Genomic DNA, 70,528 nt, shown 5'->3' with positions numbered 1-70,528 from the left:
ATTGGCTGATTGCCTAGGTACCCAATAGGTGGCCAGCAAATAAAGGTTGTCTGATAGGTTCGGCCCTTTAAGAGGGATGGCTAGGTAACAGTCCAAGGCTAGGCAGACCAAGCAACCACTTTCTATGATGGTGCATATCACAATGAAAGTAAAAATGTTGAATGCAATCAAGGCAAACTACCAAGTCATGCCACTGCATTGGAGTTTGGAACAATATGGACCCCTCAACTGCGATAACATCATGTTCTATGGGGGCAGCCAAAGAAGTATCAAGAGCCTTCGGCTACATGCACTCTTAAAATTTGATGTATTTTTCGTTTACAGTGTTTCAGTTAATCTCAACTCATTATAAACAACTTTGGTCAAATATAATTTCCTTCATATGCCATTTAAAAACATAAAACATCCAAAAGCAGGATGAGTTATGATGAGAACAGACCCGATTTAGCTTTGTTTTGGATAAGTCTTCAGATCAGACCACAAAAGTTTTGGATATTCTCGATCCAGTGACATTCCTAGGGTTGAGGCTTGTTGACAAATATTTACAGGGGCGTTTGGTAACCCCAACAGGATCACCACGGTGATCTAAGATCCCCGGTGATTCGAATGCTGGGGTGATTTGATCCCCAGTGATCTAAGATCAATGTGTTTGGTAAGCCATGGTCCAGTGATTAAAAATCCCTGAGTATCCATGAGTAACTTGTTTGGTATGGTACGGGGATCCAAGATCACCGACCACATAATACTACAAATAATCCTGATATATCTTAGATAGATTTTTTTATGTGTTTTTAATTCTCATGAATCAAAAATATAAGTCAATATGCTAATTCCTATAATAGCTCCATAATTTTGTCACATATTCTACTTTAAGTAGCCCTTTATTAATCATATAAAATATATTATAATAAAATATTAATATATTTATCAATATATTAATTATTAATATATTCTATAAAAATATATTTATTACTCCTATAAATTATTAACCTTATAAAATTATGTTATTTTTCATTATAGAATTAATATTTTTATTTATACTTATAATAGATTTTTTAATAGTAATAATTATTTTGATTAGGAAAATAAGGTAAATAGGAGTAATATATTAAATATTTTCATTATATAAAGATAAAATATAATAATATATTTCTCCTATAATTTAAAATTATCCTTCAATAATAATAGGATAATAATATAATTAGTAGTATATTATAATATAATAATATATCATTAATATAATATATAATATCAACATAATATTATATATATATGTATAACATTGATATAATATATTGATGGTATATTGATATATCAATTTTTCTGCTAAATTGAGAGGTATTTTTGTCTTTAATTTTTAATCCAGGATCACTACCCTGGGGTGATCTTGCATTTCCGACCTCAATGATGGGTATTCCATCACCGAGTTGGGCGGTGATTTGAGGAGTGGAGGTAATTTAGGATCACCACTACATAGGATCACTGTGGTGCAACCAAACGCGGTGATCTCATCACCTCCACCCACATCATCCTTGATCCTGGGACGATCACTCCATACCAAATGCCCCCACAGTTTTATCGACAAACACTTACAGTCTTGTCCCAATATCAACCTCTAGAACCCTTAGTTTACTAATCACTAAGCTGGTCACCACTACCCTGGATCAACTCTACGTTTCCTGACCTCTTCTTTCCTTAACCACTCACAACCACCGTCATGAACCTATATACTACAACTATCTGATACCACATGTGACCATTCTCTGGCTACTATAGCTGCAGGCACTGACCACTACCACCCAATACTTTCATTATTGGTTGTCAATACCACCCGCCATCGATTGTCATATTACCTTCTAAAACAAATGCAACCAATAACACAACTTTAGTCTTACCTCACGACGGTTGTCTCTTCATTCCTTAATCAGTCAATGCCACCAAGGTCTGAGATCTTAATTGTTGAGGGAATCAACAGCCATCACCACTGGAACCAGAACTCGCAGACTGTGATCTGCCACAAATTACTCCAATTTCCATAAATTACTACAAGTAAATAGCGATCATCAATAATCAACTACTGAACACACCACCCATTATAGCTTATTGCAACTGCTCTCATAACTATCACCAACTAATATGCCTAAGGGATCCACCATTACCATGGTAGCCTCCTCAGCCATTCACAGATGAAGTCTGTCCTCAAGTCCCAGAGACCATTAATTAGGACCACAATAACCACAAACTCAATTTGACTGCAGTAGCAAAAGCAGCACTCAACCATGCCTGCTTAAAGAATATTATATATTATTCTCTGGGAGTCATTTTTTTTATGCTGAGACAACCTAAACTTAAGATACAGACCTTAGAGAAGGAATGCAGTTTTTCTGAAAAACTGTAAATGTTACACAAAGTGCTGATAATAATAAATTATAATCCTACCAACACCTAACAAACATGCAAATGCCAGTCCCAAGCCAGGATGGAAAAGGTGGAACATTGACATCAAGTTGACAGCTAGTCATAAAAAGCATGTCAACCTATGAAAGGAGTCCTCCTTAAACATAGTAACATGTTCAGCAGCAATATAGTTATTTCCATGCATTTAAGAAGACTGCGTCACACAAAGATCATAAACTCATGAAATCTTTTTAGCAACAAACGGATAAGGACACATAAGGATGAAGATATGTGTTTGATCACACAGACGGTGCAAGATATTAAAGCATTACATGGACCCTTATCAAATCATAACGCATTTCATAAAATGATGATGACAACATGTTAACACACTGATCTACTATGTGGATCAATAAACGACAGTAGTTAGCTGTCAATTAGGAAGCCCAATTACCTGACTGGCACAGGAAATACATGCAGAAAAACTATAGTCACCTAATGTGCATCACAGTTGTGACAAAAAAGTGTTAATACATCTTCTCTTTCACATGGAATCATGAGTTCAACCCAAAAAAATGACAAGAAGTTCTCCCCTAATAATTGGTTAAATCATATATTTATCTTCAACTAGATCGCCTAAAATTCAATAACATATAACAGTATAGCTAACAGAAGATAAGAGGATGAAACAATGACAGCATAGAGAATAACATGATTCGGATGCATACCATCAAGAAGCTCATAGATCAGAACAAAATTATTCCTGATGGCATCTTCATCAAATGCCCCACCAAAATAAGACTTAAACAATGCAACAGCCTGTCATAAGTCAAAAAAGCTTATTGCTAATGAAACAATATTATTAGGAAACTAACATAAGCAAATTTTTGCCCAATTCTGTTCGCAGCTGCATATGTAGTATAGTTCAACAGCTCATAACTGTTTCAAGCCATGCTATCATGCCACATAAAGGAATCATTAAGATCATGGTTTCCACTAGGTTCTCTTTTCACTGAAAGAACAGATTTTTCCCTCAATTCTTCTAAAATAGGAAACAAAACAGTTTTACGATAAGTTATGAGCTGATCAAATCAAGAATGCATAAATACTTGTCTTCCAATATATATTTGTAGAATTTCTTACTTGTTGCATCTGCGTACATTTGTACATGCAAATGTAGCAGTAGTAAGAACTTTTAGGATCCTACTTCTCTAGTAGTAGAATGAAGTAACAACAAACAGACAATCATGTTATGGTCATAAGCAAAAAATTCCAATTATTCAGGAAGTATTGTTAAGCATATTCAGATAAATTTAAGTGGCATGATATTCGCTGTTTCTTGAACGTGGCAAGTAGAATGTTGACTGATAATGGATAAATAACAATACATGCAAAGAAGACTGAGGCAATATAGACCAAGAATTTCAACGCAGGTATACCAATCTTTATCACATGGTGTGCACCACCCCAACCAGGTACAAGCAGGATACAAGGGACTGCAAAATTGTCTTGTGTAGAAAGGATTGAAATATCAGACTATACTGGTCCATACCAGGTATATTCATGCTGTACAGGTAGAAACTGGTGCTACCCTCCCCTACAGAGTGTCATATCAAGGGATGTGTCATACTGACACTCAATAAAGGGTGTACTGGTTGCATACGAATATGAGTACTAAAACCTATACTTGAAACTTTGCTATGTATACCAATATTTAACCATGTTGGTAAATGCCATCTGGCACATTCCAAAATGAATCAATGTGGCCTAACACAAAGCCCTTTTACATTGTCATGAGCCTAGACAACTAGCTGGGCACATGGTAAGCATGACATGGCATGTTCCCATACCATGGTATCTCATAACTAACATGAGTGGGCCACATAGTACTCCATTCACACATATTATAGACCACACAGTACTCAATCATTGACATAGATTATAGGCCAATTCAGACACAACCATTCTCATCCGCTCCTAACAATACATTAGCATATCATGACACTAGTCAATTTGCAACTTACAACACCCTCTCATAAAATGCAACTTCCTTTGTAAAAATAAAATGCCAGTTTCCATGGTGTGACACCCTAGAAAGCCTACTTGATGGTGTTTGTGGGATCCCCCTTCTATCACTCTGTTAAGTATGACTGCACATACAAGAAAAGTCTTAACTTCCGCAGCATTAACCCTTGTTCCCCACAAGCTTCGAAGCATTCATATAACTTGCTCAGTCTAAAGGAGGTACTTCATTGTAGAAGATGCTAGAACTCCAACCAAGATTCCAAAACATGATAGCTTTCGTACCATTGATGAAGAAAACTAAAAATGTGTCCTTTGTGTGAGTGCTTTAAAATCTTCAAGATTTTCCTATGATGCAAAAGAAGGGCCTATTGGCACCACATTTCTTGCACACAACGGACAAATGATGGGATAAAATTTTCTTGAGATTTCTCATTGCATATAGTTGACAAATATATCATATAATATTGTGATATTCTCATATTAGGAAACCATCCAAAGTCTTCGAAACTTTTCCACTAGAGTTGTCTCGCAGGCCTTGATTGATCCAACAGAAAAACACCTCTGGGTCAGGCAATTCCTTCCTTTCGTACATTCCCTCCCATTAATTCCTTTTCATATTTCAACTGATAAGCATCCATTGCAAATACTCCCAATTCTGACTTAATTTTCTAAAGCCATGTAAAAGAATAGGTGATTCCTTCCCTTCACCCAAACGCATCCAATCCTGTACTCCCTTAATCATCTTTGATTTCTTTCTGATCTTAAACAAACATGTTATTTATTAATATTCTAGAAGTCGCATCTAAGTATTAGCTGTCCCAACCTTACTGCCTCCGATCCATGTGAAGTTTATAACAAGAATTGAAACGTTTTAAATTCATTATCAAAAGGAAAAGATTGTAAAATTCTTTCACACAGATAAACATGATCCATGGCAACTCTCTCTCACCCAGAACACTTGCCGTGATGCTCCAGAGAACTCTCTGTCCTTATCCTTGAAAAAACACACTGGTAAAAGTTAACCATAAGGAGAGCAACACATAAAAAGCTGGTCACTAATATAATGGTCTTGCAAGTAGAAATTTGAATGGAACTTACTATGTAAAATCTAAGCATGCTAATGCCATCAAATATAATATGTGTGTATCTGTCTGTGAGTTTGTGTGCCTGAGTCTACGTTTCTTTCTTTTTTATTTTTTTGCGGCGCACGCGGGCTGGGGGTGGAGGGGTGTGGGGAAGGGGGTTTGATTAATTTAAGATAGCAAAAGTTAGAAATTTAAGCTGATACCCCTTTAGCTACACTTGCTAATGGCACTACATTGGGGCAAGCACGCATGCATGCGACTAATCATATAAACAGATAGAGGAGGACAGGAGTAGCAGCAGTTTGAAATTGAAAACAGATACTAGATAACGCATACCTCAACGACGAACTTGAAAGCGCAAGCAACATTGGCATTGCCGCTAACAACAATCACAATGTACACGTTGCTGATTCTCATGTAAAGGAAAGAACAACCTCCAATTTGCCGGACAGGACAAGTACCAAGTTCTTTTGTCTGCATTATATGCATTCGGAATGCATCCACCATATTGCCACTGGATATGCCACAATTTTAGAGAAAGCATGCATGTCATTACAAGAAAACAAGCAGCCTGGGTGACTGTGATACATTATGATACAGTTTTTTTGGATCTCCACCGGCAAGAAATGATGGAAGAAGAATACAGATGATTGTTAATGCAGGTCTTTAAGATATATACTGCATGTACAAATGATAGACCAAAGTGCATAAAATGAACTAAGTCGGAGGAGTCAAATTGTTTGCAAATTAAACTCAAAAATTTAAGAACATTAATGATAGAACAGAAATCGAGAAATGTGGCAAATTCAAGGCATCCTATCTCTATACTCCTACCACTGTCATGATTCATTATCTTGGAGTATAGATTTACAAGAAGTAAACCAAAGTCCATTCTCCTATTGCTTCCTGATTATCAAATCTTGAAACAAATGCAAGTTGGATTAGGTGGACAAAAAGACACCTCTTCAGTCCCTCTACACAAAGGCTTCTTTGCAAGAGACACCATACCAAATTCAACTTCCGACCAAAGTCTTAACTGAAATTATAAAATTAGGAGATGAATAAATTATTTCCATTAATGCTAATGAAAATTCAAGAGCATCATTCTATAAATTCAAGACATGGTAAAAACAACATGCAGTGTACATCAACTAATCAGATTTTTTATTGTGCGAATATGATCACAATGACGAGCCAGTAATATGTGGTAATTTAATTATAAAAGGATATCATGTGAAGAGATCAGCTATTCTTTGTGTATTTATAATAAACAGAAAAGGCCCTATTCCCTCCCCGCACCCCCCCACCCTCCCCTTTCAATTGTAGTTCATCAAAAGCAAAGTGTGGCTTAGAACCAACAAATTTGATATTTAAAAATTCTCATTCGTGGCACAAGTAATTCAGCAGATCACTCAGCATTCTTGCAAAAGAAAAACATGATTTGAATGTAGAAAACATATCGTAACGCCCAAATTTCGTTATTACATCGAGAAATCAAATAAAACTTAGATTCCGTAAACTCTATTCCGTAGGAAGTGTTCTCACCCGACGTCATCGCGGTAGAGGCGGTTGATGAGAACATCCCCACGAAGATTGAGGAAGTATATGGCAGACGCCGCCACAGGCATCTCTTCCTAGGCCAAATTAACCCCAGATCACGGCGAGTAGATAGCCCTACCTCCAAAGAGAGGGGGGGGGGGGAGCAAAGGGATGGCAGTCTTCCCCTTCTCTGGTTACGAGAAAACGAGATCTCGGATCTAGGGTTTCAAAGATTGAGCTAGCGTTTTTGCGACGCGAGCTGGAGAGAGAAGGATTGAGTCTTGTGGCGTTGGGGGAGGCGGGAGGTCGGTCGGAGCGCTGGAAGTCGGTCGGAGCGCGGAAGTCTTCTTCCGGCGTTCCCCTCGCTAGCCTTTCTTTTTTTCACGCACGAAATTTCCAATATGAAGGTAAGAATCACACGGTTCCTCCAGGGAAACGCCAGTTTGATCCACCCAACATGGGTCAAAAGTCAAAATAAATGATTTATTTTTAGCCCTTATAAAAAAAAAAAAATTCTTGAACCACTTTCATGCTTATGGCACATCGAAATACTGCAAGAAAAAAAAAAATCCAACTTATTGTTATCGGTTAGTTAACATGTTGATTAACCGTATTATAAAATATAGAATATACAATATTAATTCAATATACGGCTCTGACATTAATGTTTCAACAAACATGAAAATTGTAAAGCGTGTCATAAATTTCATTCTTTCTTGTTAAAAGAAGAAAAAATGAATTTAGTTAACGTAAAGGCAAAATATATTTTTTAAAAATAAAACTTGATGGAAGGTAAGAAAATAGGAGACTTCTGCCTCATTTCTCAATAATTATTATGTTAAGCTTGTTATAACAATTATCCATAATTCTTATGCCTATGCGGTTATAAAAGCATGGAGTTTTTGAATTTTGGCTTCCTCATTATTTTTCAAGTGGCTCTTCTACCAAGCGATACCGGCAAAAGAGTGAGCTTCGTGTTAGATACTTGGTTGAGTTGCTTGAAACTATTTGTAATTTTGAGTTTTATTCTTTTCCAACAAATTAATTGACTTCCTTATGGAGGAATCTTAATTACACTTTGAATTCAGTTGGTCATTAATTTGAAAAACTTATACAATAATATTTTCTTTCCAAAAAAAGTTAGAGATTAAAAATTAAAAACTGAAAGTAAAGTATGGAATAATCTAACAAAGTGATCAAGAAAATCGGACCATCTTGGTCTAAGGTCTATGTAGAAAAAGCGCACATAAGAATATGGTAAAAAGTAGTGATAATATAACAAAATTAGAAACTAGCTAATGTCAACTATCTTCTCAATAACACTTATCCCATACCAGCATAACCATGGTATTTTCATGTTATACCTATCTCACCCATAGTTGATTAATTTCAAAATGATAAAAAATCCTCCTCCAACATTACCGAGGGGACCAAAGAATATATTAGCTTTTTAACAAATATATAAAACTTATCTAATAATTGAAGCATCAAAAACAAACTTTGCTTTATTCTATTTTATCTTTGAAATAACTAAGGTTCATGGTTCAGCTCATAAAAACTATACTTGGTAACTACATTTATGCGAGAAACGTACTAAGCATTGATTTCTTATCAGTATGAGTCAATATGCTTAGTGTTGTTGGGTACTACAAACTATCAAAATAAGCATGGCATCAGAGAATATAAAAGAATAGAAAAAATAAGTCCAAATATTTTATCTAGTCTCCAAACTTCAAATTTAGCATTATCAAGGTTACTATTCTTTACCTCCCTTTCAACCACATATAATTAGCAATGCACGTGATTCTTCAACTAATAAGATTATTCAACTGATAATATCTATAGTTACCTGTCAAACTTGACACATTATCAAATCATGACATAAAAAAAGGAAAAAATTATGCAATATGATTTGGTGTATTGCCCTCCTATTCTCTCTCCCTCTCTTTTTTAAAAAAAGCTATGAAATTAATAAAAGATGGATACAACTATAGAAGATACCCATCAAGCAACCATAGCTAAACACTCTCCTGGCAAATCGCTCCTTAGTGATTAGGGCACTTTCTTTTAAAAACTTTGACAAGGATTTAAAGATTGGCATCATCCTCTTCCTCTTCAGATTAACCGTAACTAAATATACAAATCTAACGACAAGCATTACTCGTGTCGGAGTGCCGGATTCCGTAAGATATTTATTGGTATAATATTGATATGTGTGGTATAAGGGTCGACTTGGCATGTTGTACCAAAATCTCGGTTCACTGCTGGTATGATACGTTACGCGCTTTGGCGATCTGTGGAAGCAATCAAGCAACCGCCACGTGGATCTCCAAGAATTTGGTATTCACAACCAAAGGGGCAATTCAGGAATGTATCGCTGTTGGATCCTTTGCGCGCCTTCCTCGCTTTGAGAGCTGTGCCGGTGGATGAATGATAAGAGTTCGGAGCGCTTGGAGATCTATGCAGTGACTGATCCAACGGTGGATCGGCGCGAATGAAGGTGAATTTTTTCGCCCGAAGCATACGACCGCGATCCTTCAGAAATTCCGATCTACACGTCTGTTTTTTATGAAAAAAACTACAGTCTCTTTTACCTTCTTCCATCGCGGTTAAAACCCCAAGATAAAAAGCCCCACCCACCACCCCTCTCGGACCCCCCCCACCCCTTCCCAAACCATAAATCTCCTCGTCGAGTGGTTCTTGATCGAGAATGGGGTTCTTCCGGAGGATCGCCGGTTTTCTTGGCCTCGCGAGGGACGAAGCAAACGGGGCCGCCGCCGCCGCCGCCGTTGCCGCCGGCGGCGACGGCGAGGAGGAGGAGGAGAATAAGCGGACGGGGAAGAGCTTGCCGCGCGGCCGAGCCAAAGGGTTCAGGGTCCAGGTCCCCCTCACAGTCGAGAGGCCTAGCATAGGGCCCGTCCTCATTCCTTGCGGTCCCGGCGAAGGCGGAGTCCAGGTGCTTGCCCCTTCCCAACCTTTCTTTCTTTTGATTCATGAGTTCTGGGTTTCTTGATGAATTCGGTGATGGGTTTATCAAGAATCGCGGTCTAATGGGTTTTGTTTTATATGATGTAAAGTTGGTTTTTTTGGATTTGTTCGGGCCTTTGAATTTGTATAGTTTAACCATAGTTTTTGTTAGTGGTTAGCAAGAAGAACGTGATGAATGGGTGATAAAAGGAGGCTAGATGTATGATTTGGGGGCAGGTAAGCTTGTAACACGTGGAAGTGGTAAAGGAGACAGGACTGAACTTTTCCTAGGAATGATGTGTTTATATGAGTGAACTGGAATCTCCAGTATGTCAAAGCCTTGCAAAGATAAATTGCCAAGCGAACACATATCATAATGCTTATCTTTAACCTTCTGGATTGCAACAAGTGAACCAAGAATTGCATGTAGGGATTGTGTTAAAACACCATCTTAATTGAATTCATTCTTTTTTTCCAAAGAATTTAAGATGAGAGGTTGAGGGTTATCCGAGACATGAGACAGGGGCTTGAATATATGGGCTCGATAATGTTACTGAGGTCTTCCAACACTATTTAATTCACAGCATTACTGTAAACTCTTTTACTAACTATTGTTGATTTAAACATCAACAGGTTTGCCCTTAATTTTTTTGTGGATATTAGGAAGTGATGTTGCATGAGGAGTGAAGAGCTATTGGATCGCCAGGAATTACACTTTGGAGATTATACATATAAATTGAAGGAAAACTGGATTGAAGAACCCTTCGTTTCATGAAGGAAGTTCTCTCCAAGAATTTCTTTTATTAATATGTCAAAAGCTACCATCATACAATGTAGTAGAAGCATATATAGGACATGACCCTTAATCCTAATTTGGGACTTCAACCTAGTACAAAACTATACTAGAAATAGGACTTAGTAATAAGAAAATATGCTAGAATTATTCAACTACAAATATAAAAATCTAGCTAAAATTTGACTCCTTCTGTAATTGAAAATTTATAAGAGGCTCGGTCACAAACTTTTAGCTCGTGCAAAATCTTCGCCTATGAATCTGTTGCTCCTGAGAAGTTTGGTATGATCTAGCTGATCAAAGTACTTGTTGGTTGCACCTTGTGCTGCATCAAATTGTCTTCCTTATGAGAGTTGTATGTTCTTTTATTCTTAGGAACTGTATGTAAAGCAATTCAAATATTACAAAAGGTGGTGACAAATGGTTTTATTGCTTAGGCAATAAAATGGGATTATAGCTAAGACTCTAGATGCAATGTAAGGACTAGATGAATGTCAGGAACTCTAGAAGATAGTAACATTTATATTTATGGAACAATATATTGCCATTTATGCAAAATAGTGGAGAATTTGAGATATCATGTTAGCAAATAATAGATTGGAAATGGTAACATGATGAGAGTTGTGATTGTTGACTTTGTGGTGGTGCATTAGTGAATTTGATGACACTAAAAGTGGTTCCAACTTATCATAAATAGGTAATTTTTGTTATAACAAGGAGTAACATAATACAGTCATACAATGAGATATTTGTTGACATGATAACTAGTGCAGTTGTCTATAATATGTTAAGTCCCAAGAAATGAGACAAAAGGATTCCAAAGAACATAGACCTTGGAGTGAGAAAGTTGCATCATTCAACGGTAAGTTGTTGGAGAGAATCCACAATTATAACCATCAACTCTTGTCCCGACAATTTGACGTCAGTTTTGTTTATCCTTATTTGCCAATCAGCGTATCAACTAAAACCTCTGACACAACCTCAAACTTTCTGAATTATTTCTTGTAAATCCCTTCCCTGTTAAAGTTGGTGTTTACACATATCCTTCTAGGTCCTTTGACATAATTTAAGGACCTCTTAAGATTATTCTAATATATATTATGTGGGATTATTAATCACAAGTTTTTATAAAAAAATGTTCAGGGACTTAGGCCCTGTTTGGGAGAGCTTTTGGAGGGCCAGAAAGCACTTTCTGGCCCTCCAAAAGTACTTTTAGATAAAAAACTGTGTTTGGTAAATTTTGCAAAAAGCTGTTTCAGCTTTTGCAGGAAGCTGAAAACAGCTTTTGGGAGGAAGCTCCAATTTGGAGCTTTTGGGAGGAAGCTGTTTCAGCTTTTTCGGAAAGCTGTATTTTTGACAAAAATGCCCATATTAAAATAACATAAATACATAGTTTGTCCCTTTATAAACCTAAAAATCTACTGGAGCCAAGAACCCTAGCCGTCAGACTTCCTTCCGTAAGAAAAGGTATTTTTCTTTTCAATTTTTGTATGCATCTCTTGAACCACATTTTAGAAGAAAAAAATTTTAATCTTTTTCCATACCTTCCAAAATCAATCTATTGTTTTTTTTTTTATCATCAACCTCGCGGCCCACGCTGAGGTCCTCCTCGAGCGTGGACTACGAAGAAGAGCCCCTGGACCGCGGAAAATTATTTTATGAAAAATTATAAAAAATTATTATGAAAAATTATTTTATACTAATAATTATAATATTTTATATCTTTATTTTTATATTATACTATAAATATAATATCATATTATATTATATCATAATACATTAATATGTTATGTTAAATAATTTAATATTATGTTATATTATGAAAAATTAATTTATAATAATAATTATAATATTTTATACCTTTATTATTATATTATACTATAAATATTGTATTATATTACATTACATTATAATACATTAATATGTTATTTTAAATAATTTAATATTATGTTATATTATGAAAAATTAATTTATAATAATAATTATAATATTTTATACCTTTATTATTGTATTATATTATAAATATTGTATTATATTACATTACATTATAATACATTAATATGTTATTTTAAATAATTTAATATTATGTTATATTATAAGAAATTAATTTACTAATAATTATAATATTTTATACTTTTATTGTTGTATTATACTATAAATATAATATATATTACATTATATCATAATACATTAATATGTTATGTTAAATAATTTAATATTATGCTATATTACCAAATATTAATTTACTCTAATAATTATATTACTATTATGCTATATTAACATAATATTATTTTATATTACAGTAATATTATACTATATCGTATATTTATATATTAATTTATGTTATGTTTTATTATGTTCTGTTGTATAATACTATGCAATGTCCTTTATGGTAATTTTGTCATACAAAAGTACTTTCTCAGTTTGTTTACCAAACACAAAACAAAGTACCACAGCACTTTACGAATGTAGTTACCAAACAGCAAACAACTTTTTATAACAGCTCTACTTCAGACAGCTCTACTTCCAACAGCTCTACTTCCAACAGCTCTACCGCCAACAGCTCCCCCAAACAGGGCCTTAAGCCAAGCTGCACACTTATAAAACAGATGCTATAAAAGATTGTGAATGCTATTAACTGATGTCATCCATGCAGCTTTAAGAGGTACACTTTGGTTAAGGTTAGAATTTTCTTTTTTTTTAAAAGGCAGTCATTGGGAGACTGGGGAGAGGAGGGGAGGACGAGGGGAAGCACTATATATTACTATGAGGTAAGGATGATATAATTTTGGTGAAATATGACAAGTAAAGGTCATGTGCAGGACTTTCTTAGCCAGGAGTTGGAGCCTAATTGTAGCAGACCTAGAGTAGTTCTGAAATCCGATCAAGAAAGCACTTTGACAGTAAAGATTAACGAAATGCTGTTAGTATCATTGCAGAATATTATAGATTGTTGATATTTTGTTAATGCCATAGAGCTGCTGAGCAATAAGAAATGAAGAGACAAAAACATGAACATATGCCAAGAAGGGTAGTTAAAATGAAGAAGCAAATTTATGTAATGTTTGTTTTCATCAAATATCATGCTTTCCCTTTTCTAACAGAAACTTTAAAAAGAACAGAAAAGTTTGCATACATACTTTATGGAAGGTTTGCTGTACATGAGGAGATTTTATGCCAAAAATTCATAATAGAAAAGAAACCTGGAAGAAATGTCATGTGAGAGTATGTTGTGGAGACTACTACATATATATATATATATATATATATATATATATATATATATAGAGAGAGAGAGAGAGAGAGAGAGAGAGAGAGAGAGAGAGAGAGAGAGAGAGAGCCTGCAGTCTGGGCTCTGGATATATTCTGCAGTTGATAAAGACATGTAGAGTGGAAGATTATGTGCCAGTATATCGACTAACTGAAACATAATTGAGGAAAAGAACAATGCTTGTATCTAATCACTGGCTATACCGGGAGAATATGTAACTTTGCATGAGGAATGTATCTAGAGAACTTCTTTCACACACAAACACAAAACAGTACGAGTGTACAAGTTTTGCTTAATTTAGTTGCCATGAAGTTCTTTCTTATTAAAAAGCTTAAGGAATAGTTGCCATGTGGTTATTGTGGGAATCATCAGATGAGACCTAAATCAAAAACTGCAGTCTTTGATGTTTGGGATGAACAGGCAACTGTTAATCTGTTATCTGTTGTTTCATTAATTGGTCTGGTAGGAAACAAAAAGTTAATTAAAAGAGAATAACAATTTCTTATTAGTCCTTGTAGAGAGCCTTTTGTCCTCTCCACAATCCCCTATTGGGTTGTCAAAGTTTCAGCATTAATGGAGGACAAGTTTTAAAAATTCTTTTTTTTTGGGTGAGATCAAAGGATGATATTGACTGGCCATTCTTTGGTTTGGAAAATCCCCTGGCAGAGCCTCTCAAGGTAAATGCCTCCACTGATGAACATGCGATGCTTGATCGAGCGATTTTCTACAGAGATAATTTAGTTGCTCAGGCTAGTGCTAATCCTCAGGCGAACTTGCTATCCAACTGCAGTTTTTGTTTCTGATCTTTCTTGCACTCATGAACTCCTCACTGCTACATCTCTATCTCTTAACTATAACCACAGCCAACAAGTGCAAATCAAATCTTAACCCAGCTTTGCGAACCTTTCTATACTGGTTATTCTTAACGACAACTGAATATCTTCTTGCTTAACTTTGTCATATCTACTCTACAGGCTTGTATATTGTGTATTAAAGACTATCTAGTGCCTTGTCGATGTTTAGTGGCCTTTTCTGAGGGTTACCAGATGCAACTCATTCGTTTCGACCTGGTCTTTTTTCGTGGTACAGGGATTCAGGTGGTACACAAGGAGACTAAGGATTGATGAGGATGGAGATGTGGCAGACGAATTCCTGCATGAGATCGTGCCTCAGGCTTCCAGCACTGATAAACAGATGGCACGGCCGAAGTTTCAGGTGAAGTACAATAACTGGCCCACTGCCATGGCTATGAGAAAACAAGTTATCGCTGTTGATGGGAACGTCAAGCTGTGCCTGGAGCACCAGGGGAAATTGCAGTGGGTTTGAAAGGGAATTCCACAGGCTTTTGTAATGATGCCACTGTTTTGCATCCCCGATGGTCTCTGGTAATTGGCATCACGCATCAGAGCGCTCTGGAGCCTAGCCTGCATCTGTCATCAACTCCAAGTCATGCTGGGTGGTGGAATTCGTGTTGCTGTTACACAAAACTAACCAATCATTTGTGCTGATATGTGATTGCATCTAGTCTGATCCATTCTTCAAACTGCATTGCGATTTTCTCCACCCAGTGTGAAAATTGCTTTAGCCACGATTCTTAGAGTTTTAAAGAAGTGAGGATTCTTGTTTTCTTTTTAATGCTTTCGATGTTACAATCAAACATCTTGTTCATATTAGAATGTACACTTGAGAAAAATTCTGTCATTTTGCCTTAACTCACCTTTCCCACCACACCTTTCCTTCAACTTCTCCATGGCTGCCTGCATTTTCTTGCCTTTTTAACCTCTGACTTTTTCTTTTTGCTATTGTTTGATTTAATGAAGCAAATCCAATTCCAAGATTGGAGTTTGTCTTGTGCTTTACATATGTTCGGATTCCATAAGGAGTGGGGCATGCCATGTGGCCTGCCACGTGGAGTGCACTTGAAAGTTATCTCTACTGCTTTGGCTACCACAATGACAACTAGATAGATGTGTAGTTTGCTAGGCTAACCAGTATCAGCAGATCTCGACCGTGTGATTGCTGACGCTTAGCTCAGGGCAGATCTCTGGAATTCAGGAAAAAAATGAGGATCCTTTGCTAATGCTTGAAAAAAAAAAAATCCAGTACATGAAAGTAAATAATACTTGGTGAAAACAACAAGAGATTAAGGTTATCAATATATGTGTATTTCTATAATTATGTAAATGTGAAGATTAGAGGGGCTAGAACAGCTAATATAAGTGGAAAACACCTCTATCTAACAACAATAGATGGGATGATAAATTTCCAATACATGAGCACATCCTGAATAGGATACTTGGACTTTACAAAAATAATAGGAAGAATCATATAAGGGAGAAAAAGATAAGTTACTCAAGGTTTTTAAAAATTCGCAGAACATTTACCGTGCTATTTTAGTATCGATGCTGCAGATCGCTATCTGAACCTTGTACTTCCTTGGGATCATCATCATAAGCATGGCCTCGTCCGCTTAGATGCGTAAATGGTGGGAAATTAGGAATTTATAGTAATCTAAACAGGTCAGGAGCGGGTTACATAATAGCTAATCTTATAAAAATGGAGATCCGATCATTGATGAGCAAAATGGCCCTGATGTTGCTCGAGGATGGTCACCTCTCTGAGAATTTCATTATGGTATATCTCTTAACAAACAAAATAGCTAACATTAGTCGCTTTCTGTTATTGATATCTACATTACTTTTTATATGTACGAGTAAAAATAGACATCTAACTTTTCTTGGGGTTACATAGAAAACGGATCATGCATTAGCATAGGAACTTTTATGGGACATGAGAGTGGGCAGTCGAGCGAAGAGAGCGAAGCACTTGATGTTAAGGAGTTGGGATTGGGCAATTAAGTGAAGAGAGGGATCCGAGCATTTAAATTATCTAGTGAAGCATCTAAAGTGTTGAACAAAGATAAGGTCATATGAGAGCCACCTGAGAAAGTACACAAAACGTTAATTAACGAGCCCTAGCTAATTTTGTTATCTAGACTGTAGATAAAAGATTAAGAATAGGGTGGTATTTTTGCATGGGTTGAGCAGTATTTTTTCTGGCATACTCAATTAAATGATCTAGATAGTATTAAGCTATCATCTGAGCATTTCTTAGGATAAGTTTGATATCATCCTACCTAGTAACTCTGTTACGCCATGTTGTGTTAGCTCCTCTGCTGCTCTGCCAACCAATTAGAGGTCATTTGATGGGAGTTTTAATACAACAAAGACATGAGCGTGTGAGCAAGTTGGTTTATCTTTTTATCAGGCATGGATACTTTTGGACATACTCAGTATCGGAAACACGTACATACACTTGAAGATAATTTATGATTTCTTCACAATTATGATGATACATCTACTTTTCTTGTTGGGATCACTTGGTAAGTGCTTGCCATCAACAATACCGGCAGGTACTTTGCTTTCATAGATTTAAGCCAATTTTAGATTAAAAATTGTCATGGACCAGGACGACACAGTCACATTTTAAAGCCATATTCAAGAAACATGGTAGGTTCCTCATGAACCAAGAGCTTGATTTAGACCTAACGACCATCTCGCCGATCCCTGATGATGACTAACAATTGGAACACCCCTAAATTTTAAACCAAAGGGAGAGACCAATTTTCTTGCTATGCAACAGTCTCATCAGGTCCTTACCATGCAATTCTCAAGTCAGACTGCATTACATAATAAAAAGTATACCACTAGAATTGTTGGGTTTTCCCACGGGTAATTAACACTTTCCATCCATACATTATTACTTCATTTCAATGGAAGTTTCAAGCAAAAAAGTCATCAACTCCACAATTCATCATTCCATAATAATAAGCGGTAAACAACAACTAAAACGTAAGCATTTCCTCATACAGCTTTGCCTACTCTTTGACAACTTAACACAGACAGACCAGAAAAAGAGAAACTACTCAGCATAAAGATTAATTACATGGCTGCCTGTAGGTTAAAAATAGATAGACATTTTAAACAGTATAAAAATTTCTTTGCATGTATGGAAATCTCTATCATCAAGATCACTTCAATATTTTGGTTGGTGCATTGTGTTTGCTTTACATTACAATCTCAGGGTTCACAAAATGTGATTTGATCTCTTTGTGAGGCAGGACAACTGCTCCATTAAGGAACACAGTCTCCCCGACATGGACATCCTCTCCGAGCACCGCCATGCTGCTAACTTGAGCTGACTCCCCAACTGTTGAATACCATCCAATGATGCTGCCCGACACATGAGCTGATCTCTTCACCTGCACCCCCTTCATCAGGGTGCATGATGATAACCTCACCCCCGGCTCGATCACACAATTGGGACCAATCACCACATCAGGCCCAATTAAGCACCCTTCACCAATCTTTGCACTCTCATCGATCAACACATTCCCAATGATGTTGCGTCCGACAGCAAGCTCCAATGCTGATTTCCTCCTCAGATAGTCTAAATAAAATCCAAGGCCTGTGAGGTAATCCTTGGGCTGTCCAACATCCATCCAGAATCCATCATAGACCATGGCATATAGGCATCCCTCCTTGGCAATGGAAGGGAAAACTTGCTGTTCTAATGATGAGGGACCAAGTGGAATTCGATTGAGAACAGAGGTGTTCAATAGGTATATGCCTGCATTAATTTTGTTACCTACAAATACTGCAGGTTTCTCAACGAATTTCTTGACCCTACCTGAATTCTCATCCAAAACTACAACTCCATATTTTGATGGCTCAGCCACCTAGACACATTAAAGCATATATATATATAAGTATTAGCATCCACTTCCTCACCATGGAAACATAAATCAACGAGAGCAAGGCACGCCATTTTAGTATTGGGTCCCATATCGGTGACACACTGTCACTATGTCAGTACAGTACGGTACGGGACCGGTTCAGCATACTGAGTATCGGTACACCCCCTGTACCGTATACTAATACCAATCCGGTGCAGTACATTCTGTACCGATCCGCTGCAGTATGTCCCGTACCGATCCGCTGCGGTATGGGACAACGAACCTTGAACAAAAGCATAAAATTCATCAAGAATGTTTGGTTATCTAACTCTCTTTCTTCTATCTTTGATTGTACCCACATCATGAACCGATCTTAGAGAATTCGGGGTGAAAATGAACTCTACCTTGGTTACCATGATTGATGCTTCACCTCCATGAGCATTATGAAATTCAAGCATCTCTTTTAATGGGTATTCACATGTGATATCGCTGTTGAGCACGAAGAATGGCTTGTCAGCCTCCTGAAGCAATTTCTCCTTTGCAAGGGCCAAAGGGCCGGCAGTGCCCATTGGCTCATTTTCTTGAGAGCAGGTGATCTCGATCCCAAGCCTTGATTCAAACTCTTCGAGAAAGCTCAGCATGACCTGTGAAAGAGTAACTATGAAATCGATGAAACAAAATAAACTTGTAGATAGATAAGTGTTTTGCTCACTTGTGGCTGGTAATTGATGGCTAAGATGACTTCAGTTACTCCAGTAGCTTTAAGGGCTTCAATCTGATCAATTTCATGTGGCAATTAAACTTCATATATGAAAAGGTGGAAAAATGACAAATCAACAATGGCTTAAGAATGTAAAGTATAACCTAGTTCTAGAGAGCTATAGTTTGGTTTCAACTAACCTGATGCAAAATCATTGGCTTGTTGGCAAAGTCAACAAGTGGCTTTGGCATGCTGATTGTCAAGGGCCTCAGTTGAGTCCCAAATCCACCTACAAGGATGAGTGCCTTCATGGTGATTTAGTTGCTAATACTCCTTTATCTGGATTACTCTATAATCAGAGTTACCACTTCACAGCTGAACTTCCAACCTTATGACGTGGTCTAAAAAGACAAGCTGGCTTGAAAAACTATGTTCGCTCGAATGAATTTTCTGTATCAAAAATACAACAGATAAAAAATATTCTTAATGCTAAATTGGGATACATATTAAGAATAATTACTTTAAAAATGTAAAAGTATTACTTAAAATTTATGGATCTGTCAGATAACTTTTGAGTTCTTAAACATTCATCAGATGCTGCAGCACAGTCACTAGTCTTAGATAGGATAGCTCAGGTGTACGAAAAAATAGTGACAACCCATAAAGGATTTACAAATTGCAGGTCATAAATAATGTGCTTCTTTAAAGATATAATGGTCTGTCACTTACTCCCTGTCATGACAAGGAAATGAAACCAATGCATTCAGACATGTAGACATAGTACAAATTCGCAAACTCCATGTGGATTCCCATATTCTTAAAGTAAATATTTTCCTAACTACCAATAAGGTGGCATTTGGTGACCCAAATGGAATCACCAAGATGATCTTAGATCACTGGTGCCCTTATTTCGGGATAATCTGATCTCCGATGATCTAAAATCACTGTATTTGGTAGGCTATGTTTCAGTGATTAAAGATGCCTAAATATCTGCGAATAATCTATTTGCTATTCCATGGGATCCAAAATCACTGATCTTATAAGACCAAAACTACCACAGATATAAAATATATTATAATAAATTATCAATACACTTATTAATATATTAATTATTAATATATTTCATAAAATCATATTTGTTAATCCTAAAAATTATTAATCCTATAAAAACATATGAATTATTATTATACAACTAATATTTTTATTTATACTTATAATATATTATTATTCTAATACCAATATTTATTTTTATTAAAAAATAAGGCAAATAGAAGTAATATATTAAATAATTTCATAATATAAATATAAAGTACAATAATATATTTATATTATAATTTAGAATTATAACTAAATAATGATATGATTAATAATATATTATAATATATATATATATATCATAAATACAATATATATAATATGAATATTAATATAATATAATAGGAATATTGATATATTATTTTTTTGCTAGACTGAGAGATATTTTTGCCTCCAAATTTCAACCCATGATCATTGCCATAGGGTGATCTTGGATACCCGACCTCAAGGAAGAATTTTCATCACTTGATTGGACGATGATTTGAGAAGTGGGGTTATTTAGAATCACTGCCATGTAGGAACACTATGGTGTAACCAAATGCGGTGATCTCATCACCTCCATCCACGTCACCCTTAATCTTAGGATGATCACCCCATACCAAATGTAGGGGTGCAATCAAGCTAAGCCAAGTAGTTAGAGGTTTGAGCTCGACTTGAATTAAAATACTCGAGATCGAAATTCGACTCAAGATCAATCGAGCCTTGATGTCCAAACTTGAACTCGACTCAATAAAAAAAAAGTAATATTCGAGATTGACTCGATTCGAATATCAACCAAGCTATATTCGAGTTCGAACGTAAATTCAAGCCTTGATCATAATTAAAAATATGATTAAAACAAAGATAACTCAAAGATAACAGAGTCCAGCTCAATAATTTCATGATTCCAAAGTCTACCAGAGAAGGGTAGAACGGCAACTATTTGCAAATTCATCACTCCACATAGTTCCAAGCATACCCTAATGATAGAGGAACCCCACCAAATTTAGAATACAAAAGTGGACTTCTAGCTTGAGTCGCTTACCAACTCACTCAAAGAGAGGCCATGCCATCGGATGTGCATCCTGGTTTAATTTTCGTTTCTCATGCTTGATCGCCCTATTAGATCACCTATCATTTTTAAATATACTAATAACACTTACATTAAGAAAAAATTATATCTATAAACAAAAAGGTTTTGCTCACATCAATTCCAGCTCCCAACTCTAATATAACATAGAACAAGTTGACGAAGAAGCAAGGCAGTGCAACTCAAAAGAATAAATAGAACATCATACTACAGTAGAAACCACGAATTAAACCAAACTTATCACCCATTATACCACAACAAAAAAAAAAACAAATTTCTGATTCTAATGGCAAACTTTCCATCAAAAGAAACTAGAAAAAAACCCATCAAAATCTTGTATTTAGCTCTCCAACAGACCCCCCCCCCCCCCAAAAAAAAAAAAAAAAAAAAAAAAAAAAAAAAAACCACCGACATTAAAAAAAAAGTACCAAAAATAGAATTTTTCCCATCTACTTTCCTGCTTTCTTTCAACACGATACTAGCAACTGTTACATCCGAAGAACTCCCATACATACATACCGATCACAAACCAAAAACTACTAGAAAAGATACATTCCCTCTTTAAAAACAATCAATCGAAAAACCTCCAGTTTTCTCCTATCCCGGAACAAGCTCAGAGATCGAACGCCAAACTGAGACCAAGGCCCAAGAATTCCTCACCTTCAAAGATCGAAGAAGAAACAAGCGAGCCGATTATCTCAGTCGAAGCCGAAAAGCCCCTAACCCTTACCCTAATTTCGAAGACGAGAAATTCTAAACCCTTGGGAGAGAGAGCCGAGTGAGGGCGGAGAGCATCGAGGCACAGGAGAAGAATTAAATAATAATAACAATAATATAAACAAAAGCCATCGTTTGAAGGTTTTGAAGCGGGTCCATGGCTTCCAGCCGTACACGTGTAAGATTAGTATGAGAAATGACTCAATTGCCTTCGACAGTTTAAAACTCCGGGCTCGCTCCATTGGCGCCTCTACCGGCGGTTGGGTGATGGGGCCCGATGCGATCATGGCCGTTGGTTCGGTGGTTCACTTTTTCTCCAGATCTACGAAACTTGATAAAGCCGATGTGGACCCTTTTTCTCGTTTCCCCGATCAGTTCTTTAGTCAAGATGGGATCCGTGGGAAACCGTTTCTGAAAATTGGAAATTTCTTTGGCAGTGCTGTAGGTACTGTCGCATTCTTTCATGGCACCATATGAACAGAGAATTTGGAAGATATTAGTTTTCTATGTACATCTAACAATATAAGAAATGAGAGGTTCGTATGTCAGTTTCAAGGATGGGTCATCAGATTTCAATGGCTTGTGTACCTATCTTCTCATTAAAAATGATAAAATTATGGTTTCCTTCCATAATAATCTTATGGATTGTGAGAAATTGAGGCTATGTCCATCATCCATGCATCCCATTGTTGGAATTTTTTTTTTGAACGTGTGCCTTAATGCAATGGTAATTATGTTTTATTGTGACCTCGAGATAATGAGTTCAAAATAAGTGCAGATAAAGTTGGGTATATCCGACCATTTCTTAAATTTTATAATCAGAGGAGTCTTATACCCTTGGCTGCCCAAATTGTTGGAAATTTTATTTGATATCCTTGAAGCAACTATTCTTTCTATGAATGTTTCCACGTACTGTTATCATTGCTATAGGTTGATGATGCAAATTGTGATGCATTTAGTTGAGCCGATAGGATGAGTGGTTTTTGATGCATTCAAGTATTGTGCATGATAGGTGTCATTGCAAAAAAAGCTTTCATAAATTTGCTGGCGTTACTTTGTCTCTTAGTCGCAATATATACAAACGCATGGTTAAAGAGATGGATTAGGATTTATCAATCCTTTGGCTTGTTATAGGGCCAGCTATCTAGATTGGAGGCTATTATTATTTGATTATATTGGCAAGTCTCCATCTGAGTGCTTTTTGACCTACCTTTAATCGCAACATGGATACATCTCCATCCACTCATGCATGATATCCAAACTGGAATGGGCACTCTCTACTTAGGCCACTCGTTCAACGAACTGTATGAGTGGATAGCATTATCAATCTCTATTTGTTTGTTACTTCTCAATGCTCACCTCCCTCATCCCATAGGAGTTATGAAGTCTTAGCCGGTTAGAAATGGGTTCCAAGTATAAGGTGAAGCAATTAGGTCCATGAGTTATCGTGGGATTGGGACTGACATATTCAAATTAAGACTCAAAAAAGCACTCCTTGATAATATTCTTAGATTAACAATGAGGTGCCGAAGAATGATGATAATATAATACTAGGATGGCCATCTGAATCAACGAGGGAGGGCTCAAAATTGGATATTGCTCAGGATGTTTAGAAATGCTCTTGTTACTACATCAATGCCATCCCATTCATTTTATATCATGTCAAATTACACAACTTGGACCTATGTATGGTCCTTTTGAAAGAATCCTATGCATTTCTTGTCAACACTCTCCTTTGCAACCTCAAGGAGGTCCACCTCCTGCACATATAAACCTTATCTCTTAATGTGAATTACTTAAGAATTAATATGGTTCCTTTGGCTGTGAACTTGTTTCCACCTTATTTGGCTGGAAACAAAAGGGTCCACCATGTGACAATACACCATTTCTTTTTGGATGGCTGAATTTCCTTTGGTACATGGTCACCATCCCTTGATTGTGAAACTTCAATAAATGACCATTGACCTTTTGATTGTGTCCAACTCACTGGTCCCATGAGATATTAACCGCATGGTTCCTTCCCTTCTTTTTTTTTTGGCTTTTTTTGTGTGCATGATTAGCCTAAGGACACCCTATTATTTTGATGTATCAGGTCTAAGCGACCTAATTTGTCTAACTTGTAATAACTTTTATGTGAGGTGGTTTTGTATGAGCCTGCCAAAGTAGACATTATAACGTGATGGCTCTAGAAAGTTTTGAACATCTCTAATGATATATAGGTGGTGGAAATGCATTAGGGCACAAGCACATTGGGGTTTGACATGATTCAAATTAGAAAAATGCAGTGGGGTGCAACAATAAATATGGCCCCCATAGAGACCTGGCCTAATTTGGTGGTTGAGGTGCTTGTGGGAGCATATGTTATTGATGAGGATGCCCATCTCAGACTTACAAAGAAATCTCAGCCAAAACAAAGAAAATATTTACATCAAGTAAGCTTCTTGCAGACTCTATATACAATTTTGTTCTAGAATAGCTATGAGTCATGACCAGAATGACCTTTGATAATGGATTATTCTGCTGCTCGATGGATCATAAGGAGGCTAAATGCCTTGAATATTAATTTAAGATTCTTGTTGGTCATATGATGGAAATAAATCTATTCGCTTTGGCCCATCCTTCTTCCCATTTCTCATATTTTGCTCAAATTATGAGAAAATTCTACCTATATGTTGTAATAATCTTTAGCTTAACCAAAATTGATTGCTACCATCCCTAGGGTGGGGTATTTTTGAACCTAGGAAGAGCCGACACCATACCAGGCGCAACAGACATGCCAAGGCCAATAAATGAAGTAGGTTGCTCGGCTCCATCACCCCATAGTTTACCTATGTACAGTCGATGATTAGAGTTAGACCTAGAACTCTGACTAATCTTAGGTTTTGTTTTGGAATCTCTCTAAGTTTCTATAACACAATTGCATTAAAACTTGTATTTTGACAATTTGGACCGTAAGCAGGTTGCACTCATCATTATATAATCTTTTTTCTAGATCATGCAGGAACCGTAGAGGTCTAGTCTTGCAATTACAACCATCTATGCATCACGCCGCAGCCTAGCCTACAAACTCACATTGGTCATGCCACCTCTCTCCAGTTCAACCACCAACTAGAGAGGATATGAGCCCTAGACCAACAAAAATCAGCTTTAAGATTTTCCGACAGAGAGATGTCTTGGACAATGTTGAAAAATCAGGATCAGTACTTTAGATGGTGGATCCATGTAAAAGAAAAAGTTTTGGGAGTGCTACCCTTGGATTGTTCAGTGGGGTGACTTCTTTAGTCATTCCTTCACAATCCAATCACATAAAAAGCATCACGCATCATAGGGTGGATTTGTAATTGTAACAAAGGATATTCCAATATATGATGAATTTTGATGATTAGATCATGCGGTGAAATGGGGGATAAGGATTCATGTAGCCAACACCAACTAGTTAGAGATTAAGCCTTACTTGAGTTGAGTTGAGTCGAGTCGAGGTCGTGCAACGAAATACATAGAAGGCAGCAAGATATTGAAAAGTGTGATGAATTCATTGAAAAATGGGCTACTTGTTTGAGATGCAAAAATATTGTGGCAGACCACCTGCTCCATAGCTGATATGCTCAATGTATCATTGCGCTCAGTTTGGTTGAGGTGATCTTTCTTTATGGTCGTGGTCCTTCCACATATGACTTCTTTCCCTCCTCTTTTTTCGCCCTCCCTTCAACTTTATTTTCACTTATCAACCACCTCTTTTGTGCAGGATGTTTCAGTATATGAATTTGACTCTGACATGAAATGTCAAAACCTCATTATCTGGTATGAGAGGCGAAAATAGGCTAAATCTTAGCTAGGACTATGTCACTATAAGGGAGGAAGAGTCTACCGGCGAAAGGACAAGATATAAGAAAACCTTGATAGATGTTGTGGGAGAAGATTCAAGGATGCTGGTGACCGAGAAGTAGTTCAATAAAAAGATTGAGAATAAGAAAAATACAAGCATCAATCTCTGAATCGAAGTTAATATGTTCAGTTTCGCTTAGGTTTCTCTGTCTTCTTGAGAAAAGCCATCTATGTTGAAATATATTATTCATTATCCATATGACAAGGATAATTGAGATTTTTTAATAAAAAAGAAAGGTGAAAACAAAGGGGGTTTAAGCAGGACAATTCAGCTAATTGAGAACCCAAATTCTGAAAATATATGCATAACCCTGCTTGGATACATAACTCAGAATCTGAAACTAATACTCGATACAACGAAACAAAAGATTTAAACATATACAGTGCTTTATAAAGCACACTCAGACAATCATCCCAAATTAAATGGCAGTATCTTGAACATCCAAGTCTAACATGAATATTGTTCCTACAATGATCTACACACCTCAAGCATACCAAAACTGTTTATTGTAGGGGCTAATAGAGAAATAGAATTCATTAAAGGGAAAATCTCCACACATCTTGGGTGAAGAGGAGATAGAGATGTAGCAGTCTTCATTCGTAGTACATGCATTACTGCCTCAGTTACCGAAAGATTAGCGGATGAAGTTTTGGATGTCAGAGATTTCCATCATTACCATATCCATAGTTTCAGTTATTAGGCTTGTGCTCAGTGCTTGGTGAAGCCTGTTAAAGAGAGTGCAAAAGAAAACATTAAGATTTGCAGTCCTTTGTTAACTTCCTCAAATACATAATTATGTGAAAGCATCAAATATGAGACATGGCAAATGGCAGTTTTGATAACTTGAACAGTCCAAGATTGAAATAGAAAAAGGCACACCAACAGACACAATGGAATAATGCAAGAGAATAATCAGGAATTCTAATGGGTGCTGTTTATAAAACAAAAAGCTATTTCAAGGAGGACTAACCCCAACTGATGTCACAAAATTGCAGACAGCGCACTTCACGGATCCTGCTCCATATTGGTACATGAGCAGCATTTGGCAGTTCCCACAATTGACATGTGCTACCTGATTTGCTGCCGCCAATTATTTGAAGTTCATTCAATATATATGTAGGAATCCCACATTCATCATTAGCTTATTTCCATATTTGAACACAGTAAGAACATCAGCAAAGCCTAACATTTTCATATCATATATTGAAATTCTTATTTTTACTATGTGCTTGCCGATCAGAAAATTCTATATATGTTTCCTGTTTTCTGAATCTTTTGCTTACATTTAAACAGTACTAAGAAGATAAGTAGGTACCAGCCATACAAAATACCTCGAAGCTTTGTGGGAAGCTTGTCTAGCCTTTTACTAAAAGTTACCCTTGTCTGTTGCATAAAATTTCAGGAGGTCTGCTTCGACGGGATCCAGTCTACTGTTTCCTGTTCATGTGAGTTTTGCTCTCTAAATGGGTCTTCAAGCAGGCCATAAGTTCTGAGTTTGTTGGATGCTTTAACATTGTAATTTTTGAAATCAATATGGCTTGTCGATGTAATTGATGCAGCAGTAATTGATGAGGATATACGATATCAGTTAAGCACACTGACCATTAACTTGTGTTTTGTGGTTGCACAATCACTCTGGCATGCCTCGTGTAGTATTTTAATAAGTTAAAAGCACATAGAGATCCATGAATCAGAGTATGTTTCCTTGTTTGGAAAAAATAATTATTATGCATATGTAGAGACTGCCAACATTTCATAACCAAACATAACACTCATAATTGAAGGAAATATTCCATGATTACTAACCCATTCATGAACAGGAGTACTATCTAAAACATTTGTACTATGCAAAGATCATGTTTCTTTATGATATAGAAAGGTTTTAAGGTCTCTAACTTCTACCGGGAAAACCTGGGTACCACATATAGCACCATTGCTGTCAAAAATTGTTCAAATTTCAAGACCATTTCTTGTTCATCAAAATGAGTCTGCGCCTATCCATGTCCATTGTTGGCTACATGAACATATTCTATCATGAAATAAGAGTTGCATCTTTCTAAATAGCATGGCCAATTCTTAACTAGATAAAAGAAACAAGCTTCTAGCTGTACTTCTATACCTCCTCTCTAGTAAGTTAGATTAGCCCCGAATATTGGAGTCAGCACAATTTCCTTACCTTCTAAAGCCAGGTTGATGGTGTGACAACAAGAGCATTGCACACTAGTTGCTCCACGTATGTACATCAGAAGAGTGTGACATCCTCCGCAGACTAACCGAGCCATCTCTGTTCCTGTTGCAAACTCAAAAAGTGGTGACAATTATGTCTGAGAACTGACATCAAAAAATGTTGAGACCTCAGAGGCCATTCTCAAAAACTGTTTTTAAGTTGATTGCTATTATGGATTTGCCCACCTAATGATGTAATCCTGTTTGAATCCAATGGCACACATATAATCTGTTTTAGATGCCACAAGGGGCATGTGCCATATTAATTCATAAAACATTTCTTATGCTAGTATCAATTATTGAAATTGGGGTTAGAATCATCATATAAATGCATATATTGTCAACACTAGAATTGGAAGGGTTTCATGACCATTCTTATCAGCTCAATACAAACCAGAAATCATTTTTTAACACCACTTCCAGTCATTGAATGAATATTTTCTTCTTTCCCTAAATATTATTCAAGGAAAATGAAATAGGTAAATAAGTGCCTATGTCTTATTGGCAATAGACAAAATTTGACTGGTGCTAAAGGGATTACAATGTACAATGCAAGTATATATACTGAAATTATATATCTGCAATCTGCATTAACTAGGTTATGTCCTCCAAGTAAATAACTTGGTAGCCGCACACAATGCAAATCACACAATAACATAATTAGAAGTAAGAGAAACTTTGAAGGGATTTGAAAAAGTCACATCATCTCTAATGGAAAAATGAGGAATATAACTGGTGAATTAAGAAAATAATACCAGGTGGAGGTGCGGCTGTCACTGCATTGCAAATGGCGCAGCATATGGATGTTGCCCCTAGCGGATAGAGAAGGAGATTTCGACAACCAGAACAAACAAGTTGGTTTTGTCCACCTGAGAATCAAATAGAGTATCATTGATGATATACCCAAAGTTGGTGATGTAGCACTGGTAGAAAAGAGGAGATTAAATATATGGACAACCCTTATGTGAATACAATCAATCCATGCATTCAGCATTATTGGCATGTGAATCGACACGCCATTTAGCTATCGAGTTTACAGTAACATGTTGTTGCTATGTGAATAAGAGAAGGAAACCAGCTCGTGCCTCTGATAAGAATAAAAGAATCAGATAAGGATTCATGAAGCTGAATGCAAAATGACTAGGATAATGCTTTCTGATTATGCCCATCATTGTGTTAAAAGCAAAATGATCCACAAGCTTATGTGTCACCAACTTAACTCCTTCTAAAAGGAGATGCACACACTGCAACAAAGACTTCCTTAAAAAAAAGGTGGGTACGAGAAAGAAAAGACTACAACAAAGTTCACAGAGTTTATAACTATACCGGCAAAGTTAGAGCAGCACATCGATTAGCTTTTTGGCTGTTTAACTACATTACAATGTCATTTTCAGGAGTGCAGGTCATTAGATTCAAAATAAATTAATTGTTTTCTCATGCCTCCATAAAACTTATCTGCTCAGGCTACAAGGTAGCGCCTCGAACCGTTCCAATTCCGATAACTTAGTGTCATATATTTCCAAATCCCATATGAGATGCCATCTGATCTATCAGGATATTATATATGGCAGTAACACATCTATTTGCAAAAGATAATACCCATCTACAACATATAGCTTTTCTTATAATTGAACAAAGAAATATAATCTCAATATACTTCAAAATTAGAATTTCAGGGCGGGAAATACCATTTGGTGGTGTAAATGGTACTGAAGAATTTGGATATGGGGCAAGAGGAACTGGCATTGCCGGTTTAACGTTGATAGCTTTAGTCCAAAAATCATACAAAGCCTCAAGACCAAGATGGGGATAGGACTCTCTTCTCTTCCATTCCTACCTATGTCAATAAATAAAGAAGGAGATCAGCAAACTGTAGAATCCAGAACCAGTATGTGCATATGCAGAGCAAACTAATTGAAATTAATTGAAACATGGAGCAAATTGATGCAGTTGGAAACCAAAGCACAGCAATATCACTGTATATTGGAGCTGAATTGAATCCAACAGACTAGTAATTCCACCATCACTCAAGCTTCCATTTAGATGCATCAATTTGGAAACCAGAAAGACCCAATAAAAACTTCAAACAAGTCATCACATCTTGCAGCTAAATTCCACATCCCCATACACCCAAAGCGCACATACATTAAAATATATATATTAAGACCAGTGCCCGTTCCAAAATCTTCAGTAATAACCCCGACTGGAAGCTAACTCGCAGCATTCGGAACCAAACTCAGAAAAACTTGAAAAATTGCAGCACAGTCTTTTTTTTAAAAAAAAAAAAAAATCTCATGCTGCATCGAAATAAATAAATCAACAAATAAATAAAAATTAGAACAGAAAACATTACACATACCAACAATTCCAACAGGCACTCCTGAACTTCAACTACCCAAAGCATTAATTTCAAAATTAAAAATAAAATAAAATAACAACTGAAGCTAAAGAAGGAATCTATTATCATCAAGCGTATAACAGGAAAAAAAAAACAATTAAAGAACCTTTGAAAATTGTTATATTTATACAGTGCGTTCAGAACAGTGAATTCCTTCAGAATGCCATCAAGTTGGCCTTACTCTTCTCTCCTTTATCTTCTTTTTTCTTCTTCCCTATCTTATAATTGATCTTAGACGAGAGAGAGAGACTGTTATATAAGTATATATATATTTATATACTGCGAGTTTACAGGGGTGGTGGGATCTAAAAATAATGCCTTTGCACGCACGCGTTTCCTTCACCATTCCCCGTCTCTGAAGCCTCTCCAGCAACCCATGGCATCCCTGTGACGTCCAGGCCCTCGAGAACTGGCTGCTGAGCTGCAGCCACGTGTCCTCTAACAAGAGGATCATAGCGGTACAAACGGCAGTGCTGTAACGCTGGGCCCACCAGTCTAGTTTCCCAACTTCAGACTGTCGAAACTTGGTTCCAATGGGAGCTCTTTGGTTAGCCGTTACTCATTGTATGGTTAATAATTACTAAGCAGAACTGTTTTGTTACCTGTAACTCATTGTATAGTAACTATATAGGGCTTGTTTGGTTCGCGAGAAGCATTTTTTTTACTAAGAATATGATTTCTAGGAAGCAGATTTTTAGAAAGAGAATGTCTAGAAAAGTACTTTTGGCATGTTTGGTTGATCATGAAAAAGTGACAGATTTTTAGAGTGCTTATGTTTAGCTGACTATCCACTTTTCTGAGAAAATTATATATAATTCCTATAATACCCTTAATAAAAATTAGGTTTTTAATGCCTCTTTAATGCTGAAGGGCCTTTTTGGAAAAAAATAAAAATAGAGTGATTTTCGCCTTTGGGAAAAATAACTTTTCCATATTTTTCATGGGAAAGACTTTTCCATGAAATGTGGAAATCATATTCCTATGAGAATACAACTTTTTCATCTCTCTCCTTTGAAAACTCCAATCAAATAAGAGACATCTCATATTGTGTAACTAGAGTTAGAGTTTATTCCTTTGTAATTTATTGTATAAAAGCATAAATTACTTTAACTCTTTAATAACCAGATATACATGCATGCTACTTATATGTTTGTTTAGCTATATTTATGCTACTTATGTGACCGGACTCTCAATTCACTTTTCAATTGCAACAATTTATTTAGTAAATGTATTGCATCAAAAAAGATTGTTGCTGCAAAGTTTGACATCAACAAGACAATGGAGAGCTGAGTTATGTCAGAGTATTATATGCGACAAATTCCTATACTCGTGGCGGCATGTAATTCAGTAATTCTAACAAGGAAGGCTATTCAAGCAAGTTCTTTTAATTGGCTGAAAGTTGATGGAAATCATGTATATGAACTTATTGAAACCTCCTAATTTTACTGATGTTAGCTGGCTGTGACAATGCAAGAACCGAGGTTACAACAATTGATTTGCATCTTTTTATGAGTCACTAATAGCACAATTTTATATACTTAAATTGAGTGTTAAATCACAATTCTCTTTTACATGCGCAAAATTAATTTAAGATGGTGAAACTTCTACCTTGGTGGAACATGTTGACATTGTGAATGAATGCCAAAAATATGTAAGGGTAATTTCTATTACACATTTTTGCTAAGGTAATTGTGAGCCCTCCTTGTTTTCTCAAAAAGAATTGTCATCCCTCCTAAATCTTTTCAGATTTTTTTTTTTAGTTTCTTAAATTCCGGAGGAAACCTACTAGAGATGGTAAGCAAATGGGAAATGGAAATGATATTTTGATGGCGACAAGTGAGAGACAAAGAAATGGGTGGTAGTCAATGGTCAAGTCACTTCTCCATGGATGCCCAGGATCTTGAATACTGGCAGAAGATCATTGCTTTATTTTTGCACCACCACACACATCCTTATCCCCTCCTGGATTTTGTTGGCAAGGGCATAAGCTAGATTTCATAGCCTATGAAGCTTGGATAGCTGTAGAACTTGCGAAGAACGCTACGTACGCCTGAAAAGTGAACCCCAAAGGAAGTAGCTTGCAGAAAAGCATGCAGAAAGGCATCACGAAGGCAAGAATGGTGCAGTCCAAGAACGAGAGATAACAGTGGCACTTGATGTTTGCTCAGGTTACTGTTGGTTTGATTTGCAAAGAGAGGAAAAACAAGGGTTTGTGAACATAATCCCTCAAAAAATAGTAATAGCTACAAACATGGAGGATCAGGCCTTGTTAGTGTAGAATAACTTTCCTGCCCATATACAATGCATGGTGTGGATAAGGCAGCCATGGATTCCCAATTCTAATTTAGCACCTACAGCAATGAGGGCAATCTTGAAATGGAGAGAAAAGTGCAGTTCTAACTACTTCCATTCAGTGAGTGATATCTTCTGTTGATAAAGCAAATAATGTTGGAAAGAGACATCCTTGTTGCTTTTTAAGCACTAGTTCCAACTTAGGTCCTTCTCAGTGCAAGTCAAGTTTATTGGCGCATCCTAAGAAAAATTCATGTTGGAGATCATGATTAGATTTTATACCGTTCCCTATCTTATTCTTATCTTGATTATATGGCTTAAGATTCTCAAAAATATAGGAGATGTGATTTGCCAAACTTAAAAGTGTTCATTTAAAAGCAAGATAAAGTATAGTGATTCCTTCGATGAAAAACCGAGATGAGGTGTACACGACGTCTTGGTTGCGTCATACGCCAAGATATACATGAAATCATCCTCCACATTCATCATACCTTTAAGAATTCAATCTTCATATAGAAAAGTGCAAAAATAATCAAGTTATGAAAAAGATGGCAAGAGAAATTGAAGGCAACCCTTCTTCCACATCTCCTCACACACATAATTTTGGGAGTCACTCAGCTGCCTCATCCTGTTTAATGGAACAGCCGCCTCGTCTAAAATAGAATACAATTTTCTAAGCTGTATAAATCATAAATCTTCAATTAGCTTACAATATAAGATATACATGAAATCATCCTCCACATTCATCATACCTTTAAGAATTCAATCTTCATATAGAAAAGAGCAAAAATAATCAAGTTATGAAAAAGATGGCAAGAGAATTTGAAGGCAACCCTTCTTCCACATCTCCTCACACACACAATTTTGGGAGTCACTCAGCTGCCTCATCCTTTTTAATGGAACAACCGCCTCGTCTAAAATAGAATACAATTTTCTAAGCTGTATAAATCATAAATCTTCAATTATCTTACAATATAAGATATACATGAAATCATCCTCCACATTCATCATACCTTTAAGAATTCAATCTTCATATAGAAAAGTGCAAAAATAATCAAGTTATGAAAAAGATGGCAAGAGAATTTGAAGGCAACCCTTCTTCCACATCTCCTCACACACACAATTTTGGGAGTCACTCAGCTGCCTCATCCTTTTTAATGGAACAGCCGCCTCGTCTAAAATAGATTACAATTTTCTAAGCTGTATAAATCATAAATCTTCAATTAGCTTACAATATAATTACATCCACAGAACATGAGAACTAGTGTCATTTCTTGAAATCTCCTTAGGTTGTTGCCTATCCGACATTACTTGTGGACCACAGCTATTTGTCTTGTTAGAACTCGGATTATTAGCTCATGATATTGCATATTATCTCACACAAGAAGTGCAAGTTGGCAAGTAGAACTTTGACTAAAGCCGTTTGTGAGATATTTACTTTTTTATTTTCAATTTAAGTTGTTTTTCTTATGTCCATGGCTGCAAAGTAATACGAGTTATTTTTACATGTATACCCTTCTAAATATATGAAATTAAATAAATGCTCTTCTAAAGTTGTTATTTACATGTACATCCTTATAAAATACTTGTTTTGCGTATATATCTTTTTTTTTCTCTTTTTTCTTTTACATAAATGGCCATATGATCTAATGTAGTTAAAAAAATAAATGGTTTAAAACTAAAATACCCTTATGGATAGGCATGCAAAAAAAAAATATATTAGAGTATACATGCAAATAGCAACTTTGTGAGGGTATGCATATAATTTCGCATAGTTAGAAGGGTATAAACTCAATTCACATTGTCAATTATTTTTTTTTAAGATCTTAACTCAATCAAGTTGGAATATCATGTGATCATTTTAGTAATGCTATTCTTCATTTAGTTTTGATATAATTATTACTATTAAGTTAATGATATATATATTTATTATTTTTAAAATTAAAATATATTAAATTTAAAATAATTATGGATGCTTAGATCGGTAAAATATTTTCAGTAATTTATAAATGTTGAGTTATTGTTTGTTTGTTGAGGTTAGAATTTTATAAATGCATCATGATTTATTCTATAAAAACTAATATTAACATAGATTCATGCGACATGATAATGTTGATCTTTTTTTTTCACTCTCTTCAATTAAGAATAGCTAAATTATCTTCACTAGAATTGAACTTCTTTCACTTGACCATGTACTCCAAATTAAATATAATTCAATCACAAGCTTTGGTGTATATGCTCAAATGACAGAAGCTAATTCTAATGAAAATAATTCAGTCATTTTTAATTAAGGAGGATGACAAAAAAATAAATATTATCATGTCGAATAATCCCATGGTAATATTAATTCTTATGGAAGAAATCAGATGCCTTTGTGAAATTCTCGTCTCAACAAATGAACAACTCACCACTTATAAATCACTAAAAACCATTTCACTGATCTAAATATCCATAATTAATTTAAATTCAATATACTTTAATATCCTAAAAATAATAAGAAATGTATAGATGTCATAGACTGAAAAATGACAATCATATCGAAATCAAATGAAAGAATAGAATTACTAAAATGGTTATCCGTTATTCTAACTTGACCAAGTTAAGATCTTAAATAGAGAAAAAATGACTATATTATTTATGTTTTGGTTTGTCGAGTCAACTGAATCATGAACAATATGGCAAGTCTCAGCCAAGTTTTCATCATTTTTTAATATATTTTTTTGAATCAATAGCATCTAAATATATGAAATTACATTAATACCCTTGCAACTTTGTTATTTGTATATATACGCTTATAATTTTTTTTGCATGTCTATCTATAAAAATATTTTAGTTATTTTAATTTTATACCATTTATTTTTTAATAGCATTAGATGATATAGATACATATGCCAAAAAAAAAAAGAAAAGAATAGTATACATGCAAAATAAATATTTCATAAAGATATATGTGTAAATAGCAGCTTTATAAGGTGTTCATGTAATTTTGTGTATTTAAAAAGATACTCATACAAACAAATCTAATATTATGGCAAGCCAATTTATGACAATATCCAAAATGAGTGGCCTATGTTAGATGCCAAAGGCGGACAGAGTACATTCACAGTAATATCTAAAGCTATCTTCATCCAAATAAATAACATATATTCTCCTATAACCAGACAATCACATTGAAAAACATTTTGATGGCTAATTCTTAATCTATAATCAAAACGTTTATTCTATAAACGTTTTGTGAAGTCTCTAATCACAACGAGTGTTGCGCGCGCGCGCGCGCGTGAGAGAGATGAAGGGCACACGTGTGAAGAGGACAGAGGGAAAGTATGATCCAAAAGGGCCGCAAGTGGGGAGCGGGAGATAAGCACGCAGATCCCTAGCGGATATTCCGAAGGTCTACGTATCTTCAAACATCACCACACATTTGTTGTCCGAAGTCCGACAGGGGACATGACAAACTTTTTTTCCCCAAACAGCCTCCGTTATCCGCTGCTGGATCAACCACCTTTTTTGTTTTTTTTTTTGTTTTTTTGTTTTTTTTGGTACAATAATTGCTCACGCTACTCTAATGTAGGTGCAACCAGTATAATTAACAAGATCAACCACCTTTAAACGCCACCGGACAATGCTCAAATGGTTAACCTCTAATCTCTTGCCGGATGGAGTGCTAATGGATTGGGCTCACCTACCTATATCCTAAATTCCACTCAAAATTTTAGAGTGTCTTTCCACGACGGTAAAATTGCTCCAATAAAAAAACGTCTCTCTGTATACAGGGATAAAGCTTTGTATATCTAACCCTTTTTTTTTTTTTTTTTGTAAAACGGCAATCCATTTCCACTAAATCAAAATGAAATACAACCTGCCAAGTCAAAAGAAAGTAAACATAGCAACAAGTGGGGAACACCAGCTAGACTCGTCCAGATGACGTCTCCAGCGTGACGAGCCACATATGAGGCTACCCAGTCTGCAGCTCTGTTCATCTCACGATACACATGACCAATCTGGACAGCTAGCATCTCCTGAACCAGTCTACGGGTATCTCGAATCAATGGATGGCCGTCACCATATCTATCCACCCTCCGTATCCAGTCAATCACCGTGGCAGAATCGCCCTCAATGCACAATCTATCGACACGCAGCACACATCTCACATACCGGATACCCTCCCAAGCAGCTCGTAGCTCCGCCCCAATGACAGTCAAGCTTGGAGTGCTCCGACCACCAGCTGCAATCAATTTGCCATACTGGTCCCTAATGACAAAGCCAACTCCTCCAGAAGCTCTATCCATCGCCATACCGCCATCAAAATTCATCTTAAGAAAACCAGGGGGTGGGGGTACCCAGAAATGAGAAGCATACCTAGGTGCTGAAACAGCGGAGAAGGTACCCCAGATGTCCCTAGCCAACTCAGATGACATCGATGGAGTCACCAAACAGACCTCCGCTGCCTGGGCCATAGCTCTATCCATAACAATCCTCGGGTGCTGCCCTCTCCCTTCGAACAGGCGTCCATTCCTATCCAGCCATATATGATAAGCCAGATAGACTACTGCAACCCCAAACTCAGCTGTGCTAGGTCTCCTGGCAGAGTCCCTCAAGAACTGTAACAAATCCTCCACTGACTCCCACCTCGAGGGTAAGGGCGCAGATAAACAGCTCCAAATCTGTACCGCCCTAGGACATCGGAATAAGACGTGATGTATGGACTCCTCGAGATCCGAGCATACCTCGCAATACTGGGTTATCCTCACCCCCCTCCTAACTAGAACGCACCTGGTCGGAAGGCAGCCCCAAGCTACCTTCCAGAGGAAGAGCGCCACACGAGGATGCAACCTCAGCCTCCAAATCCAACCCACATCGATCTGTCTGTCTGGCACCCTGCTCAACCAAGAGTGAAGATCCCTGGCACGGACTCTCAATCTGCCGGTCGGCTCCCATATCAACCCTTCATTGATAGCTCTTTGTTGTTTCTTAATTCAACTCAAATTTTGCCGAGCTTATGCTTGAGATGGATGTGCAATTTGATTTTAGTTCAGGCCAGTATTGTTAGCATTAAATCCCATTTATTTGGTTGAATAGTTCATAACAATTAATTGGCTTGTAGAGAAAACCATATTCAAGTTATATTGATTTGTTTGTTGAATTGATTTGTCGAGCAGATTCTAAACTTAAGTTGGGCTTTATAGCCAATTTGACATACAAAGGATAGCAGCAATTACCTGAAGTAGATACTTGTTGATTGAGGCGCTAAAAGAGGGCCAATCTTTAGCATAATTTGGAGCCGCCAAGCTGAACAAAGTTTGGGTTGAACTTGCACCATATAGGTTACTAGCTGAATTTGTGTTTAAGCACTTTGTAAGTTCTTTATTTCGAACAAATCGGTGGAATAAATTTCACCCTTGTAATAGGCCACTAAGTGAGCTGATCAAATATCTCACAACATGGATGAGATCAGCCACTAAATTTTACTTCAGCCTTATCCATTGAGGTGAGATTCCTGAAAACCCAAAGCCCAACAACTTGACTCACAACTTGCACCGACAGCACTACATCTAGCCTCGAAGATGCCTTTAAAACATGCCTCGATCATGCTACAAACCATACCCATCATGCCAGCTGCAGCACAAAGTTGTTCAATAAATTTCAAGAACCACCTAAAGGAAAGTCTAACATCCGCCTTCTAAGGGGCAGACATGGAGATACCAAACTAACTTGGAAGTTGTGGGCCAAACATGTCATTCAGAACTTATGGAAAAGAAATGTGTTCTTTGTTAAGTACGTATTTAGAGAAGCCAATAAAACTGTGAACTGGATGACTACTTATGTGGCCAACCATACCAGTAGTACTATATGGACGGAGGATGGAAAGCTGCCTCGGGAGCAATTACCCATTTTAGCCACCAAAAAAAAAAAAAAGAAACGTGTTGTCGAGCAGTACTGGGACATCTAATTCAGACTCCACCTTGCGAGCTTTTCTTGATGGAAGGTAAGGTGGGGGCCATCTTGTGAGTTTTTGTCAACCCAAATTAGTGGTAGTGCATGCCATTGTCTCCAGAGGAAAGATTTTCTTGGAAGAGATCTACATCAATCTGTTCCTTGGAAAGTTTTGGATATGAAAACAAAGTTAGGCAAAAGAATCCTTTATCAACAATGGAAGGTCCGTTCCCCAATTCTTTGAAAGAAGTAGCTCCATACACAACTTTGAGATAATTTTTTTCCTTTACACGACTTGACATTGCTCATCCCATGGCTATAATCGTATGAAAAACAAAATAAGTAATTCAAAGCTCCATACATGCATGGAGGATGATCAACTCCGTAAGCACAGTACCAAGTTTGAACATTGGAGAATGATTCAACTAGGGGTAAGTACTCACAATACTAAGGGTAAGTACTCACAATGCGGGGGGGGGGGGGGGGACAATACACAGAATGCAACAAATTTTAAGAATAATTTACAAAATAGAGAAATATGACAAATCACACACACACACACACAAGTGCATGCATGCATGTATAAGCAGTTAGTATCAATAATTTGCAAACCATGAGCATTCCCTACATAACTTATGAATAGTACATGAATAGATTATAAAAATCATAATTAGATCATAATTATTAACTAATTCAGTGACAAGAGAATTAGTTCAGCCAATAAGAAACATCACAAATAATGCAAGAAACTTTCAATGATTAGAAATCCTTGGGCAAAGCCGTTGCCGTGCGTGGAGGTCGCACGCTAGCACCAGAACCGAGCAAGACCGGTTTCGGCTTGGGATGGAAGATGAGCGGGTCAACCCCAACCCAACCCAAAATCAGACCGGGCTTGAGTGGGTTTCGGCACAACCCTGGTTGGGTTTGGGTTGAATATACCAACCCAACTCAAATTTAGGTTGCGCCCAACCCTAAGTCCTAACTCAAATCCACATAAATACAATATATATAACACATACATATATCCACATAATCAGACCAATTCATTTTTGAAGATCTTACTAGTATTTATTTAATTATATGAAATTGTGATGCACATTATACTGACATGTTGCTATATGTAGCTCATATTGTTTTGCTTTTAGATACTATTAATATGGCATAGGAGCATTTACAAGTTACATGGCAATCTAATCTACCTGGCATGACCCAAGCTTGAGAATTTGAGACCAAGTTTGGTTTAGGTTGAGGAGCTCAGGTTATAGAAAATTTTTCTAGGCTCCCAAAAGAACATTATCTAAGGTTGAATCGAAGATTAGCCTGAAGCCCAATGGCCCAACTCGAGTTTAAACTTAATAGATAAAAGGGAAGGAAAAGTGCTGTCTCCATATTCGGCGCACGCGAGAGAGGTGTGTGTGTGGAGGGAGAGGGGTTTGGGTTGTATCATCCACATGAAAGAATGATTGATGTTCTTTCACAACATCGACCGTTATATCTCATTTCATACAAATCTCAAAGTACTTTGAACTTTTTATTCACCATCTATATAGATCTGGAAGTAGCGATTGTGCGATCTAATGGTAGATTCGCTCGAGAAAAGGTGAATCTTTTTTTACATGAAAGTTACAACCTCTGTGCGGGGAAAAGAGAGAGAGAGGGAAATATAAGGAAAAAGGAGAGCACGATAGAGGGTAAAGAGGAGAGGAGAGAGAATAGGTGGAAGGGCTCGAGCTTTGGGCCAAACATATTAAGCCCAAGCTGATCCAGACTTTCTCCCATTGGAACTAAAGCCTGGCCTGACAGACCTTGGGCCAGCCTGGGTCCATTCCAATCCTATCGCATGCTGAATAATTTCCCTCACATGCCCATGGTTGACAATAATAACATTAACATTCTGATGTGGGGGGTGTATGTAAATTTTTATGTTAAGCATAGACATGTTGCAGTAAATAATTTACCAATATCACAAGTCATTTATGCTGAAGAACTTGCCATAATTGAAGGTCTTCTAGTTACATGCAATATTTACATACTATAGAGGTTAATATAATGGTTGCTAGCATTAGTTCAATAGCATCAACCATCTAGGAATTTTCACACACATGAGGTGTTATATATACAAATATCAATTATCATGTGAACCAAGAATCAATTTCACTTCTCAGGTTGTTTATTTATATACTAAGGAATGAGATTGTAGCCAATAAATACACAATAGCCACTAGTAGGTCAGAAGCATTAGGAGAATTAGGAGAACCAGCCCAATGAGTACCAAAATAAGCTGTCAAATGAATGAGCCCTAAATAATAACATGGCTTATAGTTATATGTCATTTCAAATAATGCAAGATGCATTTAACTTCTTCCTAATGAGCCAAAATATGTTTACACATGAATTGAAAGAGCTGAAGTAACAACAGAGATATCCGCATTGTTCAAGTTGAGGTATAAGAGTGCATCTTCAGTACCATTTTAAGCAATGATACCATGAAACGGTTCATTATAGAATTTGGAGAATTTAACCCTACAAAAAATCAGGAAATTTAGAGGCTTTGCGTCGTCCATTTAAACTCTTTGTAAAGGATATATCAAGGATTAAGAAATATTAACACAACTAAATTCTCCGATTATCTTTCTGTATTAGCTTCATCTATAGTAGCTAATAAAATGACATATATATTAATAACTCTTTCTTTTTCATAACCATTACGTATTATTGTGTATTTCGCGCGTTCTTAACTATCTGTCAAATATTATATGCAAGGTAGCAATGCAAATATTAGCACAATCGGATTCTTTGACCATCTTTTTGTGCTAGTCTTAGATTAACAACTCAACTCTTTTTGGAACAACCGTTATACACCAGAGTGAATCTCATGAAGTCTTAACCGGCTATATTGTGTTTTATGCTGTGGCAACACAAATGCTAACACAAACAAGATATCTTTCTACTTGTTTTTTGCTACTAGCCTTGAACATGGTAAAAGTTAACAACTCAACTCTTTTTTGCCCAACTATTATGCACCAACCAAATATCAGATGCTACGAAGCAAAACAGATATTAACATAATCAAATTCTCTGACCATCTTTTTGCGCTAACAAAATTCGTAGTAACTAATGAAGCAACAAATAGGTTATCAGCTTTCATTCAGAAAAAGACAAATAAGTTAATGACTTACTTTTTTTTTTGTACAACTCTTATACACCAGTATATATGTATCTCATGAAGTCTCATCTTGCATACTTTGCGTACGAGGTAGTAATACAAATATTAACATAGCCAAGTTCTTAGACCATCCCTTTGTGCATGCCTCATGCATAGTAACTAATGAAATAACAAATAGGTTAGCAACTCTACTCTTTCTTTTCGCAACTGTCATGCACTGGTGTGCATCTTGTAAAGCTCAATTGCAAATCAAATATTCTAATACTATATAGCAATGCAAATATTAATACAACCAAGTTCTTATACCTTTTTCTTTTATATTAGACTCATCCATTGTAACTAGTGAAATGACAAAGAAGTTAGCAAATCAACTTTTTTATTTTGGCGCACGGTGCTATGCACCAATGTGCCAATCGGGAAATCTTAATTGTTTGTTAAACATTTTATGCGAACTATCATATGTAGACATCAACATGTCAATGTTTATAGACCATCAGTTGCTTTATATACTAGACTTTCTTACCTAAACCCCATCTGCTCTTCTCCAAACCATCCTTCTCCTATGCTCCATCCTTCTTCTCGAAGCACCATCCTCTTCTACCACCCTCCTTTCGTGCCAACTCTATGCTATCTTTCTTATTTTACCACCTTCACATAAGACTACAACCGACCATCCCAGCCACCACCATCTGATATCACCATCTCCCTATCATAACTTTCTTGCATCATTATATCCACATCACCTCTTCTAGTAAGTTTACTAACATAGACAAAATCTTCTTCCATCACCTTTCTCTATGATCACTATTAGTCATATTTGCCACCTTTATCTTACTGCTATTTCTTGCAATCACAACATCCCATCCTTATTGCGACCATGCGGTGCCACCGCTACTATTGTTGCCGCAACCATTGCCATAACCTAATTCATTTTATTATCCTTCAAATCAATTCCTCCGACAATGGACCCAATAGACTAGGCCCAAACTCTCCCATACTTCATATATCCAACTAACCCAGACTCCCCCTTTACCATCTGCATCGCCCACTTCCCAGCCAAATCAACCCATTCAACCTTTGGGCCCCTCCCTCATTGTCCCAGCTCCACCACCTCCACTTGGGTCTCTACGGGGCCTCCCTAATGTCATAGTCCTACATTAACTAATAAAAGAGATAACATATTAGTTTATTAGCTTGAGCCGATCCTCCTCCCAGCAGCTTAAGCTTTTGGATCGTGAACCCATAACAAATGGTATTAGAGCAAGGTTTATTATACGCCACAACTTCTCTAAGTTATTTAGACCTATCCTTAAGAGATACTAAGATTGGTGAGCACATGGTAGGGCCAAATAGAACCTGAGGTATGAGTGAGCCCCCCTTTCTTGAATAGAAGTCAAATCGTGACAAAGAGTGTCACAAGATTAGATGGAGGAGATTATTATCATCTACATGGATTAATAATAAAAAGGCACCATATGAATTTATCTTCTCCCTAAGGCTGCAAATGAGTTGAGCAACTAGCGAGTTGCTTGAGCTCGACTTGATTTGTCTATTATTGAGCTTAAGTGGCAAAATACTTCACTCGAAAACTCATAAGCCTAATTAAGTATATATATTTTAATAATATTATATTTATTTACAATATATATTATTAATTTAATTTTAAATATAATATTTTTTTATATTTTGTTTTAATTATATATATTTTTGATTGTGATCAAAGCTTGAACTCGTGCTCGAACTTAAGTTTGTTTATGACTTGGTTAAAATTTGAGCTGAGTTCAATTGATCTTCAATATTATTTTTTTATTTTATTTAATTGAATTAAAGTTAGAGCTTAAAAATTAAAGCTCCGTAGGTTTTGAATCAAATTTCGAGCCTAAATATTCTAAAATCGAACTAAAGCCTCTTGCCACTCAGACTCGGCTCGGTTCAAGCGCACCCGCTCTCCTCCCAATGGCTTAGCTTTTGAACGCCCCTCCGCCTCCTCTTCCCCGCCGCGACGCTCCGCCTGTCCCGTCCGCTTGCTTTTCCCGCCTCTTTGCGCTCAACCCCTTCCGACTCTCCCTCCGAACCCGAAAGCCAACCCCCTCCCTCTCCCCCACCTACCCCCTTCCCCCCGCCCCCCCGGAGCCGCCGCCGCCGCTGCCGCCGACTCCAATGGGCAGCAACGCGAAGGACCGATCCGCCCGCAGCGGCCGGAAGGCCTGCCACGCCGGCAAGCACCAGCCCTCATCCTCCAGCAGCCCCCCGCCGGCGTCCTCTTCCTCCTCCTACCCCTCCCCTTCTCCCGCCCTTGCCGAAGGCGATCCGCACATTGGGCACCCGATCTCTAACCCTAACGCTCACCCTAGCGGTGCGTACGACGACAACGGGTGGGGCTACTGCACGGAGGAGCAACTCGAGGAGCTTCTCCTAAAAAATCTTGACCTTATCTACCGAGAGGCGCTCAACCGGCTGCTCACGCTCGGGTACGACGAGGCGGCGGCGCTCCGGGCGGTGCTCTGCAGCGGGCACTGCTATGGATCCATGGATGTGCTCTCGAACATCCTCCACAACGCCATGTCGCACATCAACTGGGCGCCGGCGGCGGCCGGGCATTGCGACGCCGGAGGTGGCGTCCCGGCGAATGGGTTCACCGACCTCTGCCACCTCCAGGAGTACTCCCTCGCCGAGATGATGCGCCTTCTTCAACAAGTTCGCCCCCGTCTCACCCGGGGCGACGCCATGTGGTGCCTTCTGATGAGCGACCTCCACGTGGGTCGCGCGAGTACCATCGATATCCCCACTCCCCCCTACCCCGCCCCCCTCACCGCCGGCGGCTGCAGCTCTGCATGCGGCGCCGACTATGCGCGGCCAACGACCGGCCTCTGCAAATTCCATGCGGCGGAGGGAGGCGGCGGGAGCACCGATCTTCCTCTCTCCGTGTGGTCTGCCATGAGGCGGAATGCCAATGCCTCGGTACGGCAGAGGGCGGAGGTCGGCTTGGGGTCGTCGTCCTCGGAGCAGCCGCAGGTGGATAGATCTGCCGCTGCTGTTGAGGCGGGGGATGACGCCCGAGGGGATCTTGTGGACTCTGTGCTGAAGGGATTGGAAGCGATGAGCCTTGATGAGGAGGGGAAGTCACCGGATGGGGCTGAGGACCATAAAAAGGAGGTGATTTTGGATCTTGTTCGCCAGATTAGGGAACTTGAGGGTCAGGTGAAGGAGCGCAAGGAGTGGGCTCAGAAGACGGGGCTGCAGGCCGCTCGGAAGCTGAGCAATGACCTAATTGAGCTGAGGACATTAAGGATGGAGCGGGAGGAGAACCAGCGCCTGAAGAAGGGGAAGCAGGTGCTGGAGGATGCGACATTGAAGCGGCTGACTGAGATGGAGAATGCGCTGAAGAAGGCGACTGGACAAGTGGATCTTGCGAATGCTGCTGTCTGTAGTCTCGAGACTGAGAATGCAGAGATACAGGCTGAGGTAGAGGCGTCAGAGCTGAGTGCATCAGAGTCTGCAAGGATGTGCCTCGATGTGGCGAGGAAGGAGAAGAAATTGCTGAAGAAGGTACAGGCATGGGAGAAGCAGAGAGAAAAGATTCAGCAGGAGATTGATAAGGAGAAGAGGAAGATTGCGGAAACCGAGCAGAAATTGGCTGAAGTCAGGGTGGCAACAAAAGAAACTGAGGTAAGCAGAACTAAAACTCTGGATGAATTTTCTTCTATTTCTATATAGCTCATAACTTCGATTTCTTTCGTAATATACTATGCGATGAATAGTGCTGTTGCTGCTCTCTTCTTGTATCCATTCTTCTATTTTTCTGCACTGGTTAGTATATCGTTTTGTTTGTAATACTTCATAGCTGGCTGAATTTATGCAAACAAGAATTGTAGGACAGATCAAAATGCCCTGTGAAAATGGTAAAATATGACGAGCAGGGATCTGTATGTTCTTGGAGTGTTCACTGTGTTATATACAGATTTATCACATGACTAGAAGGGGGCATAAGTATAGCTACATAGATGGACTTTAAGGATTCTATAAGACTTCAAATTGAACCTTTGAATGTTGGAGGTGATATTAATAATTTATCTAATCCACTTCTCTGTTGAAACAAAGGTGGGAGCATTATACTTGGCGCAAATGATAAGTTATCTTCCTTTGTGAGGGAGCATGAATAATGTTTTCTTTTTTAATCTGGTGAATCATTTATTTTCCTGGCTCAGTTTCAGGTGATCCTGCTCTGTGCAGAATGATAGGTCTATTTCAGCCTCCATCAGGTTATTTCTTTTTCAAACATTTAATAACTATTCTTAATTTGGAATTGCATGAAAGTAGATTAAGGAATATGTAGCTCAGACATGTAGGTCTTAGAATTTTGCATAAGAATGCTTTTTCCATATGGTCTCAGATAGAAGTTGGAGGGTTAACTCTAGGAGCATCATTGCAAAGGTTACAGATTGTGATTCGTATGGTAAATCATGCAACTAGATTGGGTTATATGAGTGATTAATATGAAGGAAGATGGAAGAATGCATTTGGAGATGTAGAGAAAGGGACTAGAGTTAGAAAGAAACATCATGCATTGGGTTTCAAGATCTTAAGAGCGAGCTGGAGATTGGAAGAATAAGGACTTCTCCTTTTGGATGAAGGTGAAAAGCCTACTGCTCAATGTATTTCTCTCTTTATCCTTTTTCTTCTGTTGATCGTTAATAAAAACATATTTTACGTACTTCATTCTATCCATAGGACCTATCTCTACGAAGGTTTAGACCCAACACTTATTACCTTTAAGTGTAGAGAATTGGCTGACAAAAATTTTAATAGAAACTTTAATTAAGTTTATAAAATACCCAAATCTGCACTCATCTTTCATCTCACAAGTTCATCAGCATGCAGTTCCTTTGAATTAGAATGGCATTGCTAGCGTGAGATTCATTAGGATAGTTATTCTTTTTGTTTGTGAGTGCATCTAGATTTGTAATTGAATTTGATCGATCTAGGAAAGGCCATGAAAACGTTGATTGGACGATGAGTTCTGTAGGCAGATGGTTGGGTTGGATTTTTGGTATGTCTTTTCAGAAGTGCTCAAGGAGTAAGGTGTTTCATTCTCTATAATCTACAATACGCTTTCTGGACTCTTGTTGAAGTGCGCATAGGATCTCTATTTGGAGGTTTTACCATTTCTAAAGATCTTGGGTGTATGAGTTTTTGATACATAAATGATATCCTGATGCATTATGGTGCTTGAAGTAATTGTAGCAAAAAGTTTCTTTTGTGTTCATTTAAGTGGTTCATACATTTTTACGTGGTTCCAAATCAAGGTCCGCCGTACCGGTACCGGTCGGTGTACCGGTGGCGGCCCGGACCGGTACAAAACCGCTCCCGTACCGGTCTGTACCGGTGGCATACCGGTCCGAACCGGTTCCGTACCGGTTCTTCTACAATAAACTACCGGTACCGGATTCCACATTGATCCGGTACCGGTCCCAGACCGGATCGGTACGTACCGGCCGGTACGGACTGGTACGGCAGACCATGTTCCAAATAGTTAAGTGGAATGGAGATTCACCTTGCTTGGCTTGTGCAAGATCATGATACTCCAGATCTCTCTCTCTCTCTCTCTCTCTCGCAGTTAAACAAACAAAGAAATAAATTGAACTATTGACTTTTCTTGGCACTGTTATTTCTTGAACAATTTAGGCCCAGAGTGTACAATCAACATGTGTAGATGAAACTCAAGTTGAAACAGGACCGTACCAAGATACTGTTATATGCCCATTCACATTCTCTGTGCCAACTGGTATGCATCAGCATGGACGCATGTTGCAATATGCTCTAGTTACCAAGCAAGAGTATAGCTCCTAGTTTGGATATCTCAAACATCAAAGCCATCTTTATTCCTTTGTGGTTGGACCTTGTTATAAAAGTAGCCAACTTGACACACATGCTAAAAGGTGGGGATTACCCCCTCCTAATCTCCAAAAAAAAGAAAAAGAAAAAGAAAAAACTTTACATGGGTACTTTTTGTGTGTCTTGTCTTCAGTAGATATTCATAGCATGTCCTATTCTGATGAGAGTTCGCAACTATCATAAATATCCATTAGAATCAGATTGCTTCTTAAAACAAGTCTAGATTTATTAGTTCTCCATCCAGTACTCCTGGAATTCAGTGTTTCTGCATGCTGTAGTTATTCCATGCTTGGCAAGTGATCGCTGGTAAGATGAAAATGAACATGCTGTAGAATTGCTTTTGCTTTATCATTGTCGAGATGGTACTTTTAATCATGTTGTGATATTCTTTTTCAAAGGATGGTAGAGATTGATTTTAGATAGGATGTCAAAATTAGATTTATGGACTTTTAAAAGGCATGTGTTAATGGAAGCAATCCCACCATTAGACTTTTTTTACAGTATTAGAACAACCTTTTTGGAATAAGATTGAATAGTTGATGAGTAGTGGCGGATGTTTACATGGCTCTTGAAAGGATGGAAGCTCATGATGGTAGATGATGTTTAGTAGCATTGGCACATAACTGGCCTTAATTCTTTAAATAGTGGGGAAGTAGATGTTTGAACCTTATGAAATTCAATGGGCATCAAGTTCAATTAATCTAGCTTCTAGTTGAGTTGGCTGGGTTTGATCCAACTTTTGACGTTGGCCTGGGGGTCTATCTGAAATTATAGAATTTCAATATTCTGGTCATAGGCCTACAGTGTTATAGTCAGTTGGACTGAAATTTTCACATAATGCTTTTTTTTGTATGGATTTCAAATGCTGACAATTTATCAAATAAGATTGAGGGATGGTAAATGAAAAAGGACATGTTTGTACTGTTTGTTGGTTGCTAGCAATCCTGCTTGATGCCAATTATAATGTTGCTCTTGGTTTTTCTTTTCTTTTCTTTTTTTTCAGGATTGCAGCTATTAATAGCACTTGCTTTTGTTGATTTTATACAGGAAAAGGGAACTGCGCTAAGTTTCTGTTGCGTTGCTGAGACAAACATCATATTAATAGGGATCTTTCATCATTATAGTGGATTAGACTCATTATGGATTGTGCTAGATGCTTTCTAATAATTGTACCTTTTTATTTAAAAAATTGTAGCACCCATTCTAGTTTAAAGCACCATTAGAAAATTCTGCTATTGCTGAGGTCAGAGCATACATATGAGGCTTATTTTGCAGTGAACTAGTAACTAGCAAACCTTATTCAATCATCTGTATTTGATATTAGGGATCTAAATTTTTCTGTTTCCTTCCCATCTTTGGTAATATCTATTTACACTGTCTGTTCAATTCTTTCCTCCCAAATTCTCATTTATGCAGTCTCGGTACAAACTAGCATAAAATTATTCCTGTTTCTGAAAAGGGCCATCTCTGGCCTCATCCGGAACCTAAACGATTCATGCATTCTTAGATATGAAGACTTGGTTTATGGAATTTGCATCCTTAGGTACAAAGACTAGGGGCATGGAATTTACTCCTGTTTCTAAGGGTGATCAGTTATGTGAACTTAAAACTCCAGCCTTTTGGGGATGCTGAAACTTCCATCTGTCAAATTGTTTGTGACTTGCAGGCAAAATGGAAACGTGAAGTAAAGCTTAGAGAACTAGGGACCGCACAAGCTGAGGAGGCCCGTAGAGCCAGAGAAGCTGCTGAGATTAACGCCAAGAGAAGACAAGAGGCACTGCAGCGGAAGATCGAATTAGATTTTCAGTGCCACAAGGATGACATTCAAAGGCTCGAAGAAGAACTTTCCCGTCTCCACGCAACTGCAGCTTCAACCCAGCTGAATAATCTATCCTTTAATGCTCTGAACTCAGGAGATGCTGATGCAATGAAGGCATTGAAAGAAGGCAATGAAGAGATGCATACTGGATTCAATAAACCACAGGAGTCATCTCGAAAGCTGAACCATGACAGGTTTTGTGTGATCTGCTTGAAGGATGATGTGTCTGTGCTTTTCCTGCCATGTGCTCATCAGGTCGTATGTGTCAACTGCAACAAGGACCATGAGAAGAGTAAAGGGAGCTGCCCATGCTGCAACACGAAGATTGATGAAAGGATACGTGTTTATGGTGTAAGCTCTTAGATCAAGTTGATTGGTTGCTAGGGTGCCATACGATCCAGCAAGGTGCAAGTTGAACTTTTTGTCTCAGCAATATTTCATCTGAACTTTGGTGTAAGTTCTACTGGCATAAACTTCTGTTGCCCTCATATCAGCATATGAACAGTCCATATTTACTTTTGCTTTATGTAAGTTATCATGTCTTTACATGTTGAATAAACATGTGCTGCTGTAAATGAAACTTGAACAAAGGATAATGTAGCATTTTGGGTGGTATTTTGCGTTTACATATGTTCTGGTGCTTTTAGATGCAAATAAATGGTGTTCTATATATTGGCTGCTGTGGTTATAGATTTTCAGTGTAGAATGAGGTCTGTTCATGATGCTGCATTGTGGTGGTTCATTGTATATCTTGCAATAACTTTATACTTCAATTAGTTGTACTAGTTATGTATCTGTTTTCCTACTGAATGGAAGTTTGGGCAGCAAGCTCAACTATTGTATTTTACTTCTATCTATCCATGATATACATATCTCTCAAGACCTTTTGGAGTCTCTTGATTTTACTGGATTTGTTGATGAAGATATTCTAGGATGTATCTTCTCCAAGCTTGAAGGACTGGGGGCTCTGTCACCATTATAGTACGCATCATCCACATTGAGTTTGTGATGATACTTCAAGGACATTTTGCCTTTGGAATGAGATGACGTCCGATCCTCCGAAATTGGATTTTGGAATAGTTTGTCTTCGGCTGCTCAACTTATGAAGTGAATGTGACGTTGCTTATTAAAAGAATCTGAGTGTTGTTATCTTGACATCCTATGTAGGTCATTTCTTAGTAAGGTTTGAATTTTTGTCATTTTTTTCTTAGAGTGGTCTACAGGCAGGAAATTTGTTTTAAAGTTTTTTCTGGCTGCCCAATTTAAGCCAGATAGCAAGGTGATGGCAGAGGCTGAGAGCTTGTGATAAAAGAATATTAGCTTCGATAAGTTAGTAGCCCTACTTTTTATTAGCTCTGATAATTTAGTAGCCCTAGTTTTTATATTAACTCTCATTCTATGCTTCACCTAAAATGCAATGTAATTTAGTTAAAAGCTGGTGCCACTAGGCTTAATACGTTTTCTCTCCCAAAAATCTTCTTTAGTTAAAAGCTGGGGTCCCATATCGTTGTCATAGTGCCCAGAATTATTCTTGTCACTTGGGAGCCTCCACTCTCTAATTTTTTCAAGGTGAACTTCAATAGTAGTGTCTTGGCAGGAGGAGACAGAGAAGAGATGAGCTTTATAATCCGGAATCACCACTTCAGGTTGGTTGTTGCAGGTGGGCGGCGCACCTGTGACATGACCGTTATAAGAGCGGAGCTCAGGATAGCATGAGAGGGCATCATATATGCGAAGAGTACTTTAGGGGCTGATAATATTCTTCTAGAAGGTGACTTTGCCATAGTGATCGAGTAGATCCAAGATGTAGAGCGACAGGGCGACAGTCACCTTTTGCTCAGGAATATCTAGAGGCTGGTGAGAGATTGCCGTTCCTTTCGGGCTACCCATGTGTACTGGGGAATGAGATGACGTCCAATCCTCCAAAATTGGATTTTGAAATGGTTTGTCTTCGATTGCTCTACTTATAAAGTGAACGTGACGTTGCTTGTTGAAAGAATCTGAGTGTTGTTGCCTTGACATCCTATATAGGTTATTTTTTAGTAAGGTTTGAATTTTTGTCATCTTTTCGTCTGCAGACAAGAAATTTGTTTTAAAGTTTTTTCTAGCCGCTCAATTTAAGCTAGATAGCGAGGTGATGGCAGAGGCTGAGAGCTTGTGATTAGCTTTGATAATTTAGTAGCCCTAGTTTTTGTATTAAGTCTCATTCTATGCTTCACCTAAAATGCAATGTAATTTAGTTAAAAGCTGGTGCCACTAGGCTCAATACATTTCCTCTCCCAAAAATCTTCTTTAGTTAAAAGCTGGGGTCCCATATTGCTGTCATAGCACCCAGAGTTATTCTTGTCACTTGGGAGCCCCCATTCTCTGATTTTTTCAAGATGAACTTCGATAGTAGTGTCTTGGCGGAAGGAGATAGAGAAAGGACGAGCTTTATAATCCAGGATCACCACTGCAGGTTGGTTGCTGCAGGTGGGTGGCGCACCTATGATATGACCATTATAAGAGCGGAACTCATGGTAGCATGGAAAGGCACCATATATGTGAGGAGTACCCAAGGGGCTAACAATATCCTTCTAGAAGGTGACTCTGCCATGGTAATCAAGTAGATATAAGATGTAGAGCAACAGGGCGACAATCACCCTTTGCTCGGGGACATCTAAAGGTTGGAAAGCAAAGGAGCATCTTTACCAAAACCAATTTTCCATCCCAATTGCAGTTCCCTAAATGCTTTGTTTGGGTAGCACCAGGGAGCACAAGCATAAACTGACCATATGGACACTGGAACATGGTCACCCATTTCGCTTAGGAGCAAATGACAAATTTCAAATCGGTGCAAAACAAACTTGATCACAATACATTTCAGTGTTATATGCAAAAAGAATGTATGAATTAGGGTTCCTAATGAAATGCTTATTACTCAATTCTTATATGCAACAATTTTTCTAATGTATCTCCTAACTAACCCTAACTTCAGGTAAAAAAAAATCGGCTCCATCATATCATTTATCTCGAAGATCTCCAGAAACCTAAAATAAAACCCGATGCATAATTATAAAAATTACCAAAGACTGAATTTTGACATACTACTTTTGAATGAACCTGATTCATTAAGGAAGAGCAAATTGTAAATTACAGATCCAAATCCAAATTAAGTGGACCAACCAACCAGGTAATTGACCAAAATTATTTTAAATCAATCACCAAAAACAATAGTCTAGACCAAAACCAATTTGCCCAACTTATTCAACAGAAATGTAATGATGATATGCCAATAAAGTGCCACTTCTTGTGTAGGGTATACCTCAAGTTTGCACTTACCCTTGGAAGATCCGGAACAACAATTTATTAAAAAAAAATCTTATGTTAAAAGGCCAAGTATAGAACGGCCACACCGGGCAATGCAAAGTTGGAAAGCTCTATGAAAAAGGTCCCCAATTTCGAAATAAACTGTTGAGTCTCAATATGTAAATTAAATGGCATGGCATCCATGAGCATCCGTTTTGCAGTCAATAACTTGAACCAATAATTTGATCTTTTCCATCTCAAAGGTCTTTGCTCTCCTCTTCTCTAGCGACAACATTTGACACTATAATCAGAAACCTTTTTTTTTTTGTCTTTTGAACACTTCTTTGGGTAAGCAAACATCATTGCTTTAACAACCAAGTATCAATTAAATTACAGACAGGAGTGAAGAATGTAATCAGAGAATCATGCACTGACAGTTCTTATGCCCAACTGTTGGAAAAAAAAGAGATTCTAGGATTTCACCAGTTAAGGTTCTTCAAGGTAGGGTTCCACCAGCTATTGTGTTTTCAGCCTATTTCATTACCTTTGCCTTGATCTTGTGGGGCAATCAATCGGATCATGTGCCAATATCTGAATAATCACAGACCCATCTACCCTGATTATAGTTCCTGTACGAGTGCACTGCTTGTTTTAGAAGTCCCCAGCTGCAGTGGAGTACAACAAACTACGATGGACCTACTTATTGTCAAGGCTAGTACAAGCCTCTGCATTTGATCTGTCTGGTTGATTCACCCGGATCCTGACACGCTTCCCTTTGATGTAACGATATTCCCATCTAGGAGGTGGGTATTTCTTCTTTAACTTATCGTACTTGTCCAACATACCTAATTGCTGAAATACATCGCCTAGCATCCTCACTATTGATCCATCAGGCTTGATGCCCAGTTCTTCCATGTCAGCAAAAATCTAGAGATAAAACGAGTAGTAGCATGATTAAATACTGAATATATGAAATAATAAATAAATAATGCTTTAGTTTGCCCACCACAAAGGGGGGAGGAAAAAGGACCCGACCAGTCCTCTGTAGGAGGCAGTTTAAGCATTTTCTCTGACAGCGAAGAGCAATGCTTAACAGCCTACAACACCCAAACTCACACTCACTGCTTGTCAGTCAAAGGGCGAGGATATGGGCCTGAGGTGAGCAAGAAAAGGACCACACCAGGAGGGAAAAAACATTGCAGTGATAACATTCAATAACAAGACTAAGCCATTGATAACAAGCACATTATCAACTAAATTAATACCATATGAAGAAGTTTCCCAGAGTCATGAATGCCTTTTGAAGTTTGATAATAGATATGCCGAAATTCTGGTTTGGAAGAATGTTTTTTCAACTAGAAATATAGCAGAACATTCAACAAATTGCCAGCATGTCAGATCGACAGCCTAAAACACTGGACATGGAAAATAAAGCAAGTGATGTCCTTTCATAATGTTGGCAATGCATTTGATGCCAACATTTACATGAATAATATTGTGACTGCATCATAACAGAACCCAAATATCATATCTTACTCATTATCAGCTGAAGTGCTTTGCTAAATGACTCTGCTAATTATTCACAATAACTAACAAAAAGAAAGGGATCGTTTGAGTCATTTCTTCTTTATTTTAACTTGATTTCTGGCCTCGTCTTGGGAGAAAACTTCAGGTCTACCCTCCAGGTTACAAATATTGTAAAGTCAAGGTCAAACATTTAAAAGAAGATTTGGGACCAAGAACTTCATAGTTTAAACTCGTGTTAAAAATGACCCATAACCTATAGATCTTAATCTACATGTAGTAGTCGATGATTAGTTGACAAATGACTAAAACAACACTCCAATCAGATCTTGATTAATGTGTTACAATTAGTCAGGACCACTGTATATGTTGTGTGTGTATCAGCACCATGATCTGTTACTGTTGGTCTGTCAAACCAGAGCTGCTGATCCCTGAAACTAGTTACATGTCCATATAGCAGATAATATTATAATGCCCTTCCTCTACAAAGAGTGGAGAGGATGATGTAGGTGTTGAAATTATCTTCATCTTCAAGGTTGATGGCATCTTGTGATCATTGACAATCAATTCACATATGAGATTGTGCTATAGTTCACTAAGATTTCTATTAATATTTCTATCATCATACTTAAAGGAAAAAAGAATGTTTTCCAATATGCAGGTCAGTCATTTCTCTATATAACTACTTGCAATATCACAACTAGAGGACTAGACTGGTTGATGACCAACAAGTCAAATTGACGAGAAGGTTAGATGTTAAAGAAAAAAGATATGGCTAATGAATATATAAATGTTGCCTATTCAATATAACTGTATAAATTGTATACTTAAAAAAAAAAAATGTATTGATGTGTTCTATGCAAATATGTGAACAATGTTTAGAAGTTTATGAGCATGCAAAATAATGTTTAGAATTTCACTGTAGTGCAGGTTAGAATAAGCACTCATCATGATGGACATTCAGATGCAGAATAATAACACATGCAAACATGCACATTTGGAATGACAAGGATGACAAACTAACAGAAAGGGATCACACTGTGTTACCTCAAACATCTTTTCATGCATGCCCTTATTGTAGTATAACGTGATCATTTTCATAAAGAAAACACGAGGTAAGCTTTCCAGATATTGGGAAAATATCTTCATATAAAGTTCCTCAGCCTCTTCCAATCGCCCATCCTCAGCTAAAGCATTTAACAAAGTGTAATAGCTTCCCATAGTCTTTCCTTGACCTTTGCTGAACATCCACTTAATCAACTGCAGCCCCAAATTCATGCATAAAATGAATATAGGAAAAATTATAAAGACAAAAAGCATAGAAAAATTAACAAAATCACTATCTAGCCTAGCTCAATAAGAGCTTGTCTAAGAAATGATTTGCAGCACTTGAATTATTCTCTTCCACTCTTTTTCAATCTCAAGTGTCTTCAATGCCTTCTTCACTACGATCAGAGGAAACTCTAAGTCCCAGGCAATAAATGAATCAAGAGCTCCATAAACTTCCTCCTTCACATTTGATAACCCCTTTACCTGTAAGAGAATAAAAACATCATTTTTAGGAATTTAACAAAGACAAAAGCTGACTATTTTTTAATACTGTTATGCACATACAATGGCAATGCAGGGTGAAAAAAGAGACTTCTTAATGCTACCAGTAGAAAGTACATGCTCAATTTGCATCAAGTTCCAAACTGAGCATTGTGGGGTTTCACTTCATGATCAACTTGTTTCCTCAAAAATTGTCCACTAGCATTGTCATAGGTATCGCATTGTTCCCCTTTCCCTTTGTAAAGGTCATCCATTAATTTATGTTTTCTAACATCATCATATTAACACCAAGAAACCTTGTTCCATCCATGAAGGCTCAGGTTCCAAATTTTTCTCTACTATTTAGTACATATACTAAGTTATGATCTTAAATGGAATTGCATAACCACAAACAGCATAATCCTATGCAAAACCGCCAAGGCGCACTCCATCCATTCATGACCGGCTTTATCAAATCACTACATTCAGGTGCCACTAGCTTGATAGGCTAGCTTTATCAAATCACTTTTCCACTACTTTTTCCTTGCTTTGTTCTAAGCCTCATGCAAATCCAAGCCTGTCCTTACTATCATCTTCACTGATCTTCGTTGAACGTGCTAATGTCATCACACTGCACTCTTCACCACTTTATTGATGCAACTTAAAAGCTCCCATTGCTGAACATATAATATTAGTTCTGCCATGTATCAACTCCAGCATTCTCATCACTAAGATGCTCATAATAGTGTTTAGGCCATCTTTATTTCTAACATGCCAATGCATAAGATACAAAGAATAGCATCGATGCTTTGATAAAACAGCTAGCAACCTAGTCCCAGTCACCAGTTTGAACTAAGAAGATATCAATGAAAAATACGGGATGGACCGTATGAATCCAGAATTCAATATATGCTTATGATCTATGTCTGAAGATGGAAATCAAATCTTATGGGGATTTCTTATGCATTGGGTGGTCGCAAGATGGACAACAATATGTTTTAATTTATTTATGGTCAAGAAGAACTCAGACCCACTAAATTTTGGTTTCTATGTTAAAATAAAGATGTGCTGGTCATTATCAACCGTATGTATTCTCAATTCATATGGCTGACCATGCATTTTATTAGACTTTCTTTGTCTAAATTGTTCATTCCATGTAAACCTATCATGTAGGTAAAAATATGTGGGATATGAATATTTAGTTTTTAGGCATTCTTAATGCTATAGATCATAATTAAAGGTGAAGATCTCCAATTTGAAGGCTCATCAATGATTTTGCCCCGATAAGATTTGGCACAGAGCATATTGGAGGGACTATAGTGACTCTCCATTACAATGCATAAGGATCTTACACATTCAACAAGCTTTTGTGACTTGGAAATGGTCCCGATTCTATTTCGGGATTTCCATACACGAGGAAATCTGGGTCTTGGGCCCCTTGCACCACAAACCTGTCAAATGTTACAGAGCAAAAGAAGCAATGTGAGATAAAAATTAGCAAAAGTATTCTTTCATACCAACTTTTCTTTTGCACATTCTAAGTATTCTTACTGAAACCTAATGAAGAGAAAGATCAAATTCAATGTTAAGATCAAAAACCAATATGAGATTTCTGCATTAAAAGAAAATTCTTCGTATAGTTTAACCATGCTACATATTCTAGACAATGGTGCATTCAGATACATTCATGTATAATAAATTAAGAAATGATAATGGCAAGAAAACTATACATATTTTCAGTTATACACTATTAAAAGTTTGTTCCAAAAAAAAAAAAAACATTAACTTCATAAAGTGCTAATTAGTAAAGAGGCTACAGCATGGATGCAATTATATTTAAATAGTTGGAATGTGGATTAAATACAAAATTCTCTTTGATCCTACTCCAAACATGATTGCCAATTTTTAGAAACTTATATATCAGCAATCTACAAAATGAAGCTCACCACTACACCATTTGGCTTTTGAGAAACATTACTCAATTCCAATCTTCCTGGCATAAGTGATGGAGAATATCTCAAACTGAGCATCCTGTTAATCTATACAGGTGAAAATTCAGATTAATGTAACTCATCATAATGCCATGACAGCACCAAAAAGCTCTAAAAATAAACTACTATTGGAAAGAAACAACAAGGAGAATAGCCTCTTGCAACGATATCATGTCAAATAGCTGACATACGATGAACTGAGATTTAAGAAACTTCCTCACGCCTTTCTTCCTGAAATATATCAGCCAATTCACAACCACACTATTTATTAACCTTCATGATATATTCTACAACAAGAGATCAATAAAAGAAGTTATGCAAACTGAAAAAAAACTCATAGAAATTAAACAACCAATTCAAACTGCTCAAGCTCGCTGCATACTCTTAGTTAAACTCTAAATTTTATGAAATCGCAGCCATTCCCAGTAATCCGACACACACAACAAAGCACAACCACCATAGTAACCAAAAAAGGAATCTTTAAATAAAATTCGGACAAAGCGGGGAACAAAAAAGATACTTCAGGAAAGCATTCCTCATATATATTAAATTCCTATGACATCATTGAGCAAGAACATAAAAATGCACATTTTTTGCTTCAAAGAAAGCAAACCGTGGTTGCCAAAAAAAGAAATCTTGCATTGAGATTTCAAGGGGGCAGTGACAAAAAAATTATAACTTAGAAAAGTATTTTCTTCAACAATGGTGATTTCTATGCCATCATCGTACGACAAGGTTAAAAAAAAAATCTTTCCATAAAAAAGCAATCAAATTCATACATGACATGAATCAACCATGGAAGAACGCTCATGCGGTCATTGTTCCGAGACTAATCATTCCAAGGGGTTGAGTTCGGAAAGAAAGAGAGGGAGAGAGAGAACGAAGTCGCAAGGCTTAGAGAGTTCTTTAGGGAAAGGGAATACCTGACGAGATATTGAGATCCGGCGGCGGCGAGCGCTTGGAGACGAATCCCGCGGCAAGTGGAAAGAGGCGAGAGAAAGAGAGATCTAGAGAGATAAAGTGCCGCCGGAAGCAAAAAGCCAGGACGAGATACCGGAAACGAATCCGGAAAGGTGAAGAACTGTTTCGTCCCACATCGTTTCTGCTTGTTTTTTTATAGTGGAAGCCTGGGTGAGCGGACTTGGGCCAAACTTTGACGAGCTTCACCCGTTCGCTTCAATGCCTTAGAGAATAGAAGATTGGAGTGATAACCGCGAACGAGCCCGGTTGTGATTCGTGAATTTTTGAGGACATAATTGAAAGGCTCGTAGAACTGGTTAAATTCCAAGAAGGCAGCTAGTTTGGTGTATTTTATTCCACTCATGAGAAGTCCAATGAATGCGCCAATTACCTTCCTTGGACGGTTCCCTTTCTCTGTATTATTCCAACTCTATAGCCGAGTCATTTGTGCATTATTGAGTGCAGAGACTTGAAGGAGTTCAGGTTTGAAGGCAGCAAAACCAGAGGTCTGACAATAATGCAATTTACCATGAAAAAGTAGAGAAAAAGAGTTGCATATTGTTGTAGTGTCAAGAGTAAACTGGAATTCTTTTTAGAGTTTTGCAAGCCTTTTTTTTTTCTTTTTTTTTTCATCATGCAGGTTCTAGATTTTGCAACTTCTCGTGGAGAGGAAACGGATATTTCACCTTATATTTGAAAGAAAATTGGAAAAAAAAAAAAAAATGCATATGCCCAGAAGAAGAAACAGTATTTGACCCACTGGAGCTGCACATTTACCCATCAGGATGATGATTGACAATGTCAATGTTATTGGTGTAATTGGTAATCCAGGAAGAAGGATTTTGTAGGCCTACTAAAGTAGCTATCTAAGTGTTATATATATATATATATAATATGAATACAAATTTTGATATCTATTTACTATCTGTATGTTCAAATATTGATACACTGGCAACCAATCTGTATCCAATTGAATCACAAATTCCTACTAAATTAAATTTCAAATCAAACGAACAAGCAAACCAGTACCAGCTGTCAAGTTTCTTCAAATACAGCCATATCTAGCAGTGGGCAGTTACCCCTTTGACAACTTTAAATAGGATCACTAGGCTCGACATGAATGCTTCTGCTGATTAGCATTCAAGATCTGCTATCTAGTTCATCTGTATGGGCATAATATAGTCCATGTATACTAAATCGAATTCTATCTTTCACCAGATTACAGTCACATTTAAATCTTTCACTGAAGTTTTCAACGACACATGCAATTATCAAAATTTTCAGAAGCACCCCATTCTCATTCAGATGTTTTGGGCAATCATCTTTCCAGTGTTTAGCTTTTTATTTCTTATTGCAACGTTTGGATCTTCTGGGTTTTGGCCCTTTCGTACTCTCTTTATATACCTCAATAAGTAAATTTCCGTCCCAAAAAAAAGATAGAAGCACCCAATCAGTGTATGATCATTCTAGTCTTCACCAGAGTATAGCATGGCCCTTTCAGTAACAGCAAAGTAATTCCAATTGATTCTGATTCATTTGATTAGGTATAAGATCATTCGAGAAAATTACATGTATCTCACACACACACAGACACGAGAGAGAGAGAGAGAGAGAGAGAGAGAGAGAGAGAGAGAGAGAGAGAGAGAGAGTACAGTTGCAAATCCAAAATTTTGCTCATGTATAACCCCACCCAAAATGGGTGTCAGGGTGTTTAGGGGCTCAAAACTGACCAGCTCTAATATCTCTATCCAAACGCTCTGCATTGAGAGTGCCAGGAAGCTCTCTGAAATCTTCATTGAATATCGAATATGCACTGCATAAATATTAAAAAAAGATCTGGTAAACCAACAAAACAGCAATAGACTCCTAGAACAAGAATAAAAGACACAAGTCAAGAAGCTTCAGAATGAGGAAAAGAATTAGAGAATAATAATGGAACAACACAAATAGTATCAAACTGCTAGCGTGAATATACCATACTATGAACTGTGATGCAGATGGTAATTACAAAATCCAATAGCCAGAGTTAGGTGCACTCGATCACATATAATCTGTATGAACCTCTTGCGGACAAATTGACCCTTTCCCTATGAGAAAATGACAACTCCACTGTTGGACAAAGCAATGATGTTCTATATAAAGTCTATATTTCTCTAACATTAGAAATTTTTATGCTGTGCAAAGATATCAATTTTTAGTACAGAGGCATATTGGTTCATGATGGAATTTTATTCTGATTGGCTCTTTGGGTTTGAACATTGAAAATGAATGTGATTATCTCTACTAAACCCTGCCCTCGTCTTAAAGTTACACAAGTAGAGAAACTAGGAAAGCTTGCTCCTTGCTGCACAAGGTATAATTCTGTAGGTCAAGATGGGTTCCCTATCCTCCAACTGGCCTGGAAGGTTTCCAGGCCAGGTGCTCACCAGTCCAAAATTTCTGTTGATCAGGAAATTCTTGCCAACCATGGAAAGTTAATATTGGATTGACATCTGGCAACAAAATGTTTTCAAAGTTCGACCATACGTTGATCAAGCGAGTTGAGTATAGGTGAAATATCGTTTATTGGTTAAGGTAGTATGTTGATTGATCTCTCCATAGGATATCAACCATATTGCCAGAATCATGTGTTGGAAGCACATGCTCAGTTGAAAACGGCCCAAAAACAGATTCATATAATCTGGCATGATATTTTGAAGTCCAGTTTATTTTAGGATCCAACTCTAAACAGGAACAAGGATAGAAAAAAATAATTTCTATAATCAGCTTCAAATAAATGCAACAAGCTTGTTAGTTTGTACTTCCAGTTCCAACAGCACGAAAATGTAAAATGACTACTACATCTTTCAAGAGACATGAGATCTGCCACATTACATTCTTGAGTCACAAGGCCCAATGTAACATTTGTGAGCTAGCAGCTAAGTGTTAATTTCCTCATCAGGAACAGTTATCCCCTTCTGATGGACTATAATTTTAAGCACGTACATAACATTAACAAGTTCGGTGCACAAAAGTAAACATCAAATAATATGCTCCGTGAAAAGAATTCAAAAGATAATTAATGATTGAAGGAGATAAGTAAGAAAGCAGATAATTTAAGCAAGCAGATGGGATAGTGCAAAGATCCAATATATAGAAGTCTCAATTCCATCAGAAAGCTGGGGTAAGGTCTATCAGGAGTTATGAGAATTTTCTTTTTCTCATTTTTACATGTGTGAATAAGAAAGCAAATGACCAGCCTCGGTGTCAATGGGCCAAAATCAGGGACAAAAGCTTTACATAAAAATGATACATACCTAAGATCACCATGCTGTCTCCTCCCAAGATTCAGAAGTATGAGTAAGAATCCTGTCCCAAGTATCTGCATAGAGTGCCAAGTACTAGTGTGAATTGAAAAATGAACATGAGTACCCATAATTGTAGGTAATAACAAATGAAAATACTCAACTATATTTCTTTAAGTCAATCTTTTAAGTGTCATTAATATTCAGGTCATGTACCAATTGAAACTGAAGAGGAAAAGGCACACTTACATATAAGGGGCCTACATCCCATTTGTGAGCAACAGGTGCCAGTGAAAACCATAGAACGACGCCAGCCCAAGCCTTTAGACTGATAGAGAACATTGCGATCAACACGATATCTATTAACATTAACAAGGATTGTAGTCACATGATCTGCATATGATCTTCTTTCATGAGTAAATATGTATAAAATATATATATACCGGGCAATCTCAATTTCTCATGAAGAAAAGAAAAAATCCTCCTCTTCCACCAGCTCGTCGACTGTGGGATATGAAATTTCTGGATAACCAAGACATGAAATGTAAATCCTAAGGAAGAAATCGATTTTAATTTTCATGTAGTGCAGGTTTAATAATGCTATCTAACCAGTTCTTCTTCTTCTTCATCACTGCCCTCATGAAGATGCTTGGCAGGTGGCTTAGGCATGACAGCTACTATCAGAGAATCTGAAAAATACTGTTAGCAAATTAAGAAAGAACTCAATCCACAAAGTAATATGAATCATATGCATTTTAAGGTAATAATGAAATGCAAACTCTATTCACGTGCTCATTTAAAGTTGAGATAAAAGGCTTATAGCCACTTCTCCTTGTATATGTCTAGCTAAATGATGTGATTTAAGGTAATAATGAAATGCATACTCTATCCATTTGCTCATTTAAAGTTGAGATACAAGGCTTATAGTCATTGCTCCTTGTATATGTCTAACTAAATAATTTTCAGTTAATCAAAGAAAGCAATAAAAGCCTTTACCTCTTTGGATGTCATGCAAACATCATATGGCTAGATTCACTTGCAAAAGAATAAGTGCAGTTTCATAAGACTAGAGAAGATGCAAACATTATTAGTCAGATCAAATGTGGAACATACAAATGACGGAAATGTTTGCGGGTTTACATGTACAAGTAGAATTTATGGACCCGAGATTTCTCAAAATATATTATTTTGAAAACCAAGAATTTACTAAATGAAAAGCTAGAGTGATGTTAGGAAAGTATAGAAGAAAGGTAAATGAAAGCGATAATCAGCATTCTTAGTGAGAGAATTCAACACCATTGATTTCTGATTGTACATTACTATTAGGAGTAAAAAAAAATTAAGGTATACAACCTGCACTGTTGTGGGGATTGCTATGTTGAGCAGTGATCGTGAAGTAGGAGCATATGATAAGCATTGGAGTGCCTATTTTAAGGACTGCTTGAATATGAGTTGAAAAGGGGGAGACCTGAGCTAACATGGATGGCATTTGTAATACGAAATAGATTTCCAAAAATTCATAGTAACACTGAATATAGCTCTTAATAAGAATTATTGGCAAGTAAGATCTCATAAAGTAAACTCAGTAGCTTGGACAAGGCTAGATAGTTAAATTTACAAGTATGATATTGATTGGCTTCAAGAAACATAGGTTTATCTTACTATAACCAATAATTCACAACCAAGATCTTAATCACTTTCCGTGTTCTTGCAACAGAATTCACCATTACAACAAATTAAACTTTCACCAACACCCATATTATAAGTTCTCAAATTCTCCCTCAACAATTCTAAAACATATTTTAAAGATACCACTCTAGCTCGAAGGCCAAATCCAAACTCCGCTGTCGAAAAGTAACCCAACGCTGAATCTAATTCACAATTAAATAACAAAAAAAGACTTTCATGAATTAGTATCTTTAAATTAACCACAGAATAAATTCCTTTTCAGAGATTCTAATCATCTCATCCAAATAAATAGTTCAAGGAAAAAAAGATTCAATTTTGATCGCTTAATCTTAAAAAAGCTTCTAAATTTAAAAAATTCCACAAACTTTAACAGCCAAATTAAACAAGAACAGAAAAGAAAAAAGTGAAACTACCCCGATCCTCGAGGCTAATTAGCGCATCTTCGTCCCCGTTCTTGTCATGGAGGGTCTTTCCTCGCAGCACAAGCTTCAGTCTGTCGGCCGGAAGCCGGCGCTCGGCAGCAACCAATATTCTCAAATCGCAGACCTGCGACGACACAAATTGGGCACGGGAGAATTCACGGAGCCTTGAGAGATCTTTCTCAGATCACAGAGGTTGGAATTGGGGATTAGGGTTAGGGTTTAGGGCGCTGACCTTAATGGGAGAAGAGACTCGGATTGTGGTGGGGCGGACGGGGCCGATGGTTTTGAGGGTGATCTCGACCCCCCGCTGGTCGTCGGCCATCGTTCTCGGCAGCGGATCTCCTCTCCTCTCCTATTCTCCGAGAGAATTTTAAAAAGAAAGATAAGCGGAAAAGAAAAAAGAAAACGGAGGAGAGTTGGAATGCGCGGGCCCACCATGACATACACTGACCCTGGCCCAAGTCAAAGTTTGAGTTCATATGTCGTGTCTCTAGCTATGCGTGTGGGGTTTTTTGGTGAATGTATACTGGATTTTTTTTTTGTCTAGAAGGATTTTTTTTTTTTTTTCGGTTGGTATAATATTAAGAGTTCTTGGATAATTTTACCATGTGTTTAAGCACAAGGCATGCACTACACAAATTCAAATATCTATTTATATTTATTTAATATCTAACAAACACATATTGAATATATCCATGTAGATTACTATCCCTCTTGTACTTAAATTCAAGAAAAAAAATGTTGGAAAGTACCGTATCAATCCATTCAAAAAAGTAAATCCCTTTTTTTTTTGCAAAATTAATAATTTAGTAGATGTTTTATGAAAAACTATTTTGAGAATTTTGTAAGAAAATATATCCTATTTTTGTTTTGCAAATTCAATATTGTTTTTAATTTTTGCAATTTGGGAATAGTTTTTAGAGTTGGAGACAAAATTATCGGCTCTTTTGAGTAAAAAAAGATATTTATGTTTTGAGCTTCATTCTTTTTAAATTTATGTAAAGCTTACTTATTTAAAGCTTGCGAATGAGGTACTGAAAATTTTTGTGTATGAAGTGCTGAAAACTTTATGCAAATATTTAAACATGGTACTTGAGAGCTTGGTTTATTACGATCTCAACTCACATTTGCATAATTGATCCAATCACATTACTTTCTTTGTCTGCATTACATCACCTCCTCAGATACCGAAAGTTTTGATGAACGCAACCCTCCCATGAAGAACAAAAGAAAAGGAAAGAAAATGATAATATAGTAACAAGCTTGCATGAGTCTTTCTTGGTGGTTACATAAGTATAAAAAAAGAACTTGCACTAGCTTGTGAATGAATAATTTCAATATATAATTCATGTTAATATGGTAGAAAAATTGTATAGATTTTGAATGAAATTTGATAATGAATGATCCAAAATATAGAAAGAGAATGATTGTAAAATTGTGCAAATTTTAAATTATGAATTTATAATTATTAAGTTAAAAATGACACAAGTTTTAGAATAAACTTGTTTATATTAAAAATCAAATCACACAAATTTTAGAATAAACTTGTTCATATTGAAAAGCTTGTATCAGTTTTTAACACTTCATACATAAATTTTAAATAGGGTTCATACAAATCTATAAGCAAAGGCCGGGGTGCTTTATTTGTAAACTCTAAAAACCATACCAAATCTATAAAATGAAAAATTCTTTAAAATAAAAATGGGTTTTTTTTTGTGGCAAAATTCTCACCCATTTTTTTGAAAAAAGGTCTTAACAAAGCTTATTCTTGAAATTATATTATTAGAAATTTTATAGCAAGTAACCTTATTGAAGTATATAGATTTTAACAACCAAATAGAAGAAGATTGTTGGCGCACCACGTCATAATTATTTCATTCACTAGAACTTTTTTATTATCTTATTTTTAAAACTTTTTGTCCTTTTAAAATGTCGTATTCATCCTCACAAATTCTTCAAAGTAAGAAAAAAGTTCAAAATTTAAGGAAATGATAAAATACATTTTTTGATATTAATATGACTAAAACTGATCATCAAAGCTTATTATTGAACTTAGAAATCAAGTAGACCATATCTTCCACTATATATATGTATGTATAGGTATGTATGTATGTATGTATGTATGTATGTACATGCATGTATATGTATGTATGTAAGTAAATACGTATATGCTGTAAGATACATATGAAAAAAGTTTTTTTTTTGGTGCAATATGAAAAAAGTTTTGAGGATGAGGTTACGAATAGCCGCCAACCATTCGACTCATTCATCCATCCCATCTCCATCCCATCCACATGGAGTCACCGAATCTATGACGGCCCATTTTCCTTTTCCTCTATCCTGCCCCAAGGTCCGCTCCACTCAAAAGATAGAAGAGGAAAACGGAGGGAAAGGTAGCAGAGAGGATGGCACTAAAGCTGTGGGCTTCTTCAACAGCCAATGCACTGAAAATCTCCTGCAGCGGCGCCAAAACTCCTCCTCTCCTCCCCTTCTCCATCTCCAGATGCTTCTCTTCTGGTATTCTCCCTCTCTACTCCCCAATCCTCTAGTTTATTCAGATAAATTCTTCTGTTAAAGTAGTCTGGACTGCTATTCCCAAAGATTTAGTTCATGGGTCTCTCTTTGTTGCACTTTTCTCAAAGAAGTGACTTCTGTTTCAAGTTTTTTGTGAGACTGGTTTTCATTGCATTGGATGGAATTCAGGTGGAGAAAGCAGTTTAAAAAGAAAAATCTTGAGCTTTTCTAGTACTTGTTCTCTCTACTTTGCTCTCTCTTTTATTTTTCTTTTCTTATAAGGTATTACAGCTTAGAATCATGCATTATGTGGCAGCTGTAATATCATACCAAGATTGTGTATGCAAGATTTTGCTATTGTATTATAATATATCTGATCCCTACTATTTTTTCCATAATCATAAAATTTTATTGTTGTATTCTACTATATCTGGAGGCTCAACTTGTATATAAAGCACATCAGTGCTATAAACAACACAAGCAATTCAAATCATATGTCCTATACAAATTTTTTATAAGGAACGTCTCCTTAAGTTTTTGTCAATTGAGAGGCTAATGCCGAATAACATAACGATTGGGTGGGTCTCCCTAGATTGCTTCCTTTGTCGAAGTCGTTGGACTGGTTTCTATGTTTCCCTTCCTACAGTATGATAGAAGGATTTGATAAGTGGCGGGAAGACAGAATTTTTGTCATCTGGTTGCTTAAATAAGTATCATGTTTGCAGTTTTAGATGGACTAAAGTACACTTCTTCCCATGAGTGGGTAAAGAACGAGGGCTCGGTGGCTACCATCGGCATCACCGACCATGCCCAGGTGAGAATTCTCCATTTGTTGTCCTCATCTGAAAACTGATAATCTCGTCATAATGACACCACTCTGTTTTCTACCCTTTTTCTTGGTAGAATGATGCAAAACTGTTAAAATTTCTGTCTGTTTTTTAGTTCTTCAGCCATGATATGACAATCTTCGAGGTTATATTAGCTAATGAACATTTTGTTCATGTTAACCGAAATAATTGCAAGTCTACTTTCTTGATTCTTTGTGGTTTCATTGGTGAATTGCAGTATTCTTGTTTAATACTCATAGTTTTTAAGATCCTAAATTGGCTATCAAGTAAAAAATATCTCTACTTCAGTGGCTCATCACTGCCTATGAGCTTATTCTGATGTGAATTGTAATTTTCTTACAGGGTTGTACCCTCAGTTGAACATAATCTTCCTCGACTCAACAGGATTAACACATACAACACCTTAATTAAATCAACCAACCTGACCTGAAAAAAATTTTGGATGATCCAACCAAATCTTTCCAAGGTAGAAGCAAGTCTAGATTCATATTCAACTGGTTCAGGGTCGAATAATATCCAGCACTCGCAGAAACTGAAAAATTTGCAGTAGCCTTAACATTGTAGAGATTGAATCTATACTTGTATTAGTTATATCAGTATGTTTAGATTCTAGGAATTTATAAATTTGCTGTACGTACAGCAAGCCCGGACAACCTTTTTTCCCGTCGAAAATACTTCCTGCAACTTTTTATAACTTCTCCTTTACCTCTCATTCAGGAAAAAATTATAGAGTTATGCAAAGCTTCAGCTCTTGTTCACCATCTAAATTCATATAAAAGATGCCATTTTAATGTAGAAAACTCTCTTATCATTATTATGGTATTGCCCTGTACTTTATTTTTCTTTTTTCTTTTTTTTTCTCTTTCTGAGAACTTTTACATCATCAATTGTTAATGGCTTCTTGTTTGACCAACTATTCTTCAGAAAATAAATATGTTTGTCTTGTGGACAGGGCCATCTGGGAGAGGTGGTGTTTGTGGAATTGCCGGAAGCTGCGAGTTCAGTTTCCAAAGGAGGCAGCTTTGGAGCAGTGGAGAGTGTGAAAGCAACTAGTGATGTTAACTCCCCTGTTGCTGGTGAAGTTGTTGAAGTGAACACCAAGCTAACTGAAACACCTGGTCTGGTAATTCAGCAAATCAAACCCACCTTTTATTTCCAAATACCTCCTATATTTTGGAAAGATGCAGCTCTAAGTGATGCATGTCAAGAATGCAGCTTAACGATGCATATGAACAAAGAGTCGAATGTTAACTGATTGAGGCCTCCTATGTTTTTCTCTTGTTTAGATCAACTCAAGCCCTTATGAAGATGGATGGATGATCAAGGTTCGACCCAGCAGTCCATCGGAGCTGGACTCACTAATGGGTCCAAAGGAATATACGAAGTTTTGTGAGGAAGAAGATGCTCACCATTAGAGCAAGATATGCATGGGTGCTAGTTCTCTCTGGCTTTGTGCTTCATCCCAAGAGTAAAGGTATCAATCAGTTGGTTGAGTCTGTAAAAAGCACTCATGTCAATGGATAAAGGCTAAAGCCATTCAGTTAATTCTATTTTCTTTATTTACAACCTTTGTCTTTGATTGCTATTATAGTCTGCCTCCCCTCAATTCCTTTAACTTTGGTAGTTGATGCTTCCAAGTCTAATCACTCTACGTAACTTCATGCAATTAAGCCCATGTTTGTTTCCACTTCTATCTCTTATCTTCTCTGTTGTTGTCTCTTTAGCTTGTTCCTGTTGATTGACTAATTACTGTGGATGGCTTACTGATCCAGAAGGATCACCGGATTCGATGTGGACTATTTTGACCACTATGAGTATTCAGTAGGATCACCAGGCTCGATGGAGAATATTTTGGCCACTACGAGTATTCAGAAGACTCAATGAGAAACACTTTGACTACTACAAGTAGAGCTCGATAGGGTTCAAGAGCAAAATCGGTCACATTGGAAAGCCGAGTCGCAGCCAAACTTCCGAATGTCATAATTTGATCATACGATGCTCGATTGAAATGATCTTTTTTTGAATTTGGGTCTTTTTTCGAGATCTACAACTTTTGGCCAATCTCCTAGAAGGTTGAATCGGGCCAAAATCTCATCGTTTAGGCCCCGAACTAGATTGGTCAACTGAAAGTTTTCTTTTCTGGTAAGACTTTAACTGAGCGTAGCTCTTTATCCGAGAAGAATTAGACGAAGCGACAGAAAGTAGAGTTGATGTAGAAGTCGAGATCTATCTTGTCAAGAATTTTAGTTTTTTTGAAAATATTTCTAAATTTTAGCTTTTTTAGTATATTTTTATTAATCATATTTATTTTAGGATATCTAGTCGAGAGGAATTAAACCTAAATTGTGAAAGGAGGACCTCTTGTACGGGCGGCATGGGGAGTGCCAGTGCGAGGGGACGCCATGCAAAGGGTGTCATGCAGGCTGGAGCTCACTAAACAGCGCCTTCGTCGATGGAATTGGGAGGTAG

General features: G+C 37.1%; 8 protein-coding genes across 22 annotated transcripts in view; 3 read left to right on the top strand and 5 right to left on the bottom strand.

The window, feature by feature from the left end:
• The window catches only part of LOC103714038 (AP-2 complex subunit mu-like), a 14,754-nt gene extending 7,279 nt beyond the window's left edge, over nt 1-7,475 (bottom strand). For 3 of the 4 annotated variants that reach the window (XR_016396669.1, XM_008801160.6, XM_088705730.2), the window contains exons 1-3: nt 7,053-7,475; nt 5,844-6,021; nt 3,126-3,216 (exon numbers count right to left, since the gene is read on the bottom strand). Coding sequence is in view for 3 of the 4 variants with exons in the window: in XM_008801160.6 (XP_008799382.3) it covers nt 3,126-3,216; nt 5,844-6,021; nt 7,053-7,135 (352 nt within the window). In the remaining variant the exon portion in view is untranslated. Of the gene's footprint in view, nt 1-3,125; nt 3,217-5,843; nt 6,022-6,341; nt 6,411-7,052 lie in introns of those variants that run through there. The other variant, XM_089925856.1, reaches the window with a different exon arrangement.
• A 2,221-nt stretch (nt 7,476-9,696) lies between these two features.
• On the top strand, nt 9,697-15,535 carry LOC103714036 (uncharacterized). The gene is made up of 2 exons (XM_008801158.5): nt 9,697-10,002; nt 15,167-15,535. Exons 1-2 carry the CDS (start codon nt 9,757-9,759, stop codon nt 15,401-15,403), a joined length of 483 nt encoding a protein of 160 aa, XP_008799380.4. The 5' UTR covers nt 9,697-9,756; the 3' UTR covers nt 15,404-15,535.
• A 2,321-nt stretch (nt 15,536-17,856) lies between these two features.
• On the bottom strand, nt 17,857-22,480 carry LOC103714035 (mannose-1-phosphate guanylyltransferase 1-like). The gene is made up of 5 exons (XM_008801157.6): nt 22,337-22,480; nt 19,713-19,962; nt 19,525-19,587; nt 19,217-19,456; nt 17,857-18,815 (listed from the first exon to the last, which is right to left on the bottom strand). The coding sequence occupies exons 2-5, from the start codon at nt 19,821-19,823 to the stop codon at nt 18,144-18,146; spliced, it is 1,086 nt and encodes a 361-aa protein (XP_008799379.2). The 5' UTR covers nt 19,824-19,962; nt 22,337-22,480; the 3' UTR covers nt 17,857-18,143.
• A 4,074-nt stretch (nt 22,481-26,554) lies between these two features.
• On the bottom strand, nt 26,555-31,317 carry LOC103714033 (protein LSD1). Of its 6 annotated transcripts, none has more exons than XM_008801154.6 (6): nt 31,222-31,317; nt 30,194-30,342; nt 29,261-29,374; nt 28,456-28,569; nt 27,250-27,359; nt 26,555-27,004 (listed from the first exon to the last, which is right to left on the bottom strand). In XM_008801154.6, exons 2-6 carry the CDS (start codon nt 30,249-30,251, stop codon nt 26,969-26,971), a joined length of 432 nt encoding a protein of 143 aa, XP_008799376.1. In that variant the 5' UTR covers nt 30,252-30,342; nt 31,222-31,317; the 3' UTR covers nt 26,555-26,968. The 6 variants fall into 6 exon arrangements, with proteins under 6 accessions (XP_008799376.1, XP_008799374.1, XP_008799378.1 ...); XM_008801152.6 differs by having other exon boundaries at nt 31,010-31,255; XM_008801156.6 differs by having other exon boundaries at nt 27,250-27,351; nt 31,010-31,255.
• A 12,880-nt stretch (nt 31,318-44,197) lies between these two features.
• On the top strand, nt 44,198-50,637 carry LOC103714071 (MND1-interacting protein 1). Its single transcript, XM_008801205.5, has 2 exons — nt 44,198-45,964; nt 49,857-50,637. Exons 1-2 carry the CDS (start codon nt 44,456-44,458, stop codon nt 50,370-50,372), a joined length of 2,025 nt encoding a protein of 674 aa, XP_008799427.3. The 5' UTR covers nt 44,198-44,455; the 3' UTR covers nt 50,373-50,637.
• Nucleotides 50,638-53,510: 2,873 nt separating this feature from the next.
• EMB1417 (Pentatricopeptide repeat (PPR) superfamily protein) lies at nt 53,511-59,623 on the bottom strand. 6 transcript variants are annotated; one of them, XM_008801144.6, is made up of 7 exons: nt 59,266-59,623; nt 58,534-58,573; nt 58,298-58,390; nt 57,704-57,802; nt 56,211-56,354; nt 55,869-56,081; nt 53,511-54,224 (listed from the first exon to the last, which is right to left on the bottom strand). In XM_008801144.6, the coding sequence occupies exons 3-7, from the start codon at nt 58,379-58,381 to the stop codon at nt 53,994-53,996; spliced, it is 771 nt and encodes a 256-aa protein (XP_008799366.4). In that variant the 5' UTR covers nt 58,382-58,390; nt 58,534-58,573; nt 59,266-59,623; the 3' UTR covers nt 53,511-53,993. The 6 variants fall into 6 exon arrangements, with proteins under 6 accessions (XP_008799366.4, XP_008799370.4, XP_089781980.1 ...); XM_008801148.6 differs by having other exon boundaries at nt 58,306-58,390; nt 59,266-59,405; XM_089925854.1 differs by having other exon boundaries at nt 58,298-58,392; nt 58,527-58,573; nt 59,266-59,402.
• Nucleotides 59,624-60,814: 1,191 nt separating this feature from the next.
• Nucleotides 60,815-65,083, bottom strand: LOC103714031 (ubiquitin family protein). Its single transcript, XM_008801142.5, has 7 exons — nt 64,930-65,083; nt 64,689-64,821; nt 63,196-63,275; nt 63,030-63,108; nt 62,836-62,945; nt 62,599-62,663; nt 60,815-61,115 (listed from the first exon to the last, which is right to left on the bottom strand). Exons 1-7 carry the CDS (start codon nt 65,017-65,019, stop codon nt 61,022-61,024), a joined length of 651 nt encoding a protein of 216 aa, XP_008799364.3. The 5' UTR covers nt 65,020-65,083; the 3' UTR covers nt 60,815-61,021.
• Nucleotides 65,084-66,967: 1,884 nt separating this feature from the next.
• Nucleotides 66,968-70,528, top strand: part of LOC103714030 (glycine cleavage system H protein 3, mitochondrial-like) — a 9,072-nt gene continuing 5,511 nt past the window's right edge. Inside the window, exons 1-4 of one of the 2 annotated variants that reach the window (XR_605143.6) lie at nt 66,968-67,214; nt 67,937-68,025; nt 69,012-69,182; nt 69,346-69,533. Coding sequence is in view for 1 of the 2 variants with exons in the window: in XM_008801139.6 (XP_008799361.3) it covers nt 67,103-67,214; nt 67,937-68,025; nt 69,012-69,182; nt 69,346-69,474 (501 nt within the window). In the remaining variant the exon portion in view is untranslated. Of the gene's footprint in view, nt 67,215-67,936; nt 68,026-69,011; nt 69,183-69,345; nt 69,626-70,528 lie in introns of those variants that run through there. The other variant, XM_008801139.6, reaches the window with a different exon arrangement.

The sequence above is a fragment of the Phoenix dactylifera genome, chromosome 10, assembly GCF_051530095.1.
Source record: "Phoenix dactylifera cultivar Ajwa chromosome 10, Ajwa_hap1_PhDact_Kaust_v1.1, whole genome shotgun sequence".
In the NCBI taxonomy this organism is placed as follows: Eukaryota; Viridiplantae; Streptophyta; class Magnoliopsida; order Arecales; family Arecaceae; genus Phoenix; species Phoenix dactylifera.
Note: the sequence above shows the minus strand (reverse complement) of the source record. Positions and strands in the feature narration are given on the sequence as shown.

What these genes read in the sequence shown, in the direction of transcription:
- LOC103714036 (XM_008801158.5), top strand. Translation starts at nt 9,757, where the DNA reads ATGGGGTTCTTCCGGAGGATCGCCGGTTTTCTTGGCCTCGCGAGGGAC. An exon ending in CCGGCGAAGGCGGAGTCCAG is followed by an intron (nt 10,003 to 15,166) that starts GTGCTTGCCCCT and finishes TTCGTGGTACAG; the next exon opens with GGATTCAGGTGGTACACAAG.
- EMB1417 (XM_008801144.6), bottom strand. Translation starts at nt 58,381, where the DNA reads ATGCTCAGTTTGAGATATTCTCCATCACTTATGCCAGGAAGATTGGAA. An exon ending in AAAAGCCAAATGGTGTAGTG is followed by an intron (nt 57,803 to 58,297) that starts GTGAGCTTCATT and finishes AACATTTGACAG; the next exon opens with GTTTGTGGTGCAAGGGGCCC. An exon ending in CACAAAAGCTTGTTGAATGT is followed by an intron (nt 56,355 to 57,703) that starts GTAAGATCCTTA and finishes ATTCTCTTACAG; the next exon opens with GTAAAGGGGTTATCAAATGT.
- LOC103714035 (XM_008801157.6), bottom strand. Translation starts at nt 19,823, where the DNA reads ATGAAGGCACTCATCCTTGTAGGTGGATTTGGGACTCAACTGAGGCCC. An exon ending in CCATCAATTACCAGCCACAA is followed by an intron (nt 19,457 to 19,524) that starts GTGAGCAAAACA and finishes ACTCTTTCACAG; the next exon opens with GTCATGCTGAGCTTTCTCGA. An exon ending in CATCAATCATGGTAACCAAG is followed by an intron (nt 18,816 to 19,216) that starts GTAGAGTTCATT and finishes TAATGTGTCTAG; the next exon opens with GTGGCTGAGCCATCAAAATA.
- LOC103714071 (XM_008801205.5), top strand. Translation starts at nt 44,456, where the DNA reads ATGGGCAGCAACGCGAAGGACCGATCCGCCCGCAGCGGCCGGAAGGCC. An exon ending in TGGCAACAAAAGAAACTGAG is followed by an intron (nt 45,965 to 49,856) that starts GTAAGCAGAACT and finishes TGTGACTTGCAG; the next exon opens with GCAAAATGGAAACGTGAAGT.
- LOC103714031 (XM_008801142.5), bottom strand. Translation starts at nt 65,019, where the DNA reads ATGGCCGACGACCAGCGGGGGGTCGAGATCACCCTCAAAACCATCGGC. An exon ending in TGAGAAATTGAGATTGCCCG is followed by an intron (nt 62,946 to 63,029) that starts GTATATATATAT and finishes TAATGTTAATAG; the next exon opens with ATATCGTGTTGATCGCAATG. An exon ending in AGACAGCATGGTGATCTTAG is followed by an intron (nt 61,116 to 62,598) that starts GTATGTATCATT and finishes ATATTTATGCAG; the next exon opens with TGCATATTCGATATTCAATG.
- LOC103714033 (XM_008801154.6), bottom strand. Translation starts at nt 30,251, where the DNA reads ATGCCAGTTCCTCTTGCCCCATATCCAAATTCTTCAGTACCATTTACA. An exon ending in ACCATTTACACCACCAAATG is followed by an intron (nt 29,375 to 30,193) that starts GTATTTCCCGCC and finishes TTTGATTCTCAG; the next exon opens with GTGGACAAAACCAACTTGTT. An exon ending in GACAGCCGCACCTCCACCTG is followed by an intron (nt 28,570 to 29,260) that starts GTATTATTTTCT and finishes AGTTTGCAACAG; the next exon opens with GAACAGAGATGGCTCGGTTA.